General features: G+C 33.3%; 1 protein-coding gene across 1 annotated transcript; it reads left to right on the top strand.

Annotated features, from left to right (window-relative positions):
* Positions 1 to 19,041: 19,041 nt before the first annotated feature.
* Positions 19,042 to 63,727, top strand: LOC129232810 (methionine aminopeptidase 2-like). The gene is made up of 12 exons (XM_054866912.1): positions 19,042 to 19,203; positions 20,981 to 21,091; positions 30,286 to 30,351; positions 35,709 to 35,823; positions 38,385 to 38,493; positions 41,978 to 42,033; positions 45,990 to 46,171; positions 47,675 to 47,769; positions 52,519 to 52,615; positions 52,698 to 52,801; positions 53,892 to 54,007; positions 61,154 to 63,727. The coding sequence occupies exons 1-12, from the start codon at positions 19,056 to 19,058 to the stop codon at positions 61,404 to 61,406; spliced, it is 1,452 nt and encodes a 483-aa protein (XP_054722887.1). The 5' UTR covers positions 19,042 to 19,055; the 3' UTR covers positions 61,407 to 63,727.
* Positions 63,728 to 72,089: the final 8,362 nt, after the last annotated feature.

Genomic DNA, 72,089 nt, shown 5'->3' with positions numbered 1-72,089 from the left:
AAATGAACATGTCATCGCTTACTGGAGCAAATGCTTATCAAAGTCGGAGCGAAATTACTGCGTCACCAGAAAGGAGTTACTGGCCATAGTGAAAGCTGTAGAACACTTCCATCATTACCTCTACGGCCGAAAATTTCTGCTTCGGACAGATCATGCCTCGTTAACTTGGCTTTTGAACTTCAAGAATCCAGAAGGCCAGATAGCCAGATGGATACAGCGGCTCCAGGAATATGACATGGAGATCAAGCATCGAAAAGGGTTATCTCACGGTAATGCTGACGCTTTATCAAGGAGACCCTGTCCTGAGAACTGCCACTATTGTTCCCGAATCGAGAAACAGTATGGAACGACTAGCCCTACCGCCTATCAGGTGACAGTGACTCCAACATCATCAGAACCTGATCCATGGAGTGATGACCAAGTTCGAAAAGATCAACTTGAAGACCCCGACATAAAACCAATTTTAGAGTTCATGGAAAGTGACAGTCGACGCCCTAGCTGGCAGGACGTTTCCATCTTCAGTCCTGCAACAAAAAGATACTGGGCTTTATGGAACTCACTCCATTTACGGAACGGCGTGCTACACCGGAAATGGGAATCTGACGACGGCAAGACATCTAGGTGGCAGTTACTACTTCCTCGATCCAGGATTTCAGATGTTCTGAAAGAAATACATAGTAGTGCGACTGGAGGACATTTTGGTGTCTTGAAAACTCTCAATAAAGTTCGGGAGCGCTTCTTCTGGAGCAAGGCGAAGGATGACGTGGAGAAGTGGTGCCATTCTTGTGACGCCTGTGCTGCTCGTAAAGGACCGAAGAAGAGAAGCAGAGGGAAGCTACATCTGTACAACGTTGGAGCTCCTTTCGAACGAATTGGGATCGACATCCTGGGTCCTCTACCAAGAACTGCTGATGGGAACAAATACATTCTTGTTTCCATCGAATACTTCACCAAATGGCCGGAAGCATATCCCATTCCAGATCAAGAGGCTACTACCGTAGCAGAGACTCTAGTCCAACATTGGATCTCGAGATACGGAACACCTTTGCAGATTCATTCCGATCAAGGGAGGAATTTCATCTCTGCGGTGTTTAAGGGCCTATGTCAAATTTTCGGAATTGAGAAAACTAGGACAACACCACTACACCCACAATCGGACGGCATGGTGGAGAGATTTAACCGCACAATCCTAAATAATCTCTCGCTTATGGTATCCAGAAATCAACAGGATTGGGACAAGAAGTTACCTTTGTTCCTGCTGGCCTACCGCAGTGCTGTCCACGAGACTACCGGATTTGCCCCATCTCAGATGCTCTTCGGACGAGAGCTTCGGCTACCTAGTGATCTCGTCTTCGGTCGTCCTCCGGATGCGCCTTCATCGCCTGAGGAGTACATCCAGGATCTCCAGGCCCGGTTGGAAGACGTTCATAACTTCGCACGAGAGCGAATCAACATCGCGGCGGAGAAGATGAAGACCCGATACGACACAAGGTCTACTGGACATGAATTCAACGAAGGCGACAAGGTTTGGTTATGGAATCCCATCCGACGGAAAGGTCTGTCACCCAAATTGCAGTCGCATTGGGATGGACCCTACAAAGTCGTTAACCGACTAAATGACGTCGTAGTGAGGATCCAAAAATCACCTAATGCAAAACCTAGGGTTGTACATTATGATCGGTTAGCCCCATACTATGGCCATAGTTCATGAGTATTACGTAAACAACCATGGTTGATAACATAAAAGTTGTAGATAATTTTTGCTTTTAATGTTTAGTAATATTTCTTGTTATTATTGTGTTTTCTGTATCTGTTAGTTATAATTTAATGTGTGTAATTGTGAACTTGTGATAGGAGTTTGGCACCCTTTCTGGGGATTGTACTGCCCGGGACGTGCAGTCCTTAGGAAGGGGGCAATGTTACAAATTCTGTAAATAGTAATTATTGTAGGAACGTAACCTGTAAATAGTTTCCCGTAATGAATATACAACCCCTTTTTCATATGGCTAAAATATACGACCCCTATTTTATTTTTCTTTTCATTGATAACGGTCTACGCATTTCGGGAAGCCGAAGGAAACGTGTAGAATGTTGTGGAAAATTCTTTTCGGTGTATTTAAGCCGTTAGCGATGGATAAACAGTCAGTTTCGATTGATATTTCGAACTGATAGCATTTTGCTCTGTTTATTGCGAGGCATTCTCGCTGTGTTGTTTTCGTATTTGGAAGTAAATACGTGTGTAAACGTTGAGTTTACGGTGTTGTGTGATAATTGCTTAATTGCTGATGAATAATTTAGCAGTTGTTGAAGATCTTTCCTGTACATAGTGTAAATAAATTTCCTGTGTTTTTATCAAGAACTGTGTCTTCATTTCAAGAAAGTGGAAGTCGCACCGAATCCGTTACAACTAGAAAACTCTGGATTAATAAACTTGGATAACGTTATACCAGGTAAAAAATTTTATTGTTTTGTGTGAATTTGTAAGAATATGGTTTTTTTTTTTTTAAATCTTAAATTAATTTAACTAACCATATTTAACAGCAGCATTTAGTTGGAATGGACAGTATGCAAAATATTTTCTTGAATATATTGAACAAAATGAAAAATGTTTAGCCGAGAAAGAATTTACTTTATTGCTTTTATTCTCAGCTGAAAGGTTTCGCGAAATTTGTTTAGGGTTATAGTTTTAGTATTGTGCGAGCAAAGTAGCCTTGGCGAGATTTCGCGTTTTTAGTTAAACCATTTTTAATTTTTATCATGAGTGGAATAAAATGATAGTAAGATTACAGAATTCGATAAGTGAAAGAAAATAATGGTCAATCAACTGAAAAGAAAACTACCACCATATATCCGTGAGAATTTTGTTGATGATTTGCATTGCATGACATAATAAAATCATTACTCGGAAATTAGAAACATTCGAAAGAAAATTTTTAAATCAACCGATTCTGGAATTTCAGAAAAATAACTCAGCTGCAAATGCAAAACAATAAGCGCTAGCCAAGCAAGGCAAAGAAGTATCATATTCTTTTGATAATAATTCGTAATGTCATATTAAATTTTCTTAATTTTCTAGCATTAATTGTTGTTCTTGTCAGGCCACAATTATTACTTGATAAATATCGAATTCAACATCGTGGAAATGGCTGCTTAGAACTACGAACAACGTAATTTGCATTAATTTCTAACGTTTATTAATGCTTCTCGAATTCTCATTTCTTTCTACATGGGCCAGAATATGAACAAGACTTTGAAAATTAATTTAAAAAGAATAAAGCGAGAAAATCATGCATACGAACAAAATTTACTAGGCTTATTAGCATTTTCTTCGTTACCACGTGCGTTTGTTTTACCTTTTTCGTCCGCCATTAGAAAGTGGCTACAGTGCCCCCTATAATTCGTTGGAGTTGCGAACAACGACAGATAATAAAATACTTTTAAGAAATTAAAATGCGAAAGACGGATTTTAAAAGCGTAACCATGGAAACACGAAAGAAGTTTAAGAAATGAAATGCAAAATAAGAAAAGAAAAATGGATTCAAAAAGCGTAACCGTGGAAACGTGAAAATAAAATGGTTGACAACTTAAATCAAAATGACATTTCCCGGATTTGATTTAAAAACGCTTGTAACTTTTCTTCCTTTGAAGATAGAAGCTAAGTTTTTCGACCAAAGGTCGAGAGAGATCTGGAGTAAAAAATGTCCCTTTTTCTAATGGTGTCAAAAAGAAAACTGTCGGACAATTCCTTCACTTTTTATTGATAGATTTAATGTAGAAAGTAGTGCCTAAATTTCACCTAACCCTAAAAAAGTTCGAACTAAAAATGCAAATTACTCCCGCCGTAAATAAGTTAGAGCTTTGAAACCAATTGTTAAGAACGCGGAAAATTCTACCTTTTCAACGATATATAATATTAATATATGCAAGTAATTTTTCACTCCCATATTCGGGAATTTATGGGAAATTTGGGCCTAAATTGGAATTGAAAAAGAACTTATTGTCGGATTTTTTCGAATTATAGCCTATGTCACTCAGTAAAAAAGCACCTTTCATATAGTGAAAATTTTTTTCAAATAGGTAAAGTGGTTCCGGAGATTACCTCGAACATATAAACACACAAAAATCCGTCCTCTCTCTTTAAAATATTAGTATAGATTTGTACAATTCGTTAAGACATGCAGAGCGAAGTTCAGAGGGCAAAGTGAAATAGTTTATTTCGCTTACTTACTCAATCATGAACAAATTACATTAATTATCACGAAAGCACAGCAAAGAGCGAAAATTGAAAGTTATTTTAAAAGTCTTGCTTAAAAGAATTACAAACATTTATTTCTTAATAAACACAAGTTGGCAACAGTTAAAAATTTGAAATCCCTAACATCACTCAAGATCATAGACTAATAATAATAGTAGACCGAGCTATGGCAAACCTTTTGCTGCTCATAAACCAAACCATGTGACTGGTGGATATCCTAGCAACAGCGGGCGTTTATCGAAGCAGACGATCAACGTGAGCGAGAAATAAAATAAATAGAATTGATGGAACACGGAAGAATGAGCTTTTATGAAATCCTATTTGTAAATTTGTTATTCTAAGTTGAAAATATTTTGTTAATATAGTGAGTTTTTCGTTTAGATAGTATTGTGCATTTTATTTAGTCAAATTCAATGACTCTGTAAGCAATTAAAGATGCAAGTGCCCAAAACGAATCGGCAAACGGTAAGACTTTTACCCACAATTTTAATTTAAGATACCGATTAGAAATATTTTGCGTTAACGCAAAACGTTTACGCCATTAAGTTCACGCCAATGCTGACGTAGCAGTTCCAAATGAAACAAAAGTTACTGAAAACTGATCAAAAACTAATTACTAATGTCAAAATAATGCATAACTAAAAGAAAAACAGTTCAATCTCTGCACCTGGAAAAAAAATTATAATGAAAACACATTACGTCTTAAAATACATGTCGAGTGCCAAACTATAGATAATGTTGCCATCTAGCAACCATGCTGCCAAAGTTTTCGCGAAGACTTTCCACCAGTCACATGATGCATCCATGAACCAATTTTTTTCATCAGCAAGTCTGAGAAAGCTCGGTCTACTCTTATTATTAGTTTATGCTCAAGATGACCTATCGTTACGTTTATAGGACTTTAATTTCGAAAAAATTTTGGGGTGCTACGCCGAACTCTACCAGGCCCGATCTATAAATTTTGAGCCTCTCTCTGCAAGACAATCTGTTGGGCCCCTCCTTAGAAGTCAGCAGTGTATATTTGCAACGTTAATAAGTCTTAGTGGCAGTTTTTTTTTTTCTTTTTTTTCATTTCTTTGCCGTTGGGTCCCTTAAGGACGTGCCTCCCCCCCCCCCCCCCCGCACTGTGAAGTTTGCGGGTACGCAGATTAGGGCCTGAGCCCTACATTCTCAAATTCATCAAAGATCATCTAATATTTAGGTTTTAGGATTCAGTTTTGAAAATTTGTCAGAGGATAGTCCTAGTCCCATGTGATCTAGTGGTTGGGATCGCTTTCCCCAGCTCTCCCAGACGACCCGGGCTCGATTCTCGGCATGGTTCATCGAAAAACCTTACTACCTCTCTCGTGCAAACAAGGAAATCTAAAAGGCTTCCTGCTAATAGATAGTAAGTTTTTGAGAAAAAGAAAGAGTCCCTGAACTAAATCCTTAACATCTAAGATTGACAAAGACGACCTAAAACCATAATAAGACATCAATTTAAAAGAAAAAAATATGAGGAGAGATCGCAATTTCCCTTCCTTAACAACATCGGATCGTTTAAAATTGCATTTTTGGAACTTTCAAAAATTTCCTGGGATTTGTCTCTGAACCACATCCAAATATTACCAAAGATGACTAAAGCGCATTCGAGAATTCAGTTTCGAATAAATTTCTGGGGCATCACCTCTGAGATCGTCTAAAATTTCGTTTCTTGGACTTTACTTTCTAAAATGTTTTTGATACTTAAATTTCGAAATACTTCCAAGAAAGCGCATTTACTTTCCCTATAAATACCATTTAAGATCTTCTAAACTCCAGTTTCAGGCCCAAAATTTCGAAAAAATACCGGGGGAGGCTCCCCAAATCCCGTTGCACCACTGAAAATCAATTAAAATTGCGTTCTTGGAGCTTCAATTTAAAAAAAAAAATACTCGAGGAGAGTTCTTGAAACACATCCCTATTCTTAAGGTTACCAAAGATAACCAACTGTCGTATGTTTGCGACTTCAATTTTGAAAAAATTCCAGGGAAATTCTCTCGAATGTTCCCTTACTTTAACATCACCAAAACAACAATTTCGAAAAGTTAAAAGTTAGAGACCCCCCGTCGACCTATCATTCACATAGCTGCTCTTTCTCGTTTTCCGCAAAAAATAGCGCAGTTCTCCGCCACACCCCCTCCTCGCTTTTCAGTTTCATGACCTTGCGAAGTCCCACCTTCATCCATGGTACAATGCTTTTACGCAAGTCCTTTTTATGTCGAAGTGGAATATTATAAGGGTTTTATTTCCTGTACGTTTTCAAAAAGTAATGTTGTCCTTGATTCAAACATTGTAAAATATTGTACTCCCTTTATTTTTTGGAATAAATATTCAAAAACATATTTTGTTGCTCTGGAATGTGCTTTTCAAAACTGAAAAATATATTTTATATTGATACAAGTAATTTCCAGAGTAAAAATTCCTGTTTTTTTTTTTTTTGGAAAATAATAAACAAAATTCGGATTTATTTGATTTAAATCCGATTTTTTTGATTCTATAGAAAAAAAATTAGAACATTTGTAAAATATAATTAAATTTAATATTGATATTTTTCTAAATTTACCACTATTATATTTTGAGTATTTCAGTAAAAAGCTTTCATGACATGATGAAAAATCTGTTTCATACAAAGCATATGATTCTTGTAAAATTTAATTAAAATGACATATTAGTGCACTTTAAATTGGTAAAAAAAGAGGAAAATAAACAAATTGGCCTTATAGCATATGCCTTTTTCTAATCTTCACTAGCTTTGTTATTTTTTTTTTTTGTATAAAAATTATATTTTACAATAGGAAAGAGCTGGCAATTTTATTTGCCCACTTTCTGGTAAAGTATTTCGAAAACTGGTCCCGAGACCATCTACAGTTATAGTTAACAAAAAATGTATAAACTTCAATCTCTTCGATTGATGATTTCTCAAAAATAAATTTATGAGCATACTCTAAATTTTTTAACAACAATTTATGCTTGGAGCAGTATTAATAAGTTTATCTTTTCCAATGTGTACAAAAATGCACACAATATAGCAACAAAGTATGGAATTTTTCTGCACACCCATTTTATATCTATGTGCAACAAAATCCCTCATTGTTTTCATAAAAAAAGTTCCTTAATCCAGTGACTACTTATTGAAAAAAATATTGTGCAGACACAAAAAAGAAGAAAAAAAAATGTGGTAAAAGAGAGATAATTTAAATAAAAATGGTCAAGTGAGGAAAAACACCTAGGACAAAATCAATATAATGAAAGAGGGTTAGACTAAAAAAATTCAGAACTAATAAAATTAAAAAAATTCAGGGAGATTTCCAGGGTTTAAGTTAAAAAATGATTTAAATCATTGACACCCAGGTAATATTTTTGTTATGTAATCCTAAAGTATTCAGTAAATAAATATTTGTAATATTCATTTTGATTTGCATCTTCCCTTTTCAAAAAATAAGTTGGGAATAAGTAATTCAAATCAAGTGGAAAAGGCTCTATTCATTTTCTTATTCCCATCTTTCAATTATGTTTAAAGCTCTTTTTGAGAACATTTACTTAATGCAAATTATTTCGTTGGTTTTAGTTAATTTTACTTTACATAATACTTGATGAATAAAGTATTCAAATATCCAGTGGTTTAAATTTATTTCAAACACGATACGTAAAGGATTTGTTCGAAAAAAAGTCACCGTTCTTTATATAAGAGCCTTGAAATTATTACTAGACGGTTGGAAATAAATTTTATACCCTGCTTTTAGCATTATTTTTGATAAAACCTCCTTCGCTCTGAAAAAAAAAAAAAAAAACACACACACCCTATGCCAAGACAGAATATATGCACAGTAACAGCATTTTAATTCTTGAATTAATTGAAGAGCTCTTATTCTTAGAGCAACGATTTTCCACCATTTCTTTTCATTAAATTGACGGGAAAAAACCCTGGATTATTGCTCTTCAGAAAACCATAAATTATCTATTACTGTTCAAAAGCAAAGGCATTGAGTCAACCAGCGCATTGAGTCGAAAGCGTACGATGAAAGCCACAAGATGGCCGCGAATCTTCGCGGTTGCTTCACTTCCACTGCGGAGTTTCAGTGGTGATGTCTTCTCCTTATTACTCATAGCTCCATGCCTTCATCGCAAAAGTCCGTTTTCGCATTTTAACTTCATTTATAATTTACTATTTTCGTTTAATGTATCTCTGCCATCGTTATAGAAAATAAAACTTAAGTAGGTACATTTTTATCATTTACTAATTCTGGTTTGAATAAATATCGTTCACCTTTATATGAAAATAGGTTACAAATGCAAAATCTTTATTCGTTTTGTCATTGGTAAGAATGAATACTTTTTATGTATCATAAAAACTGAAAGGTGGGGGCAAGGGGGGAATTATGAATTTAAAAAATGTATCTATGACCCCTGTCGGGCAAGCTTGTCCCCCGGTCGGGCATTTCCTAGTGCCACCACTGGAGGTAGCTGACATAAAATTAATTCTACATACTGCTGATGCAACTTTACGAGGGGTGCCTCTACTCTACTACTTATACTCATTCGATAGATGCACATGTTGTTGTATTGACTCTTCGGCGATACCTCATAATATGCTCCAGAATATCGTGCATTGTTAGAGAGTGGTACAAGGAAAAGACAAATTGCTCTCAAACCAATCTACAATGCTTTATAACTTGACCACGAAAAGAAGGCGGATAACCTTGAAGCAAAAACATCATTTGTATATTTGTAATAGGTTGCTTGTTATCATTTTGGAATAGATAGGATTAGCCAGACCATGCCGCTTACTATTTCGTGCTTTCTGGCAGATTCTGCCTATAACAAATGATACAACTGATGTTTCGCTTGAACGTTATCCGCCTTCTTTTTGTGGTCAAGCTTTACCTGGGCTTTCATGCACTTGCTGGGTGTGACACTAAAGGAGCGTTTCTAAGAAAGATATACTATACCTGTTGGAAACTATATATCCAGTTAGAAAGCCGTGCAGCAATGATACAGATATTTTGCAAATTTAGAATTACAATCTATGACATCTGATGATATTTTTGCTGCATATAGGATCGGCTATCGGAAGAAAATTGCCGAATCAGAGAAAATGCCTCCTACCCAATCAGCTCTTCGTTGTGCCATCATGAGAGCACATTATCAAGTCATGAATTGGCAAAATGATATCATTGCATGTCCGAAGATTCTGTGGGAAACCCATAAATTCATCAGCAAAAGGAGAAATCCCAATTGCGCAAAAAGAAGCTGTATCAGGAGGAATATGCAACAACATAATTGTATTTTGTTTTCGAATCAGTTATGGGCTTCAGAGTAGCAAGTTCAAAAGTGCACATTACAAACCATAAATTAGAATCTGATCTATGATACTGGGGTATTTCTACTGCACTTATTTCAGACATGGTGCAAGGTTCATATTCTTTAGATTCAGACATAGAATGAATCATATTAATGCATATAAATATAGTACTTTTAACATAAATACGTAATTTATACTGTTAATGGGAATTTGGCATTACAATCACAAACGCGACATATATACAACTGAAAAATGCAATGTTAAAAATTATCAAGTCTACTATATTTTTAGGGATAACATTTCATGAAAACGAACAGTAATCACATGCATATGAAACATTTTCTTCGACTTAAGGGTAAGAAAAACACAATGAGAGCTCAAAACTGAAGTTGAGGGATATAAAGGGGCACCCCTAAAGGACCTACTTGTCCGCACGAGTCAAATGAAAAGCACAGAGAAATGATTTCCAGAAAAGATTGCACTCATCTGCGACCTTGAAAGTAAAAGTTCCCCATTGCTGCGTTGGCATTGCTCCTCGGCTGGAATATTTTGAAAAAGCTGTGCTCAGCTGAATAACACATCTTTCTGAGTTTTTTGACGAAAATGCAGCACAAGTTTAGTTCTGTTGAATTGCGTGTTTAGTCCGAATGGTCACCATTATGTGGTGATGTCAGAAGTGGGATATTGACTACATAACTCGGTTTTCGATAAATCTCTGTTTAATACATGAAATTACATGTTCACTCTTCCAGTGACATGTAATAATACCGGGGGCAGACTCCCCAAATCCCCCGGAATCCTCTGAATGCCAGTGCAGATTCTCAACTGGCCTTGTGGGAGTTCAAGTGGTTGCACATATTCCTCCTGATACAGCTTCTTTAATTAGAGATGAATTAATGAAACCTGATAAAATTGACCCTTGTTCCCATAGGGGAATCACCCCAACAGGAAATTCGAAAGTTTCTTTCAGGGCATGGGCGGATTTATGGGGGGTCAGAGGGGGGCAATGCCCCCCCCCCCAGTTTTGGGAGGAGTTTATATAGTAACAACTTATCTTCCAAAATCTTATAACAAAAAAAATCATGATTTTTTTCTTTTTTGAATAGGAAATTAAAGTTTATTTTTTCTTTTAAACTTAAAATAGCCGTTTCTTGCAAAGTTTAAACATTACTGTACAAGTGTATAATCTACTACTCAATTTCAGAGGCTGGAAAGTGCAAATTATTAATAGGTTCTAAAATCCCTGAAACGAATTGCCGCAGTATAGCCTACAAGGGCTCTTGAACCAAAAACCCAATCTAACCAACCAAACCTTGAAAATAATTAGACAAGTCTTTGAAACGCCTAAGCAAAGTGTGCTTCAATTTTATTTCTTATCAAATGTATAAATTAAGAATTGCTCAAATGGGTAGTATGCTACTCTCTTGATACCTATTCTCTAAATCTGTGCACCATTTCTTTTAAAGTATTATTTTGCATCACAAAGCACTTTTAAAGCGTAAAACTTAAAAAAAAAAATATTTGCCTATTATTTCCAATTAACAATTATAAAACTTCAAAATGCAGAATTTTATATCCATTTTAGATAATTTCCTCCGGGGGAGTAACCACCAGGCCCCCTAAAACTGGAGATATTCTATATCCCACTTTAAAGGGAGCACTGCGTTACTCTCTTAATACCAGCCCCCTCTCTTTTAAGGTAAATTTAAAAAGGACAGCATGATTACACACAGTAATGAAAACGACACATAAAAAAGTAAAGAATGGCCTTACGCATCACAGAAAACAGACAAAAACATGGGAGGGGGGGGGGGTGGAGGGCAATTAAAAATGTTGCTCAAAAAAAAAATCCTGCCCCCCCCCCCCCAGGAACTCAGTCTTAAATCCGCCTATGTTTCAGGGAAAGAATTAGGCTCTCAGAAACCATCCGAATTGCTACGGAACATGAAACGTCGCACCGAAACTTTTAATGTAGCTGAAAATTTGATGCTAGAGTAGTTTTTGCAGCGTTTGCCACCTTCGGTGAATTCGTGAAATGTTCAACACTTGGATATCGGTCTCAAATCCGTTTCAAATGTCCGTTGATAATAACTTCTAATCAAGGACCCCAGTTTTGTTTTTCAATGCTCACCGAATTTACTCGCTTACTGAGCCCTCAAAAGATACGAACAACTAATTATCATCCGATTGCAAATGGACTTATCAAACGCTTTCACCGACATTTAAAGTCTGCTTTAAAAGCTCATGAAAATACTTACAGATGTTCAGAACTAATTCCCGTAGTTCTTCTGGGTATCCGAACAGCCATTAAGGAAGATTTGCAATCTTCTTGTGCAGAACTGGTTTACGGCACAACTTTACGTCTTCCTTGTGACACCATCGATCCAACTGACACTCCTGCATCCTACTCGGGTTTCATAACTAATCTTCGCGGCAGAATGAGACAGCTGAATCCTACACTGTTAAAACGACAGGTTGCATTCGGCACCTTTCAGGGGTGAAACGCTTGTTCACCAGCGGCACCTAATACGGAGCCGAAATTGCACCTCTAACTAGGGTGAAAAACAGGCACCTTTTAAAAAATAGGCAGCCGGGGTGAAAAGAATGAACCTTCGGAGAGAGAAATGGCACCCTTACTGTACATCCTCCCCCGTATTGTGTGCGTTTTTGAATACAGTTGAGTATTTTTCTTTTTTTAATAGTTTTGTTTTGATTCATGATAGTCTACGTTTTGCACACTTTTCACACTGCATGAATTCAGTACTGGAAATGATTAAAACTTGTAATTACAGCATTTGACCATATTTCAGAGTTTTCAACATAGTTAAGAAGTGCTCATTGCTTTAATTCATCTGATCGTTCTCTACATCAGTGTTTCTCAACCTCTTTTGACCCACGGGTCGGTAAAAACAAATGAAAAACATTGCGGACCTGTGAAATTTTTATCCTTTTCTTAAAAATAAATAAAATAAATAATAATAATTATAATAACTCTCGGGGCGGTAAAAAACTTGTGAAAATTCTGCGTACTGATGAGTTTTTTTTTTTTTACAAAGTAATATTAAAAATGAATAAAACAATAAATATCTACAGACTTTATTTGGTATCAAAGAGTTGTGACAAATATATTTAAAGTTAAAGACGAGTAATTATTTGAATAATCATAGTTAAGTTAATGATCATTTGTGAGAAATAACCGCACCGAAAGTAAAGTGTAGATGTACTTATGAATTATTTACATGAACAGCCAAAAATATTCTGGGATATTAAAGTTACGGAAAAACAAAATCGTTTCTCAAACGTTCAAAATTTCAATCAAAATAACAATAAAATAAAATGCGCATAAAATTTTCCGACAGTTAAAAATTTAAAGAAATTCCTAACACTATCGAATAACCGCTAACAGGAAATGATTCAAACACTTGAACGAAAAAGCAAAAGAAAAAAAGAAGGACGGAGAGAGATTTCTTTTTTATTTTTTGCGTTCGCTACACAAAGCACAAGAATCATTTTTATTTAGGTTCTCACTTGTTGATTATTGAAAATAACATTGCGGTTACTGTTTCGGTGATTAAATGTTGCTTATCGAGTACTCAAGAAAATAATGATAGATACATTTAGTAGCGTTTTGAATGATGGAATTTTCACGACAGTAATGGTAACCTGAAAATAAGCAACTAACGCTACTACGGTATCGTAACGGACTAACGGTAATTGAAAAGCATTAAACGTACTTTTAACTATGTTTGAAAGCCCTAAAAGCTACAAAGTGATCAAAAGCTGTACTTACTTGTTATTTTAAAGAATTATCCTACAAAAGTTGAGATTTAATCCAATAGTGCACTTCATTCAATGTGAAAGACGTAGAAGCCACGCGTAGTGCAACCTATCATTCGTCCGCCATATTGAAGTGGTTGAATGGTGAATGTATGCCGGAAGCGCATGCGCCAGCAAGTCATTTAGCGATTGCTTGCTGTTTTGGCACCCCTGTCTTCGATTGTCTGCTACTTTTGCACCTCTGCTTTACTTCCTGGCCAGTATGGCACCCTTGGTCACCATGCTTTCACCTTAGGGGGAATATATTCACTCGTCTGGAACCTCTGGTTATAACAGTGTATTGCGATATCTGCTCATTGCACCGATCAGTATTACTTCCATCCATTACTAAAATCATCTTCGCATGTTTTTCTAAGAGTTGGCCATGTGAAACCACCTTTACATCAACCATATACTGGTCCTCATAACGTGTTGAGCAAAATGGAGAAAACAATTACAATAGACATCAATGGTCGACGCACAACAGTTTCTCTTGACCGCGTTAAACCGGCTCATGTACTTCCGGAAACTGTCCATTCTCCACCAGTAACTAAAAAATTGAAAACTATCACTAAAACACCTGCAAACGAACCTACAACATATGTCACCAGATACGGAAGACGAGTACATTTTCGGAAAAACTTAGCTACTTATATAACCTAATATATTTTCTTTTCATTGCTAAATATTAGTGAAAGATTTATTGTATATATGTATCGCAAATTTTCAATTATTTTTTTTTATGTATGTATATAGAACAAGGTAAAATATCTTCCAGTATTGATTCTCAAAAAAAAAAAAAAAAAAATCGTTCCTTTGGGTTGACAATCTTCAGTAACTGGGGGGATACTCTGTGGGAAATCCATAAATTCATCAGAAAAAGGAGAAGAAATCCCAATTGCGCAATTATGGAAACCCCAATTGCGCAACCACTTGAACTCCCACAAGGCTAACTGAGAATCTGCACTGGTAGTCAGAGGAAGATTGTCACTGGAAGAGTGAACATGTAATTTCATGTATTAAGCAGTGATTTACCGAAAACCGAGTTATGTAGTCAATATCCCACTTCTGACATCACCACAATTCCACTGCCAGATGCTACTAATAGTTGGGAAAAGTATGAATGCATGTAATTTGTTTCCCACATGGTCAGAATGGAAAACGCCTCACATGCGATTCTAGAACTAGTAAAATGCTCATGGAAAGTAAAATAAAAAAAAAAATGTTTTATACTTTTAAGCAAATACAGTAGCAGCTTTGAAAATTTGTTGAAAACTGACAAATGTTGAATACATAACTGTTTTATATTTGTAGTTATCTCCCCCCCCCCCCCCCCCCGTGCACCATTTTCAGGGTTGGCAATATCCAAGTTCGTTTTCCTCGTGTCAATACCTTTCAGGAAAACTAACTCCCGTAATTGTATCTCGGAAATTGAACGGAAAACTACCTGCCTCCCAGTACAGTACAGTTATAAACCATCTGCACCATTTTCGGGGTCGGCAACATCGTAACTAGTTTTCCTCGTGTCAATACCTTGTAGAAAAACTAACCCCATAATTGTATCACAGAAATTGCAACAAAAACCACTTGCCACCAATCCAGTTATAACAACCCCCCCCACTCCCACCCTTCCCTCTGCCTCATTTATGGGGCTGGCAACATCAAAATTCGTTTTTCGCGTGCCAATACCTTTCAGAAAAACTAACTCCGGTAATTGTATCATAAAAATTAAACGGAAAACCACTCCCCCAGTACACTATAACCCCTCCCCTGCCCCCTGCTCTATTTACGGGGTTGGCAACATCCAAATTCATTTTTCTCATGCCAATACCTTTCATTAAAACTAACTCCCGTAATTGTATCACAAAAATTGAACTTAAAATCACTTGCCCCCAGCACAGTTATAACCGCCCCCTGCCCCCCGCACCATTTTCGGGATTGGCTACAGCCAAATTCGTTTGCCTCGCGTCAATACCTTGCAGAAAAACTAACTCCCATGATTGTATCACAAAAATCGCACGGAAGTTAAAATTTGATCATTTGCTCTTCCACTAATATTAGTTCTATTCCATTCCCTTTTCCCGGTGATCTTAAATTTCTGCAGGATCACTTATTTTAGACAATTCCGTCTCACTCATGTAAATTCAGACTTGGTAAAGGGAGAACTCCCCCCATAGGCCAAATAAAAATGATCTCTCTCTCCGTCTCTCTCTTGGCTTTTGTCGGATGTCTCTTCTCCCATAAGATCATTTCTTTTGCATTGAGAGAGGTGTTCTTTGTAACGCCGAAACACGTGTCTGCAGTAATACGCAATTTGTGATTTTGACGTTGTTTCTTTTTTTACTTTTTAAATCGGTTAATTTACATTCCAGTCCCACCCAAACAGACATACAACGAAGTGTAGTAATAAAAAATAAAGAAAATTAAAAAACAGAGTAAAAATGATTGAATATTAATTTTTATGCAAGAAAAGAACTTCGAATGTTTAGGGGTAGATTGGGTTTCCCAAGAGGACGCCCACCTTGACTCCGAAAGCGCGAAAAAAGGTTAAAAAAATAAATAAATAATAATTAAAAAATTAATTTGAATTTTTGGCATCTTGAATTCAAATTATGTTTTTCGCAATCACGAGCGTGTATGTGTCTGTATGCGTGTGTGTGTAGGCGCATGTGTGTGGGTGCGTGCGTGTGTGTGTATGTAAGCATGTGTGTGCATGTTATGTACGCAGTGCTGTGTGTGTACGGGTGTGTGCATGTTGTGATATGCAGTGCTGTGTGTGTACGCGTGTCTGTGTAGGTGTTCGTGTGCGTTCGTGTGTGTATGTGTGTATGTATGTGTAGGTGTGTGAGTTTGTATGCGCGTGTGTGTATGCGTGTGTGTGTGTGGGATATGGACGCAACCTGGAGACAGTTTTGGCTATAGGAGCAGCATCGTCAGGAGCAGGTCGACGGTGGTGCTGGCAGAGGGTGCTAGTGGGAAAATAAAATGATAGCACGCCAAAACAGTCAAATGAGAACAATAAGCAATCGTGATTGCTCAAAAAAATTAAAAAAAAAAAAAACTAAAGTTTTCAGGTTTAAAGGCAGAAAAAAAAAAAAAAACGGAGTGCACACGTTTGAGGACGCAAATAAAGTAAAATAAAATGGAGTTCCAAAAAGAAAAAAAAAGTTCGAAGACGAGGAGAAAACTAAGACGCACACGTTCAATTGCACAAAAAAAAAAAAAAAAAAAAAAAAAAAAACGTCGAACAGGAGTTTGAGAGAGCAAAAAAAAAAAAGAAACCCGAAGGCGCACAATTTTAAGGGAGCAGAAATAAACACAGGCGCACAGGTTTGAAGGCGCAAAAAAAAAAAAAAAAAAAAAAAAAAAAACCCCACACAGGCGCACGGATTTGAGGGCGCAAAAATGAGGGAAAAAAAGGTTCGAGGGCGCAAAAGTAAATAAATAAATAAAATAAAATAATGGCAAAAAACGAAGTAGCACAGGGATTTGAGGGAGCAAAAGAAAAAAAAAACGAAAGCTCACAGGCACAAGTATGAGAGCGCAAATAGAAAAAAAAAGAAAAGAAAGCGCATACATTCGAGACACAAATGAACTGAAATGGAAATAAAAACGTTCAAGAGCACGAAAAAAAAATCGCAAGGTTGAAGGGCATAAAAAAAGCAAAGAAGCTCAGGTTTGAGAGCAAAAAAAAAAAAAAAAAGAAAGAAAGAAAGAAAGAAAAAATCGCCATGCTTGAGGGCACAAAAAAAAGGTGAACAGAGGGCTTTCGAGGACGCATGGGCGGGAGCGCGCATCGGCTCATGGGCCAGTCAGCCCCTGTCTGGCACATAAAGAGAGAATTGCTTATACAGTAGTACCTCCTTTAAGGGACACCTCTGAATAAGGGACACCTCTATTTAAGGGACAATTTTTCAGGTCCCAGTCCCTTTGAATAGGGACCTCCATGTATTTGCCTCTCATTAAGGGACACTCTATTTAAGGGACAGTCACAGAGAAGAATTCGAAAAATAATTATGCATAATTTCATTAGAATCATCCAGTATATTGGAATTTAAGATCCTTTTTTGATCAAAAATTAACAAAAAAAAAGTTTGTCTTGACATTAACATGCAAAAAAGACAAATAAGTATCTTAAAATCCTTGATGAGACTTAACATTCATGCTTTACTTCCTCATTCATAAATTTTTCTTATAGGCTCACCCCGAAGATATTAGGCACCCATGGCAAGTTTTGTATGGAAAACTTGAAATGTGATTACACTGTTGCACTGTTTTTGCATTGTAAATTAAATGACATTCAACAAATCAATGTAATACATTAGTTCAATATTATAATTAATGACAATTGTTTTTCCTGTTTGAATAGTTCTAAATTTTATTAAGTATACATAGATGAAACGTTTTCAATAATTAATCTTAAATGTTATTAATTTGCGTTTATTATGAAACTATACTGACTTTGCATTGCATGCATAAATCTATCTACCTCCGAAGAAGGGACACCTCTATTTAAGGGACAAATTGTCCGGTCCCCTGAGTGTCCCTTATAGAGAGGTTCCACTGTATTTATTTCAATATTGCTGATTTGTATGCTCGAATTTAAAGCACTTTTGAGCAAGTATAATGGAAAAAAGAAAAAAAAAATGCTTTTAAAAAAGCCTACAAATATATGAAGTAAAAAAAAAGTCAATTGAGAAATAACTTTTCAAAAATAAACTTTTTCACTTGTAGACTTGCGGAAAAGTCGAAACTTTACTCGTTTTCTGTTTTTAAGTTAATGGAATTTCTGAAAAAGAGTGACACAAGAGAAACCAACATAAACTGACTTTGGAAGTGGGATAATGTATTAAACGGGCAATTTATAATTGTAGTTCCACGTTCCACTGAACAATGTCCTAGAGGAGAGTTGGGGGCACCACCCAAAACTTTCTTGCCTAGTGTCCTTAAAGTCATAGTCGAGCCCTGTATCCTATGTTGTAGATAAAAACCTATTGAAAAATTCAGATTTTCTGTTCGTTTCATCTTGTGTGTGGTCCCTTTTGGAAATCTCATTCGCGCAGTTTTAAGAAGTATTTAAACTATGGATCCAGGTCCCGGTCAGGGGGCTCTAGGTCATATGCTTTTTTGGGGCTCCTGTGTAGTCAATCCTCACAATTTTAGCAATTGTCGAAAACAGTTTTAGCTATTGGTTAAAAACAATTAGCCATTTGGGGTCCCCTAAAAAGTGGGGGCCCTAGAGGCCGCTACCTAGTTGGCGTGTTCAGTAATCAGGCCCTGCATGGACACCTTTATTTTTTTCCTCGCACTCCAACAACTCCAACAAAACCCTAGTTTCCACTGTTGTGTTGATATTAGCCGAATATTTAAGAGCATTTTATTTTGTTTTGCTTCCAACGGAGGCGTTAGTTGTGAAGGTTGAAACTAGAGTCCCTACTCTAGTAGTTGAAACAGATACTTCTATTCTATTCTATTCAAGAGTCAGAACTGACTACAACTGTATTTATGTCGAGGACTGCATACTAGTGCCTTGCCTCCAAACAGATACTTACATGAAAGAAAGAGATTTTCGCTACAGACTTTACTTGAGATCAGTGTCGTTTTCACAATACTATTCTGAAACAACTCAACTCTTCTGAATAGAGGTGCTCAATTTCAAAAATGGCGGCCGTCGTGCAAGATCACGATGCTAAAGTAGAAGATGAAAATGAAGAAATCAGAGATGATTTAAATGATGATGACGCTGAGGATGAATTGAGTGCTAAAGATCCAGCTAAGAAAAAGAAAAAAAAGAAGAAGAAAAAGAAAGGTTCATTGAATTATTTATTTAGAAAACAGTCATTCTTTATCCATGCTTCAGATAAAGTTGCAGCCTAATTAAATTGCTTGCGTGAAAATTAATTCTCGCACTGACACTTTATACATGAATACACGCTCTTTCATTTTACATTTCTACAGTTGTAAGTAACTGCCATACACTATATTGCTGCATTAAAACCTCAATTTAATGATTTTTTTTTTCTGTGAACGTTCCACACTCGGTTATAAAAATCAGATGTTGCATCCAAACGTCAGCTAAATTTTTTCATTGCTTTCCGTGAAATGAAAAATGTTTCATCGTTTATTGCGCAATTTGAAAATGATTTACTCATGTCTAATACATGAATATTTAGTAGAATGATCATTAAACATCTTTCCGTTGATTAATAATCGTTAAATGGGGCTGTATTTATGTGTTTCCCCAAGGTTGGTAGATTTTTTGAACTGTCGAAACCAAAGGAAAAAATTTGTTCTTTTAGGAACAATCCAAGCAGATAAGAATAATCCATTTGTAACTTTGTTGCCTTCTCTAATTGTACAACATAGTTCTTATTCTGTCTGACATAGTTCTTATTCTCTCCCTGCTCTCATTCTCATAGCAGAGCAGGGGCGCCCCAACAGAAGGTCAGTGTGACCTCCTTATTTTATTAATTTTGCTTTTGACTCGATGAATTTGGGGACTCCGTATTGCAGCATTCGTATTGTTTTCTTTTTTAAAAAATCGGAATTTCGTTTGGCAAATTGAGAATTCCCTCCCCCCCCCCCCCCCCACCCTGGATGAATGGACATTGTAGCTCTAACACAACACAATTTATAGTCCCTTGAAGGTGATTTGAGAGAATCAACTAATTTCTGCACCTTTTTTTAATGAATTGAATATTTGAGGAGGAAAAGTTTAAAACATTAACAGTATTTTAATGGCTTCGTTATGCAACTGTTAAAGCAAGATATGCATATAACCAATGTATAATGATGTGTCCACGTCCATGCTCTATTGTTTCAGCTATTTAAACCCTATGTCTAGTAATAATGGTGGCAATTCCATGGGCCCACAAAAGGGATCTTAAATTGTTGGCCTGCAATTCGCCAAATTTTAAAACTCAGCCAAAAACTAAATTTTAAAAATCTCTTTTGTGATATTTTTAAAATCCGCAGCACACATGTAAGCTCATGCGCTTTACATCAGTACGTAAGACCTTTAATTTTCATTCTGCAAATGTCATTTCTCGTGACAAGCATCAACTCCAAAAATGAATTTTTAATTTGATGGAACATTTTTTTTCACTTGCAGAATTGATCTTTCGGCATTATACATAGTTAAAGGGACAGTTTTGTGAAATGGCCATTCTTCAAAACATGATTTCTTTCTCCAAATATATGATTTTATAGCATTTAGCAGATTAGCGAATGCTTAGTGCTGTCCTTGAATTATCTTCGGTGTTGGGCTTTAAAATTAATGCCTCAACGAGAATCTGATGAAAATTTATGATGGTTCGAGCTATAAACTTTTTCTAATGGAAAAAAATGTATTAAAACATTTTCTAATCAATTTTAAATTGTCTTGACAAAAGAAATGTTTTATGCTGCTGTAATTTGTTTAGGGTGCATAGTAGAGAATACAACACTCGGAATATATGTTCTGTCTAATGTTATGCACCCAGACAAGAATTTCTTAATTCTAGGATCTATTTGTTCATGTGTTTCGAGTTGGCCAGCATTTTTTTTTTTTTAATTTATTTATTTATGTTTTTCTTGGTTTGTCACAGCATCAACAGCTCAAGATGGAGTTACAGATAATTCCGAAGATACTGAAATTATAACAACTAAATTGCAGAAACAAGTAATTGATGGAGATGCCAGTAATAGAGATGCTGATGGTAATAGTTTTTGTTAGTTTTTCATTGCTTATAAATATCTCAATAATTACTTAAATTGTCACGTGTGTGTTAGTGCAGGGGTTGATCCAGTTTTCATTCTTTGGGTCCTCATTTTGTGAAAAAACAAAATATTTTAGTGAATTTTCTTTATTTTTGTGAAAAAGAAATTACAGTAGACTCCCGATTATCCACTGAATTGGATTGCACAAGTGCTGAGGATAATAAAAACCGTGGATAAACCGCAAATAAAATAAACCGTAAATTAAGGCTAAAATGAGGGACAAATAAGGTAAAAATTGTCCTTCCTCAAAATCTTGACTGTACTGATGCATAAGTTTTGTACTTTCTACCAACAGTGAAAATATATACAGTACAGTAAAAATATTTTGTATTTTTGCACAACAGAACTAAACAACAAGTGTATGTCCAATGAAGAAGGCACAAAAAATAAATAAGCAAATAAAACAAAAAGAACTGAGTTTAAATTTACAATTTTTTGACAAAAAACAGCCATTGGTATTTGCTTTTTGCTGCGAAAATACGTGTTCCTGATTGTTGATTGACTTGCCGATAATCCGTCCCACGAATAATCCGCTCGCCTACAATCAAGAGTTTACTGTATTGTGAATTTCCTTTTTCTCCTAGAAAAAAGTTTTGTCTGGTAAAAATAACTGCTTAAAAGGCTGTAGCTGGGTTTCTATGTTAAATCTCGCCTTGCAACCTTTTCGGCTCGCACAGGGGGGATCATTTTGATGTCGAATAAAAAAAATTTAGCCAAATTGTCAGCTCTTTATCTCAAACAACCTTCGAGTTATTTAAGAAAACCTGTTTATTCAATTTTAGTTTTTTTTTTCATATTAAAATTCAAAATTAATGAATGGTAATTTTTCCCCTTATTCTTAGGAATAAATTACATGAAAAATTGTAATAGTCATAATTTTAAAACAAAAAGCCGATTTTTGGCGACGGAAATAAAATTTAAATTGTTTTTTTCAATGCCTTTCTGAAAAGTAACTCACCAAATTTTGTCATTTTTTTAAGTGTCGGAATAATGCGAAGAAAATTAAAAAGTAATTCTTTTTTTTCATAATTTTGCATTTAAACAATTTTAAGTGTTTTTTATTATAAAAAAAAAATGAACTAAGTCGACAAAAAATCATTTGCTGAGTAAAAAAAAAACTCAAAAATATTTTTTTTAAATCAAAAATACTATTTTACCAGAGAAAAAACATAAAGAAAACCTAAAAAAAACTAAGATCCTTCATGAAGTTATTAGTAGTTTAAAAAATGATTAAAGAGTTCTTAAATAAATGATATTCAATGCTAAATTGTATATCAAGATGATTATATAATTTGTCCTTGCTATTGTAAATAATTTTTCAGTCTGGATACAATAAAGACAAAACTTTCAAAGATTAAATTACCTTTTTTATAATTTATACACCGTTTAACATAATTGTTTTAAATAACTGATACTAGATAGAATAATTTTCGACAGTTTATGATGATTTTTTTAGGAATTTTAGTCTTCTTCGCTGTCTTCATTCACAACAACATTGACTTTATCATCAATAAACAGACCGCTCTATATTTCAGCTGCCTTTACAATTTTTGCCTAATATCGAGCATGAGACAGGAAATATATGATTGCAGCAATGTGTGAGCAACATTCGATAGTGCGCCTACCATTAGCACAGTCACAATAATATCCAGAAATTCCAGTGATGTCATTCTTATTTGACTGATAATCGAGAAAGCTACAATATGTTTTGGACTTTATACATAGCTGCCAAGTGCTCCATTTTTCCTGGAGTTTCTCTGATTTTTATTGCGTACAGTCGGATCCCGCTACAACGCGATCCGACTTATGCGAAATGGCTATAACACAAGTTTTTCATGAGAAAGGAATTTTTTTATTGCCAACGCAAATCGCTCACCTGCAACATGAAATTTTTTTGGAAAGGAGAGTCGGAGCGAGAAAATGGGCTTCGTTGACACTAAATATTGGTTTTGTGAATGGACTTTCATCCCTTTGGCATCACTGAAAGCGGTAGTTAACACACTATGAATCGAAACAACGCTTTGTTTTAGTAATAACCGCTCCAATTTTTAACGGTTTTAGTTTTCTTTTTCATTCTACATATGAAAAGTTGATAAAATAGAATGACTCCCAAACGATCTCTTTCATCTAAAGTTGGCGAAGTGGAAAGAAAAAGAGAAATGCAAGAAAAGGTAAAGATTCTTGATATGCTTGAACAAGTATAAAGTGCTTCAAAGGTAGCACGACAGTTAGGTATGAGTTAATCTTCATACGTACAATCAAAATTTTAAAAAAGGAAATCTGTAAATGTTCAAAACTCAGTTTTAATACTGAAGCTCGCAGAGTAGTGTCTGAGCAAAATACAAACATCATGAAAATGGAAGCTGCTGTTTCATTGTGACTTAAGCAGGCCAGAAATAGGGGTGTTCCTACACTGCATAAACCATCATCTTCATTATTTTTAAAAAAATATAATTAAGTTTACAATATCTACTTTTCGGTGCTATTACAATAATACAGTAATGTCTTAATATAAGTACCCTACTGTTTTAATTCATGTATCTCATTGACCATTGATTTTGTGTTTAATAACAGTAATTTATGTTAAAAAGTAACGCTTTATCTAACAGTAAAAAGTCAGTTCTTTATAAAAAGGTGCTGTAATATATAGTTAAGAAATGGTTTGTAACAATTTGAGGGATGTTAATGCATATCTGAAATAATTGGATATGCTTATCCCCAAAGCAGAATACTTTACGATGTTCTGCAACGGAAAATCATTTGACTAAAATTGTTCTGCAAGTACTTTAAGCATTGTACGCAAAAAAACGTGACATTTTAAACAAGTTGGGTGGCAAAAATCAAAATCATTTCACATAGTTTTTTTTTTAACTGGACTGTTACTATTTATTTTTGTGGAAATGATATATTTCCGGAAACATCACAGCTTTCAACCAAATGACTATTTAAAGAGCACTGAATTTGGAAAATTAGTTGATCATGAAAACTATAAAATCAAAAAAACTTTAACAAGGTGTCAAACCTAAACCGATTGGGATTCTCCAAAAATAGTTTATATGCTTTCCAAAATGCATAGAAAGAGCAAAGATATAAAATTTTATAATCCGAACCTAGGTGTCAAACCACATTTTTTGGTTAATTTTACATGGCATGAAGGAGCAATTAAAATAATGTTACTAAACAAAGAAATTACTGAAATAATAAATAGAATGAGTTGAGTTTGGGTTGCATGTAATAAAACACTTCAAAACAATTAAAATATTTTCTGGATGCAAAAGGATTGAAATCTTAAACAAGACACGCAATTTCCAGCGATGGACATGTTGGCATGTTTCCTAAACATGCATGGCGGAAATTGTAGTGGATGAAGATCGATTGGGAAAAACCTACAAAGGACTAATCGAATTCAACATCGCGAGCTTTCCCCCAAATTATCGTAATTTGAGACAATTTTAGATTTTCTACTAATTTTAAGAAATTTGCAAACTCTACAGTTTTTTCTGCACCGCAGTTTCTGCAGATTTTCTGCACCGCAGTTTCTGCAGATTTTCTGCACCGCAGTTTCTGCAGATTTTCTGCACCGCAGTTTCTGCAAATTTTCGGCATCGCGGTTTCTGCAAATTTTTGGTACCGCGGTTTCTGCAAATTTTCGGCATCGTGGTTTCTGCAAATTTTCGGCATCGTGGTTTCTGCAAATTTTCGGCACCGTGGTTTCTGCAGAAATTTCAATGAAATTTGCAGAATTTCTGCAGAAAATTTGTCAGTTTTCCTCTCACATTTGAACAGAATTGTTCTGCAGCTCAGGCATCTGTTCTGCGATGTACGTCGCCAATTTAGTAGTATTCTGCTTTTGGGATGCTAATAAAAAATTTCTCAACATACGTTGTTCCGCAATGCGAAATTTTGACTTGCGCGAGGGATCTTTGAACGCATCCCTCGCATAAGTCGCGATCCGACTGTACTCCGAAAATCCAATTTATTCCAAAAGAACTCTGTTTTTTTTTACTTTGATTGTACACTTTTCGATTTTTGAGGAAAAAGAAGAAATTTCCCTAGGTATCCTCGAAGGTAGGAATTGTGCACAAACGCAAGAAAAGAGAAGATGCTTTGGAAGCATTAGTGTCAGGATAAACACTGAAGGGGAGCGTCGATCGAAGAAGCATCCAGCATTTCAGCTACGTGTAAAACTTAGCCGCCGTGCTTGGTCATTCACAAGACAGAAGTTAGTAGACGATGCTTAAGTGCCTTCGTTTTCAAAGACAAAGCAGAATTGAGTGTTTCTTTTTACTGCAAATTTATGGAATTAAGCAAAATGTGCTGCAAAATGTTTTTTTTTTTCTTTTGTTTATTTTAAATAATTTTATTGAGAAATATGAAAACAGTTATACTATTTAAAATTTCGTCTTATCCTTAATGCCTTGTACACAAATGTGCTAAAAATTCGCTATTAAATTGTAGTTTCATGGGGATTTTTTATTTTTAAATTAGTTTCATGCAATAAATTCAAAATTTTATGTCTGAATTTTTGACTTAGTCTCCATATTTGGTCATTTGCGAGATTTTAGTACACAAGACTCTCAAGTGGTCAAGTTTTATGGATTAGATGTTTATTGCAATGCAAACTATTGAAAATAATGCAAAATGGGCTTTTTTATTTCAGAAACTTATTTTTTTTCTTGAAAAATGCAAAATTTTTTCTTTAGAATATTATTTTATTCTCATTGATTTAGATGCTAATGTGCTAAAAACTCACTATTTCGTCAAAATTTTAGTTTTTTAAGGGTCATTAATTATTTATAATTACTTTTAATGCAACAAACTCAAAAATCTATCGTCTTAAATTTTTTGCATTGTTGCCATGTTTGGTCATTTGCAACATGGAAGTAGACAAGATTATTAATAGGCTATGTTTCCAAAAACAGAATTGGTTGTTTGTCTCAATGCAAACTATTAAAAATAACAAAAGGCAAGAAGTTGTGGGTTTTTTTTAAATTATTTTCTTGAAGAGGAAATTTTATCTGTATTTGAACCTCATTGCCTTGGAGGCTTTGCTATAAACAGAAACTATTTCATCTAAAATGAAGGTTCCTGCTGACTTCTCATTTATTTATTTATTTATTTATTTTTTTAAATAAATCAGGAACCTTTTTAATTTAAATTTTCCGTGTGCAAAAAAAGTATTGAATAACTCTCTTTAAATCCTATTCATCTATTTTATTTATGGAAGTTGTAAAAACTGCCTTCCCCCCCCCTCCAGTTTATACTTCAAAACTTGGCAACATTGGTTGCAACAAAGTTTTTGGAGTCTGGTGGCACTGGCCACTTACAAAATTTCCGAGTCTTGACTTTTCCTATGAAGTTGCTTTACTTCCAAGTGTAAGAAATAATCGTGTTTTTAATCTTCAATATGTTCTTATGCAATGCATTTTCAAAACATGTAGGATATGTATGAAAGCATATTTTTAAAAAAGGTTGCAGTTTTATTAAATCAAACAGTAATCCTGTTTTTTTTTTTTAACTTTTTAATATGTATCTATGTAATGGTGCTTTTTTAATGTAAAATAATTTTATTTTAAGCTTGGTTGTAGTTTTGTTTAAAATCTAACATGAAAATTCACAAAAGCATTGTAAAGGTGCTTAGAACTTATTGAAACTTACGATACAGAAGGAAGGTGTAGCGCAGGCCACGATTTCATGCTCCTATTTTAACCCTCATTGCTCCTATTTTTTCCCTTAAGTGCTCCTTTTTTTTTTTTTTTTTAATCTTGAGGTTGGCAGCTATGCTTTATATGTCGCGATCTCACTTCAAATTTTATAATATTAGTGTGATTTTGACATAATGGAGTTCAATTGTTCCATCTTCATTCATCATCTCAGCTGAAAATGAAACAGCTTGAGACATTTGATAGGATCCAATAAAAATAATTTTCAATTTTTGCTCTGTTAACTCGGGAAAATCAGTTAATTCATCTGAAGTTATTGTTGCAAATGGAATTTTTTTTCTTGCCCAGCGATTATTCTCTACTTCGGAAGCTAGAATATTATCTTGATTCTTTTTTGAATTCATGGGAGCAATAATTTTTTCAGAAAGCTCAAGATCAGAATCAAGGCTTGTACCAAATTCATTATGGAGAAAATAAGAGATTCGACAAAAGATACCTGTTTTAGGAAGCAATTTATTGTCCAGTTTTTGATCCAAGAGCTTGAACTTTCTGCTTGATCTGCCCATGTACTGCTTCGATAACCCAACAAATTTTGGTGACAAAGCGAGATTCATTTGACTCATTCACAGTCGGCTGATTTTGTTTTCTTGTGAGGGCAGGTATTAACTTGTTGATTCCCAATTCTTCTAAGTATTCTCTCACATCACAAAAGCCTCAATCAAATACTGTAATGTCTTCTTTTTTGTGTAATTTCATCAGACCATTAGGATCGATCGATTCTCATAATTTCTGCATCGTTTATATTAACTGTGTATGGCTCAAGCATGTTGATAACAAAACTATTTGTGATGCATATCATAAATAGTCTACTCAAAGTGATCTTTTTTTGAGCAGAATATGATTTCCTTTGGTATTCATTATTTACATTTTTTTTTTTTGGTGGCAAATATATGTTTCATCACAACTAAAAATTAACTGGTTATCTTTTACATGATACAATTTTTTATCAGTGTTTGACATATTAGTGAGTAATGTCTCCCTACTGATGACATCAATTCCGAAATAACGAGGCAAAACATCTTTTTCAAACGAAGATATCACTTCATCACAGTAGTTGGATACCATTTATTTTCGAACCAAATCGAAAATGGTAGATGTTGTTACATTTGAATTTCTGGTTCATAATTTGAATAAAAAAATAACAAGAGCGTGAGTAATATTACGATTTATGGAGTTCTTTAGGGAAGTTAACATTTTCTGGAGTTCTATCAGTTGTTCCCATGTGAGACCTGTAAATACCTCCAACTGTTTTTCTGAAAACATCTGATCACCAATTTTATCAATTATGGACGAATCACTAGCAATCACTGACTTCCCAAACAAGCTTTCCAAATCACAAACTTCAAATATACTCATATTCTAGTAAATTCAAAAATTATTGATGTCTTCATCATAGAAGCACTGTTTTATGACATGATCTTTACAGCACCGATTTCCTTCAGGAATAAAAAATTCTTCGTTTTGCAAATACTTGTTTGCGAGCTTCAATGGAACTGTTGTAATATTTGACGATGAGCTACAAATGCAACAATATCCATGAGTGGAAAGGATTCGAGGAAATCCCAATTCCACAAGTTCTAAATCTTTGTCCATTTTTCCTCCAAATACATATAAAGGATCTTCAGTAGACAATACGGATGAGACAGTAGTTGAAGACGATTGAGAAAAGTTTGGCTGATCTTCGATATTCAGTTTTGCGGATGATTCAATGTTCCATTTTCTAGTTTTGTCTCGTTAAAATTGGCCGATATTTTTTACACAAAATATCATTAACTAAGACTCTTTTGCTGATTTTTTTCTGTTGCAATATTAGCCTCATCAGCTGTCGTAATAACTTTTTTATAGCCTACTATTTTGTGCAAATGGGCATTACAATTGATGTATCTTTCGTTAGAATCCATTCTGGAATCAGAAGAAGTGTATGTGATAAATGCAGATTAAAGCATAATGTTATTTTACTTACTTCAGTAGGAGTGATTAACCGTAAGGCTATTTAACAATTAAAAAGAATCCTTTGTAATGAGGGATGAAAGAATGTGTTTCTCTAGAACATTATTCAATTGTAAAACACAAGAATATTCGCAATATAAATGCCGCAGACTGCAAGTTACGAAAAAATGAAATAACGGTTTAGTTTGAAAATACAAACAATATTAGTTCAGCAGACGATTTTTTACTGACTTAGTTCAAAGTTTTTTTGGCAATAAAAAAGATTTAAATTTACTTAAACGCAAAATTATGAAAAAAAAATCACTTTAATTTTTTTCGTATTGTTCCACCACTTCAAAAAATTCCTGAGTGTAGATGAGTCTGAAAGACATTTTCTGACAAAATTTGCTGAGTGACACTTTTCAGAAAGGTATTTTTGAAAAAAAATTTTAAATTTTATTTCCGTTACCAAAAATCGGCTTTTCGTTTGAAAATTATGATTATTAGAATTTTTCATGTAATTTATTCTTATGAATACCGAAAAAAATTACTATTCATTAATTTTCAATTTTAATATGAAAAAAAATTTAAATAATAAAAACAGGTTTTTTTGAAAAACTTGAAGGTTGTTTGAGATAAAGAGCTGAAAATTTGGCTAAATTATTTTTATTTGATAAAAATGATACCCCAAGTGCGAGCCAAAAAGACCGCAATGGCAGATTTAACATTAGAAACCCGGCTGCGGCCTTTAAATGTGTATGATGTTTTTTTTTCTCAATTATTTTCCTTGATTTATTTTTTTTATGCTAATTGTTGCTTTTAATTGAATTAAAAGCAAGTCAAAAAAAAAAAAATTCCTTTGAATTTTTTGTGGCATTATTTTATATAAATTTTTTTTTAACAGACTAATTTCCAAGCAATCCTATGTAAAAAAAATTAATTCAGAATTTGGCGTATTTCGCATTTTTTTACAATCAAGTTTCTATTGTAATTGATTTAAAAATTTTCTTTATCAGCAACAAATGAGAATGTTAACAATGAACATAATGTACACATTGACTAAAAGAAAGGGAAAAAAATTAATTAAAACAAATATTACAAGGATTCTATCATGCCTGCAGTCAGCTATGAATGGCAGAAATCATTACTGTTATGCACTTGCTCCTGCAACACTATTCAAACTTTAAGAATTTAACTATGAAACCTGATCATTTGAACTTCTTTTTCAGTTATTGGTTTAAATTCTTTCAAAATGTGAGGAACAGTTCTCTGCTAGGTAAAAAGAATATTCCTGTTCATACATTTTTTTAAATTTTCGCTGTATCATTATTTTTAAATGCTGTTCTAAATCATGAGACATTAGGAAAGCTGCAGTATCTTGTGTTTTACTTAATTCTTCATTTTAAATTTTCTTTTTGCATAAATATGTGATATTTATGTAATGGTAAAAAATGGTTATGAATTCCTAATTAATCTGTTAGGTGAAGAAGATGTTAAAGGTGATTCCTGTGAAGCAAGTAAGAAGAAGAAAAAGAAGAAAAGCAAAGGTAGATTTTTTTAGGGACTATTTGTTAACGTATTTTCTCCATCAAATTACCTGCATTTCACATCTGGTTTTGTCTGTGCTTGGTTGCCAGTTTTAAATTTTTGTCACAAACAATGAAAAATAATTGTAAGTACAAAGTTAATTTTTTAAATAAACCAATTTTATGGTTCAACCTAAGCAATGTAGATTTCATGCATTCCGCTTACTCACGATAACGCGCATTTGAGAGAAAAAAAAAATGAGTCAGTATTGTAAAATCAATTCTTAAAAAGCTGTATACCTCCTACTTTTTTTCTCCCAAATTTTTAATTTAAATTTTATTGGCTGCTTTAGAATTACCTTAAATATATATTAAGATCCAGTGCCATAGCGAGAAAAAATCCTTGGGGGGGGGGGGATTTTTTCTGAAGTTTAAAGTAAAGCTATGCCCTCGAGTTTACACACACACACACATATATATATATATCAGGGTTGGCCGGATTGGACCCAATTGGGTCGGACCCAATGGGTTTTTTTGAAAAAACCCATTTAAAAAAACCCATTATTTAGCCCACTTTTGGGTTTTTTAAATTTTCTGAGAAGTTTTAAAAAAAATTAATTTAAATACTTTCACAATTTAAACTTCTTTTCCATTTCTTCTTCACCACAGACGTTGGACATAAAAAATGAATTTTTTGAAATAGTATTTCTCAACTCTTAACAGCATTAAAAAAATGTTTCAAAGATTTTAAATAAATATATTAAACTTTTTTCTTTAACTGATAAATAAATGGACTCAAATTATTTTGACTAAGTCCTGTCACGTCTGATTTTCCCAATATTTGCAGATTGTACAGAGGAAACTACTCTAGCTAAAAGGCTTTCATGTGAATTATTTCCTGCAAACAAACACGTCGCAAATCTCGAATAAACACAAGGTATATTTTTTAGAAATTAACAGGTTTTTTCAAACGGTCGGGCAGAAAACAGAACAGGATGTACAGTATTTTCATTATCTTACGAAAAAGTATAATATTTCTTAGTTTGTACACAGAAATAGAAAAACTGGCAACATAAAATTGAAAGAAATATCTAGATTAAGCTGGAATTCAGTAAAAAGGGAGTAAAAACTACTTGAGGTTCTACAGTAGTTTTACATAACAAAATGAAATACAGGAAAGTAAAATGCAAAAAAAAAAAAAAAGTAGTAGCAATTAAAAACGAACAGTAGATTTTCTCCTACGAGAAGTAACTTTGCCTTAACTGATGGTAATCATGAAAATTAAAAAATCTGAAACTTCACCATTCTTGGATTTTGTCGTCTTTTATACTTTTCTTCAGAAAACGCTGAATTTCAACTAGTTTTCCAGCTTTTTTACCCCAAGACAATTTTTGCGCTTTGTCCATATACTTACGCTACAATATGCTACAAGTACCCCACATTTTCCCTAAAAAAAAAGACAAAAAAACCCACATTTCTTTTAAAAAACCCAGCTTTAGTTGGGTTTTTTTGGGTTTTATTAAAAAAAAACCAAAAAACCCTGGGTCCATGGGCTTTTTTAAAAAAACCCGGGTTTTTGCCAACCCTGATATATATATATGTATATAAACAACAAAGGACATTATAAATGAATTTTCTTCTTTAAAAATACCTTAATCAAGACTGTTGTCATAAGAAAGAAAGCCCTCATCACACGTAATTTTCTCTTTTTCAGTGCTCCTTCCATTGGGTTCTTGAGAAGGGGTTGCAGAAAATGACGTTAAGGTTTTTTGTCTTTTTTCACTGCTTATTACTATATTTATTACGAAAGCGAAACAACTCTAACTGCAGTCTTGCTAAACTAATGGATAGAACTAGGGTTGTCAAGTGGTCAAGTTCTGCAGTAGCTGCAGAAGTTTAGTCGAAGCAGAGTTCCGTTCAGAAAGCAAAAAAAAAAAAAAAAGCTCCGAAACAGTAGCATTGTCCTCAAGTCTAAGGGGCCAGTGGAAGAAAGGGAGAAATGCGTTCCAGGAATAGGTTGCAAAGGCCAGTCGTTTGCATGTTTTTTTCTCAGAGGAAAAGCAAAGTGCAGATTCGGACAATTTTTGGTGGGAGGGTGGAATTTACAGATTCGACATGTCGGGCGAGTTTTGGTTAAAGCTCATTCAAGCTCTGTTTCCTGGTTTGGTGTGGTGCTATTCTTTAGTTGCTCTTTTTTTTCTTAACATCATGATTCCTTAAAAAACTAAGATGATAGAAGCATGGAAGGAAAATCCTAGAATAGTGGTCAAGTAGATCTGCAGCTTCTGCTCACCTCAAGAGGATAATTGAATTTAAGAAAAATAATAAATAAAAACAGGTTTGACTGAAAAAAAAAATTGGGGGCTCATGGGGGGGGGTTCTAACACCTCTATCCCCCCCCCCCCCCCCCCCCCCGCCATGGCTACGCCACTGTTAAAATCAACTGCAATTTTTTAGTATTTTAATCAAAAAATCATATACTTAAAATATTTCGTACTTTTTAGTGCAAATTAAGCTTATAGACATAGTTTTTTTTAGATTTAAAAATCCTTTTTTATATTTTCACCAAAATATATTCGAGATATTGGCAGTATCTCATATAAAAAATATCTAAAAGCATTTAATCCAGTTTGTAGTTGTGGCTTTATTTGCTGATTTTTAAAAAAGTGATTTCTTATTACCGTATATACTCGCGTATAAGTCGAGAAATTTTGTCCAAAAAATGAGATCAAAGGAAGGGGGGTCGACTTATACGCGGGTCAAATTTTCCGAAAAAAATTTTCCGATCAACGAGAGCTGGGAAGCTACGAGAAATGCCGATGTGCGGTTACAGGTAGTCGCTGATAAGTTGCTAGTGTGAAAAAGTAAACTTATTCAAAAATAATAACTAAAAAAACCTAAATAATACACATAAGTAAAGATAATTTTATTCCTCTTTATTAAGGATCAAATCAGCAATTAACAAATATCGTGAAACGTATTAAAATATTTATCGTCAACAGTCACGCCATTCAGACTGAGAGTGCGTTCGACGAGCGCGACCGGTTAGAACGCCGCGGTTAGTAACTGGTTACTTACCGGTGACCGGTGAGGTTCGTCGAACGCATCCTTTGATATCATTGACGATTCTGCAGCCGCCGATGTATAGGATGACGCGGTGATGACGGAAGCGGACTTTAATGAACTTTTTTTTGCGTCCGACTCGGAATCCGAGTTTGAAGGCTTTTAGAAATGTTTTCCTATTTAATTCCTATTTTATTTGTAAATAAATGTGTTCATTATTTTGAAATTTCTTTGAAAATAATTCGCGATGTTTTTGGAAAGTATGGGGGTCGACTTATTCGGAACTCCAGCGCTCGAATACGCTACCTTGCGGTGATTTATAAAACTGCGAATGCAACTAAAACTTTGCCACGTTGCGTTCCATGTGTGTCTGTTGACGTAAACACAGACAGTTTGTTCTGAGTATTTATTAACGCAATCGATGTGTCTTAGTTTGCTTTCAGCTACAGAAATTAATTCGTCCCTTAGTAGTATTCTCGAGCTCCTCAAAATAATGTTAGTTTTCATTATTTCCTTAATAATTGGTGAAAGCGAAAATTCTGGATTAACAAACTTGGATAACGTTATACAAGGTAAAATTTTTTATTGTTTTGTATGAATTTGTAAGAATATGGGGTTTTTTTTAATCTTAAATTTATTAAACTTACCATATTTTACAGCAGCATTTAGTTGGAATGGACAGTATGCAAAATATTTTCTTGAATATATTATCGTAGAACAAAATGAATAACCGAGAAAGAATTTACTTTATTCCTTTTATTCTCAGCTGAAAGGTTTCGCCAAATTTGTTTAGGGTTATAATTTTGGCATTGTGCGAGCAAAGTAGCCTTGGCGAGATTTCGCGTTTTTAGTTAAACCATTTTCAATTTTTATCATGAGTGGAATAAAATGGTAGTAAGATTACAGAATTCGATAAGTAAAAAGAAATAATTGTCAATCAACTGAAAAGAAAACTACCACCATATATCCGTGATAATTTTGTTGATGATTTGCATAACATGACACAATTAAATCGTAACTCAGAAATTAGAAAAATCGAAACAGAAAATTTTTAAATTAACCGATTCGGGAATTCAAGAGAAATAACTCGGCTACAAATGGAAAACAAGCGCTAGCCAAAGCAAAGCAAAGAAGTATCATCTTCTTTTGGTAATAATTTGTAATGTCATATTAAATTTTCTAGCATTAATTGTTATTCTTGTCAGGCCACAATTATTATTTAGTTTTATCAAGAATTGATAAATATCGAATTCAACATCGTGAAAATGGCTACTTAGAACTACGAACTTTGCATTAATGTTTGACGTTTAGTAATGCTTCTTGAATTCTCATTTCTTTCTACGTGGGTCAGAATATCAACAAGACTTTGAAAATTAATTTAAAAAGAATAAAGCGAAACAATCATACGTACGAACAAAAATCACAACACTTTTAGCATTTTCTTCGTTACCATGTGCGTTTGTTTTAGTTTTCAATTCCGCCATTAGACAGTGACTTCAGTGCCCCCTATAGTTCGTTGGAGTTGCGAATACGCGGGTTTTAGATTTTTCTGGATTTTTTCTCTGAAAAAGGGGGTTGTCGACTTATACGCGAGATCGACCTATACGCGAGTATATACGGTATGTGTTTTCTTTTTGCATGATTTCATGTCAACTGGCCTAACTTTTTAACGTATGCAAAATTCTGATTCCAATATCCAAATCCTGTAGATCTGGAACCCTTCAAGTGAAAGGTTTCAAACTGTTAGGGGCAATCTTGAAATACAAATTGCCTTGTTTAAACTAAGTTTGTAGAAAAACTAGATATACTGGGGCCTTGAAGTTATGGGAGTATTATTCGTTAATGGCTGGAGAAGAAATGTTTTTTCATTTTTGCAAACAATAAATACTGAAAACAAGGAAGTTCTGATTTCTAGGGGGGGGGGGGGTAGAGGTCTTGAGCCCTGGTATATGGATGCCTTTGCTTAATAATCTGGCCACCCACTGTATAAATGAATATTTTGTTTGGATTTTAGCGTGTAATAAATCATCAGTTCATTCAGAAAATTATACTTTGTAACCCTTTCAATCAAACTAGTTCTTTTCAATGGATTAGTTTCAGAACTTAAACCTAATTTCAGTGAAAGATATTGTCATACTAAAAGGCTATCAAACTTTTCTGCATCAATTTTGGTTAATCAAAGCTAAGTTTATGAGGTTTTAAATGTGTGAAAAGTTACATGTTATGTAAGGTGTAAAAAAATTGTTTTCCTTTTTTTTTGTTCATTTAGAAATAGAATTCTCAAACTTTGCTTTCCTTGAAATTTACTTTTTTAGGAACCTCAGCTGTCAAGCAACAAACTGATCCCCCATCTATTCCTATTCATGTCCTCTATCCTGATGGAAATTTCCCAGTTGGGGAAGAAGTTGATTATCCTTCACCAACAGATGGGTATGCTAAATTCAGAAGTTTTTTTCCTGATAAATAAGATTTCATTAACGATATACATGCAAATGTGCATCAAGTGAGAACTGTCCATTTGAATGTATTTTTTCTCAAATCATCCCCTCTTTCTAATCTTTCAAAATAATTCAAATTTAGTAGCGATGCACTGGATAGTGTTTTTGCCGGATTCCGGATATCCTCTGCCTCTTCATTTGCCGAATCAGGATATTCTGCTGATATCCAGCTCCACATTTATCTTAACAAGTCATAATTGTAATTAGACTTGCATGACGTCAGGAGTTTGGCCAGAGGATATTTGGGTCCGTTAACTGGGGGATCCTTCACAAAAATCCGATCAATCAAAACGGACCTTTTACAAAATCCTGATCAACCAAAACGGACCCTTCACAAAATTCTGATAAACAAAAACGGATCTTTCACTATAGTGGATCATCTGGGACTGTGAAATGCCGTCGTTAAATAGAAAATGTCGTTAAACAGAGAGCCAACTGTAGTAGTATACCTTGTAAATAGTTTTTTTTTTTTTTAATTTGAAGTATCATGTAACACCAGCATTTGTGTTCTAAAAGTTTGCTAAATATAATAAATTGATGTGTGCTTCTAATGTTTGCTGCATTATTGATAGGACTTCAACTTATAACAAATTTTTACTCCCAAATTTGACTCTTGAGAGATTGAAAAAGTAAATATCTTTCAAGGAAGTGAAACTGTTTAAGTTATTATTATATGTATACAGCTAAAAGATTGCTATTGGCAAAATTATACGAATATTCACTTTTACATTTAATTGGATTTTTGTTTATTTTTCATAAACTAAAATTGAATTTAAGTTTAAATTGCACGAATTATCTTTATTTTAAATTTACAATATAATTAATTACAACAAATAAATTTTATCATATTCATATATTAGTATTGCTAGTTTCCAAGCAATCCTATGCAAAAAAAAAAAAAAAAGATGACTTCAGCAAGAGGTTTACTTTTGATATCCCGAACGTGACGCATGCAAATTAATTAAAATTTAAATAACAAAATTATTAAAGTAAAATATAACTGTCTAGAGTATCTTTCTATCAAATGCAAAGATTAAAAAACGTGCTTACCCTTTTTTAACTAAAATATTTAGAGATATAACAAACCATTGGTGAAATTTAAACACCTGATTGTTGCGCACATGATAGTGGAATGGCCCCACTATTTCAATGACATCCAGGGTATATATACAGTGAGGCACTGTTTACGTTTCCCTTTTATATATGTTTTTAACAGTTATACGTTTTTAATTGGTAACTACAGAGTCTAATATTCATTAGCGTATACCTATTATACATTTTTTCATTTACATGCTTTTTTCATATAGTCCCTTCAAAAATGTATAAACGGTGCTTCACTGTATACATATCTATATTTGTTTTTAATTTGGAGCAAGATTTTGGGAATGAATCTGTTCTTACGTCTCCTCTCTCTTCCAAAATTATATCTTTTTCCCCTGCTGTGGATTTTTAAATTTCTCATATTTTATTAGTTGGCTGTTCTCAGCCTGAAATACTTTAACAAGGAAATAGTGCTGTGTCTAAACGAAACATTAAAAAATGTATTTTGCTCATTTCTTCTGTAAACACCAATGCCGTTGTGTGTCAACAGTAACTTTTTAAAGAAAACTAAAATGCTCCACCCCTGTTCACTTTTCTTGTTTGCCACCTACGGTGGTTCTACGTCACCTGCAGTGGGTGACAATTGATGATTTAATACTTTTATCCCTGGATATCCTCAGGACATCTATTAGGTAGGGTGAGGATGTCCTGCCCCTTAAGGTTAAGAGGGGTGAGACTGGCTTTCCCTGGATGTTCTGTATCCAACGATACTTGTATTGTCTTGTTAAACTTAGACCTCGGGGGAGATAGTTACAGAGTTTTTAATAGTATAGATTAAAATGTTCAGACATTAACAAGTGATACAATTTATGTGTCAACCAAATAATGGTTAAGAATGGAAATTTTTGATTGGAACCAAATTCGCAGTTTTACTGCTCTAAGCTTTTCCAATTTCTCCGTTTTCCTGTGTCCACTTCCTCCATGATTATTGAATTGATCAATGATAACAATCTCTCCACTTCAGCTGAAGCAAACATTTTCAACACCATTTTTAAAGTATGAGAACATAATGAAACTTGTTTAGTCTTAGGAATGTAAAATTTCCAACTAAATAGAAAATTTTGCATTGCACTGATGTTCAGGAATAATACCTTTCTACAGCATCACTGTTACAGAATCTAAGTGAGAAGATAGTGACTTTTTGGATACAATACATAGAAAATTTTAAAAATTCATAAGGTAAAGAAACCCTTTTTGGAAAGTTGAAGTTCTTTTAAATAATTTGATAAGACCCCCCCCCCCCCCCCCATGGGCATCCCTTTCTGAACAAAGTATTTGCCAACGCATGCAATAATTTAAAATGAAATCTTTTCATAACTATTCATTACAATGTGAACTTATGTTCACATATTTTGTTGTGTAAAAGCTTGATTCTAACATTGTTTTTAACAGCCGTACTGCGAAGGATCGAGTTACTTCTGAAGAAAAAAAAGCTGTGGAGCAAGACTTATACAAAGATGTTTACCGAGAGATTAGACATGCAGCTGAAGCACATAGACAAGTAAGATTAAAATCCATATTCATTTAATTATAAGGATTTTTTCCATGAACGTCTTTAAAATCAATTTGTCCAAAAAAAAAAGTGCATATTTTGCATTCATACATTTGATATAAGAAGTTTATTCACAGCTACACAAACCTACTTTCTGTTATGTCAAACTCAATTTTTTAACGCCTGCCATATCTGTTTCTATTTTATTAGACGGGTGTGCACACTTCTTAAAGACTCCTTAACTTTCATTTTTCTTTTTAAAAACTCTCAAAACTCTTCAATTTTAGCTTTCTACTCCTCAATTTAAATTTTATTACTTCATTACACATTTCTGAGAACTTTTCCTAACTGGATTAAAATGTTAAAGAGCTCAACGCTGAAAATCAAAGAATTACCTTGTTCGTTTGCGATTATCAGCCTGTTACACAAAACGTTCATGTGGGAGGAGGGTCTAATGATGTTGTCCCGCTGGGTTTTTTTGATGGAGTTTATGATAGACATTTTTTGAGTCAACTAAATAAAAAAGAATTCACTCGGATTTCACATGGTTTCTAACATGATTTAACAATATTCAATATTGCAAATGAATTACTTCGTTTAGCATTTCCAGCTTTGATAAGTTATTACATTGTTTTATTTTGTTTCAACTAAAATGGCTGGAAGGAAATAGAAATGCATTTGCATAAGTTATGGAAGGAATATTTACTCATTTCTCTGTTGAATTTTCCTTGCCAATCCTAGGTAGAATGATTTGTGCCCACTTAATTTTTTTTTATGGGGGGGGGGTCGTGGGCGGATTTATGGGGGGCAATGCCCCCCCCCCCAGTCTCGGGAGGACTTTATACATAGTAACAATACACCTTTCAAAATCTAAAAAGAAAAAAAACATGATTATTTTTTTCATTTTTGAATAATTCAGAAAGGAAAATGAAGAGAGCGAAAATGTCCTTTTTTGATAGGAGAAAAGAAAAGAATAAAAAGCTGTTTATAAGTAGTAAAGTCGTCACTGGTCAAGACATGAAGAGAATTTCTTATCATTATCTAGCTTTCAATCACAACTTTGAGTGTTCAAACATGCATATTTTTCTTATTGGAAACTTTGGTTTGAAATGAATAGAACCACACTTTTCTTCATTTGTGGTGTCATTTTCTTGGAATTTTCGAAAAGTACAGAAATGCTTAAATTTTCCTTTCTGACCCAGAAAGGTTATTTTGTCCTTTTGGGTGCGTTATGAAAAGTGCTTAGGATATTTTTTAAAAAATTCTGTACTTTTATTCTTTTTAGCGTAATGTATTTCAGAAATAGAATAATTTTACCCTCACGAAACTTCACCTTATTTTTTCATATAAATGCTCGGTACTAAAAGGGAAAAAACCTATATATGTGTCTAAAACTTTAAGCAGTTGGCACTAAAATTTAATCCTTGTTCCTCGCAAGGATTTATGCTTGCTAATTTCATGCTTGTTTCAGAGAAGCCTTGATTCAAAATTTTCATTATGATTGATTTTAACCTTAATGTTGTTGCAAGGCAACACAATTTAACAATGAGTTTTATATTTATACATTTTATTCGGAAATTACATGAAATTTGCTGTTTTCCATCCTGACTGAAGTAATTTTATTTTAGAACTAGCAAAAATACCCGGCGTTGCCTGGGTCAGTAATAATTATTAGAAAAAATCGTTACTTGCTTTTGTTTTCTGTTTTAAGTAAAAGAATTTAAAACACATCTTTTTGACGTGATTAAAAATCGAGTTTCTTCCTTACCCATAAAACTAAAATAGCAATAAGTATAAAAACAAAGTAGTATTGATTTAGAAACGAAAGCACTATATTTAAGCATATACAAATTTAAAAAACATGAAATTAATCTTCTCATGTTTAAAAAGATTAATCTGTTGATACTTTTTTTTAAACATGGAGTCTAAAACCTTCTCTGTATGGCTAATGAAGTACGAAGTGATTAAAAAAAAGTAGCTGCGCTCGTAATCCCCTTATACTTGCTTTAGTTATTTCGGGAAATTTCAATCATTGTGGCTCTCGGTGCGATTTTACCGAATTTGCGAAAGTCGTTTCGAGGTACCTTCGATGATGCTCCCCCATTCTTTCCTTACTTTGTAAAACGATATAATATTAATTTTCGTTACAGAGATATTGCCGCCAGATGCTGAGATATTTTTGGTCACCATAAAATGGCGCTAAACAGTTTCATCCGAAATGTTACCAAAATAAGTAATAAAATTTGGTGATTGTTTGAAATTGTGCAAAAAGGAAAATTAATGGAAGTTTTTGTGCTGTTTATGGATTTGCCTAATTTAGTTGCTGGATTATTTAACACAGTAAAAAAAGTCTTTTGAAAATTCTTTGATTGGTGATATTTTGTTTACATGGTGAAAGCTGAGAAACATTATGACGTAGTCTTCGGCTTCAAAAACAGCAACGTTGAAAAAACTGCCAAATGCATCAGCTACGGAAATCTTTCTGCAAAAATTTTGGCGATCTGCTGGTTGTTTGGATAATGAGTAAGTGTTCAATTAGCATAAATAATAATAAAAACCATTAATTACTTTAAAGTTCCGTTTAAATGGAAAATCATCAGCCAAATCATGTATTATTTGCCAATCTTGTGCAAAAATCTTACTTCAAGATTTGACTTGAGAAAAGCCTTGAACAATCACGAAAAGCAAAGAAAGTCAACAATACAACAATTGTCGCTATCGACAGGGAGTTGAGATGATACACTAAATACTGTATTGAGTTGAGGAAAGCCTTCAAACATGGATCTAAAAAGCTCATAACTCGTTTTTTATTCTACTTAGAAATTTCGAACAGGTGCCATCTTCAGCAGAAAAATCAGAGCTTTCGATGGACATATAATGTAAATATGTGCAAGTATTTTTTCATCCCAATATTAGAGAATTTATACAAAAATTGTGTTTTATTGCCCCCTAAGGGGGTTTTGCCCCCCATAACGGGACGAAAACTACCCTATGTGTTATTCTGATGCATGAGCTATATTATTGTAAAGTTTCATCAAAATCCGTTCAGTAGTTTTTGCGTGAAAGAGTAACAAACATCCATACATCCATACAGACAAACTTTCGCATATATAATATTAGTAAGATTTTAAGTTTTCAGCTCTAAGTTGTACCTTAAGATTAAGCAAATCATTAAGTGAAATTCCAAAGTCTCTAAGTGGTCTAGTTGCAGAGATATAAGCAAAACCAGGTCTCAGATTTCTTCGTGACAAACAGGCCAAGTATAATAAAAGTGCTTAATAACTGTTGGGGGAAATGAAAGTATTTTCTGCGTCCATATTAATTTTTTTTTTGAGCAATCACGATTGCTTATTGTTCTCACTTTACCGTCTTTGATGTTCCGTGCCTTTTTGAGGCATGCAGTAGCATTTAAAAAAATATATAAATATTATTTTTAATGTTTTTTTAAAAATATATTGCAGTAGAAATTAATGATTTTGCTCTCTTTTTTCAGACAAGACAATACATCAAACGTTACATAAAACCAGGAATGACAATGATAGATATTTGGTAAGTGTTGGAACCTTGCAAGTTTTACTATTATTATAACACACCTCTCAATTGATCTCTCATTTCATCCCCCATCACAACACGAAAAGGGTTTATAAGTTTGATGTGTGTATCTGTCTGTGGCTCTATAGCTCCTCAACAGATGAATAGATTTTGAGAGAAAAAAAAATTTTGTTCAAAAGGCTACCTGGTCAAATTCTTCTTTGTTTGGTGTTTTTTGTGGGACTTTTAACTGCTGGAAATATTAATACAGTAAAGCCTCAATTGTACATTATCCATTTCATACGTTATCCCGCTTCTGAAGTCATTTTCTGCTGGTCCCTGAAAAAAGCTATACCGAAAATGTTACGTATTTTACGTTACTCTTTTTCAGAAAGTCTGCTTAATACTTCATTGCAGTATTAAGCTAGTATTCAGAAAGTCTGCCTAGTATTTTTAACAGGGCCCAAATTTTATGCTTTCCCGCTTGGAATGTTTTTATCGCTGATCTGACAGAAAATGTAAAACCAAGGTTCCATTGTTATTAATATCTTTTTAATTATTGAAGGCCACAAAAAAATAGCACTTTTCACAATTTGGTAGTGAAAACTTAGTTGCCCATTTGAAACATTGGTTGCAGAAGTAAGAGCAAATTTTCTGCTTCTGATAGATTTTTTTTCCATTTCAAGTTATATAGAACTGGAATTTTATAACTTTCAAAATCAAATTTTGAGTATAATTCCAATCTTTTATTCCCTCTAGTAACAATTTCGTTGTTGATGAGGAGAAAACTCAGTGATTAAAGATGTTTATCTGTCACCGTTTTGTATTTGTTAACAAATAAAATACTTGTAATTGGTTTTAGTATATGAAATCAAATCTTTTAATGGATTTTCAATTTCCCTTCTTGATTCTGCTTTTGTGACTAGCAAAACTTAGAACCTATAATTACCTTTCCTTATCTGTATTTTCCTATATTATCTAGAAATAAATTAAATATGTTTAAATTTTATGTCTTCTGGCTGGTAAACGCAGGGTTTGTACAGATCATGGAAATCCTGAAAAGTCATGGGGAAAAATAAGCAAATTTCAAAACGAGAAAAGTCATGGAAAATTTAAATTTTTATTCTTAAGCATGGAAAGTTATTTTAAGTCATGGAAAAAGTCCTGGACAAAGAGAATGTAACAGTAGCTAAAAGAACATTAGAAATCTTGAGTGATTTCACAGTATTGCACCTATAATAAAAGCATTAAAGCTGGAAATTTGAACAATCCCAAAACAAATCTGAATTTTGAAATGAAGCTGAAAATTAGCTGTCGCACTCACCTCGTGGCAATTAAACTTGCAAAGTGGCGATTAAAAAATGTCATTGATCTCCACCCCCGGTTGCCACTCTTGCTCAATCACTCTATTTGCATTCCCAATCGAACCACATTCCCCTCCCCCTGTTCTGATGAATTTCTTTTCCCCACCGCTAGAGGGAGAAATTCAGCTGCAGCAATGTACTGTCATTTGCACTTCAAACACTGCATGTGCCACCTGCCTTACGCTGGCTGCTCAGTGATCACATGGTATTTTAATTTATTGTTATTTGAAATGCACTAATAATTTAGCTCAAATGGGTGGGGAGAGAAAAAGAGAATGAGCTAATGAAAATTTTAAATCATCAAGTCTTATTCAACGAATACTAGTTAATGATACTCTAGTGGTCTAGTGCGATGCTACAAGTATGAACAATTTCATTTTATATATTTTATTCTCAATATCATAGATTCATTGTTTTCAAATTTATGAAATGTGAATGTTTAATACAAATTCATTTTTCTTAAGATTTGAAATAAACAGAAACATGTTGTGCAAGATTTGTAATGTCTTTTACCAGTCATATTTAAAAACTAAAAGCATTTTGCATACATCTTCTAGGACATGCTCATGAATAGTTGGCAGGTTACAGAAAACAATGTTAATATATCGCTCATGCACAAAAAAAGTAACATAACTCAAAACACATATTTTCCGGTTCATTTAAAAATATATAACAGTGAGACGTTGCTTACAACAGGAAAAACATCATAAAGGTCCCTATGGTTTGCAAAATGATTTACTAATGCTCTAAAACCAAACTTTTTCCTCATTTTGCACCGTACTAAAAAGTTTATTTTTTCATTTATTTTTGTCTCTTCTGTGAAATTTTATGCCTTTTGGTTGCGTCACCTTTTTTGCGTGTGAGCGATATTCTGATGATACTTTTTTTCATTATTAATAAAAATTTTAAACATAGTTGCAGTCTTAAAAAGTGGCTACTAACTTTAAAAAGTGGCTACTAATAAAACCGAGTCTACCGGCCACTGGCTTCTAACCAAATTTCCCAGTTTTCAGCTTTATTTTGAAATCTCATTGCATCTACTTCTGTAGCAGCTGCTCATCTCTTTTTGCAATGTCATTTTATATACTGCTTGTTCATCACTCATTTTTGAATTTATCATTGTTTTGAACACTTCCGATAGGTATTTTATATTCTGTAGTAGCGAATTTGTACATTCTTGATTTCTCCATGCCCACTCAAAAACGCAGTTCAATTGCATCCGAGTTCCTTTCCATCACTCATAAAAAGTTTATTAAATTTATCAGAGTATATCTGAATTTGTTAAAGGTTTTAGAAAATAAAGATCTTTAGTCAGTCAATAGAATACAGAAATAGGGAATTCTAATACTCTAACGTAATAGTCCCCAATATACGACCCGCAAAACTAATCCATGCAACCCACTGCTACGTTCAATATCAGGAATCAAACACTATGTTCTGAAATTTATGAACCTATTTATTAATATACATTTGAAATTGTGCAAATAAGTAAACAAGTACAATTGAATGAAAAAATCACTAATTTTTTTAAAACACAAATATCCAGTTTAGAAACATGAATTTACTAAAGAATATGGTTTTACTTTAAAGAACCAAAATATTGTCAAGTTATGAGGATGATTAAATCTACTGTTGATGACTCTAAAAGCAGCCTATGAAGCAAATTTATTGAAACTTAGTAAGGACTTATATATCTACAACCTTTTCCCCATTTAATATCATTCTGCCTGTTTATAAAAAAATATTAGACATTTAAGCATCAATATATTCCATTCACTATATTTTTACTTTACTTAAATTTATATGACGAAGACAAATAGGAATAGTTTAATTTTTTTAGTGTACACTGATGTTTTTCAATCACAAGTGAGTGCTTCGATGAGGTCGTGGCATTCACATAAAGTAATGCTCATTTCCAAAAATAGGCAAATTTGAAATTAAATAATTTATTATTAACTATAAGAAATATTCTTTTCATGCAACAAAGTCATAAAAATTTTTATGAATTCATGAAAAAGTCTTGGAAAAGTCATGGAATTTTTTTTATCCAAACAGAGTATGAACCCTGTAAGCTTCATTTTTTTGAAAGACCATTTTTCAGATCAAGTCCGCTTTGCACCATTTTCCCTGAAAAGAGGCTTGCAAAGTTGATTTCAACTGTAATCATAATTGCATTTAGTGTAATGGGCAGTTTGTATTTTCTTGATTTCACTGCTTGGAACAATTACTTGCATTCGGATTTAATTTACTTCTGCATTTTACTGATGCAAAAATGAAAACATGCTTATAAAAAGTGAAAGTAAAAATCGCTGACATATTGGAGAGGAAATATAGTTATTTTTCTCAATTTTGCACTGACACCTACTCACCTGTACCCAACTTTTTGTCCCTTAGACCAAAATCAAATGCCAAAAGAAGAAATCTACTCTGTCATACTTTACATAAACATGTTCTTTAATAGTTTTGTGAACTTGTTGAATGCTGCTAGTTAGATGCATTGTATATTATTGAATATAAGCTTATCAGATTAATGGCTCTTAATTGATGACTTTTTCCTTATTTATAGAAAATTATTGAAATATTTTATTTTGATTCTTTTGTTAAATGTAGTGAAGAATTAGAAAAAACAGCTAGGACTTTAATTGCTGAAAATGGACTTCAAGCTGGTTTAGCATTTCCTACTGGATGTTCATTAAATAATTGCGCTGCTCACTATACGCCGAATGCTGGTGATACAACTGTTTTGCAAGTTGATGATGTTTGTAAAATTGATTTTGGCACCCATATTAATGGTAATATGTACAATTATTTACTAAGCTCTTAAAAACCTGGATTATTTTTTAAGCGTCTAATTGTCTACATTATTCTATGAATTGAAATACTGTTGATACAGTGAAATCCGGTTACAATGAATACCAATACAACACTACAATTGCGCAGTTTGTCCGATATACCTATCGATTAAAAGTGTCAAGATTCGGAAATTTTACAAGTGACCAGTAGCCGCTATACCCAAAAAACTTAGTGGACTCTATTTTTTGGGGAATTTGTTTTCCGTTTTGTACTGAATTTCCAAGTACAAAATGGGACAAGGGGAATAGTTTTTATCAGTTGCATAAAAAATAAATAAAAAGAAGAATTAATCCGGTAATTTTCAAAACGATCGACAGTTTGGTGTCCTGACTTTTCGTTCAGTTTCATGTTAATAAATTTTTTTTTTTTTTGGCATTGCATAAGCACAGAGTGATGCATTGTTTTATACTAAATTCATTGCATTCAGTGCTTTTTTTATGGTTTTAATTTAATTAGCTTTTTTTATTACTTTAGTTAGTTATCAAAATTTCCTTGTCCTGACTAGAAAGGTTGCATGACCTAAATCTTTTTTCAAAGCTTTCCAGCAGCTTTTTATTTTTTATGCAAAAGAAAGAATTTAACCTAGGAGAAGGGAGAAACACTCAAGATAAAAGAGACTCAAATAATGAGTAGATCTGTAGATATAGATATTGTATTACCTTTAACTCATACCTTTATTAAAGGGATTTTTTTCATATTTATATAATAAATTCACATTTATTAAAAATTGTGGAGTGAGCACTTAAACAAAGCAAATGTTTTGCACAAAGGAAATTTGTGTGCGTTGATTAGAATAAGCTCTTAATACTTAGATAAGGTATTCAAATAACTACATATGTTAGAGAATTATAGTCAATTTTTTAAAAAATATTTTTGAAAATTAAATTCAGCTTGAAAGTAGGGTGCAAAAGGAAGCCTAATACATACATGTCTAGGTATACCAGTCATCACTTCTTAAAAACGGAAAAATTAAAAGTAATTTTTCTAAATATTTATCGAGAATGTAACTTTATTTAAACTTGAGGGAATGATTTTGCTCAAGTACAATTTGAGCTGATATTCAATTTTCTCCAGTCAACTTAAAAAATTAAACTGATCGTATTTTCTAAGTATTCTTTGTAAGTTAGATGAATAGTTTGCTGTATAATGTTCGCAAAAGTGAATATTAGAATGCATTATATTTTCAAAGTAGCATAATATCTCTTGTAATTCAGAAATTTAGCGATCCTATGTAAGTCATTTCATAAATAATATGCTTAGATTTTTACCTCCATCCCCGGTTTTACATTTTTTCTCTTGGTATGTTTTTAATCACTAGTGTGATGGATTATGTAAAATTGGGGTTCGGCTGCATTTCAAATTATTCTTTTTGTTATTTTTAAAGAAAACCTGTTTTACTACTTGCAATTTTGAGATTGAAATTCTGTTTAAATTTTCCCTAGGGCGTATAATTGATTGTGCCTTTACCCTCACATTTAATCCAAAGTATGACAAACTGCTTGAAGCTGTAAGAGAAGCAACAAACACTGGAATCAAGGTAAACAATAAACGTATTGCATTTCATTTGATTATTACAATTAGCATGTTTACTTGCATTAATTGTTTTTCTTCTCCTTAATGCTGTATGCAGGGTGTCAATTTAACCTAAACCCTGGAATTCCTCTTGAAAATTCTAAGTTTCACTACTGATGTCCTTTTATGAAGTTTTAACGACATATTACGGAAATTATGGAGTTTTAACACAGAAAAAAAAACATTTGAGGAATAATATACAGTTGAAGCAGTGAGAAGCAAAGGGATGCAAGTGGACATTTTCAGGTTTTGAATAAAATGGTTTTAAAGATTAGGCTGTCACTGAAATTTTTTTCTAAATCATGCTGTATAGCAGCAACTACCAGGGCTACTAGTACCATCTCTTGCCCCAAGACAGAGGAGAGGTTCACCTACCATGTGTGCTGGTTATCTCCAAATTTTTAATTTTGCCACTTACATCCCTTTGCATCTCACTGACTCGGTTGAACTTGCTTGAAACAAGCACAAAGGGACCACGATATTTGCTTGGTGTAACCAAGTGCTCTTAAAAATGAGTTCACAAAAAATCTTAAACATGTGTACCATATTTTTGGCAATAAGCGCCGCACCCGGTGTAAGAGCCGCATCGTAATATATTCTCAACAGGAAAAAAAATTTAATATATGAGCCACACCTTCCATAAGCGGGCACCCAACATTAAACAACTTAAAAGCACAATCAGTAGTAAAGAAAGCTGGATTAAATGCAAATAAAAAATATTTTTTTATTTTTCATTATTATTTTTAATTAAACATAATGAAATTTTTTTAAAAATCCCCGTTTTGTACTTTTTGCCTTCAGCATCCCTCAATTGGCCATCACTTTCAATGGTAAATTTATCTGATTTCCAATGGCAAATGCATCTCTCGTCAATGCCAAAATCTCTGGCAGCAAGACGAGTTCCAATTGTTTCTGCTTTTATTACCTTAAACTTAAAGCTGCAGTATAACTTTTCAATCATCGCTTTGGAGCCATTTCAATAGCAACTCTTAAAAAAATTCCGTAAAAAAAGATAAGCCAAGAATGCACAAACGACAGCAAAAGATGCAACATGACGATGTCAGTGAATAATAAAATTAGAGCTAGGAAACAAGTTCAGGGATGAAAATCTTCCGCGGATCAGTGATTTTCCACTTTTTATGTTTTTTGTTTTATTTCCGCGGTTTTTAGGTTTTAAAAGCCAATTTTCAAAGACAGCATATATTGATCGCATCATCGGTGAGACAACGTGAAACGATATAGGGAGATATCAGAACTGTTGGCTAAACGATGACGACACAATGTCATTTACGATTCAAACACAGCCATCTTAACACAAGGCCTGCATGCTCATTCAACATGGCCGCCCGTGAAGGCGGTTTGTTTACATGTCATAATAGCTCTACCGTGAATAAAAATTTAAGATTTTTTTTAATCCATTGAGAAAGTAAATGGTTTTCACATGAAGTACTCTGATACATCTCTCAATTAAACTTTTATATCGTTTTAGATTTAATATCGACATAAATAGTTCATTAATAGTAAATTAAATTGTACTGTATGCATATGGCACATTAAATATTATATTACGCAACATATACAGATAAGAAAGGAAAATGAAAATTTATTTGTATGGATATGAAGAAAATACTCTTGAAATTTAAATCCTAACGTAAAAGAAAGTACGAAAAAAATTTTGCTTACTGTAAATTGTAAAATAAGTTAAGATAAACGGGAAGTGCATATATTTGTTATTCATATTCTAATAATTATTTTTCCCGCGAATGATTAACAGTAGTATTGATTTTTTTTATATAAATGTAAACAAATGAAACAATAATATAAATTGGAATAAAAAACCTATATTTAGACGCTTTTCTAACTGTTAAAAATGAAAAAACAACATACATTTTTGAGAAATGAATCGTCAATTACCCAATAATAATTACAAAACATCTAAAGAAATGAAACAAAGCAAACAATTGATATCTAATAACAATACTGATGCATATATTTCAGAGCAAAAAATGTATAGATTTATCATGAATTTTTACTGGGAATCTATTTATTGTGAGTTAACTTCTTTATTTTTCTTTTATCAACTTTTTCATTACTACTTCTCATTCTTTTTTTTTTTTAAAGCTATTCAACAGTGTGGTGTACCCATAAGGTATACTCGATACGCCATATACTCTCAAACATTTTTTAGACATATAGCGTATACCCTCAAGCTTCATAAATTTTCATATTAGGACATACTATGCATTTGATCACATACACAAACTGTGCGTAATGGATTACTGGGAGTAAACCCTCAGAAAAATTGATGGGAACATCACTGTACAACAGTATTTTATAAATCGTTGGCATTAAATTTCGCGAAATCAAGAAAATGTTTTGTGAGACCAAAGCTTGTAATGATCATTTACCCGATTTCTGATGCATGGCTCGCCAATATTTGTTAAAAGCTTTAATTAATTTTCATTTGATACGAATTCCTCCTAAAAATTTTCCACAACATTTTGAAATATATTTATACAAATAGAAGGTGCTTTAAAAGTTAAAACAGTTGGCTCTTTTAAATAGCTGCAGTCTCATGTTTCTATTAAACTGCACTCTTCAGATAATTTATGTAAAAAGTTCCTTGAAACATTAGTTACAAAAAAATAATCATTGCTTAAATTGGGGGCAAAAAAGCTTCATCACTAAAATCGAAAGTAATAAAAATATATAGCATGAAAAAACCATACATAAAAATGTGTGCCTTACAGTAATAGAATACAGTACCTTACAGTAATAGAAGCTGCTTTAAAATATAAAACAGTTGATCTTTTTAAAATGCCGCTATCTATTGTACCTACAAAACCGCACTCTTCAGACAATTCATGCTAAAAAGTTCCTTGAAACAATATTTACAAAATATAATTATTACCCAAAGTGGGGGCAAAAAACTTCGTCACTAAAATCGAAAGTAATGAAAATGTATAGCATGAAAAAACCACACATAAAAATTCGTACCTTACAAGGAAAAATCATTAAAAAATTATTTAACAAGTATTTATTTTTTATTATCGATTCTATTTTAAAAAAAAGCATCGATAATCAGACTTACCTTCTTAAAAACATGTTTTGATCAAAATATGTAGCTTCCAAACATATTCGGAAATGTTAAACATTCAATACGTTAAATTTTCACTACTAAAGCATCACAACGGCTTCTGCAGCGTTAAGCACAACAATACAAAGAAAGAAGAAAAACATCATTCCAAGTGTCCATTGAGAGACTGCTGATAACGTAAACTGAACATTCACACATACTTTTTGAATAATTATTACTTTGCTAACTAATACCAGAGTTGCTTTGCAACGATCAGCTACTACAAGAACACTGTTTGAACTAAAGGGAATTTACTGCTGATCGCCTCTGGGAGGTCACGTGACATTGATTGCGCAATACAGCACGTAGGCCTGATATATAGAAGGCTGTGATTCAAAAAGCGGGAATTGTCATAATGCAACGTACACACTATATCGTCACAATCCCGCGAAATCGATATAAGAAAATATTGGTGTTAAACAATAACTGCACATGATCGTTTTCGTCGTCGATACCAAGGTTGAAAATCTTCCCCGGATTCGCGATTTTCCTTTTGTATTTGTTCCATTTCCTGGCCAAGGGTTTTCAAGCAATTGATTCCCCTCCCCCTCCCCTCCGCCATGATTTTGCTGACTCATGTGTTCTTTCTAAGGTAAATAGAATAAAGGAACTTGGTTTCCTGGGTAGGGAGAGGGAAAGGCTTGAGAATGACGTAGCAATTGTCAGCCTTTACGCATTTTCAAAACCCGATTGCATCCACTTCCTCCATAACACTCACTCATTTCTGTCTACTATGCCATCCTACCACTCAGACCTTTACAACTTTTTGTAGAAATTACCATAAAGCTGTCTTGGAGAAGCTCCATGTAGGACACCCAGGAATTGTTAAAATGAAAGCCCTCGCAAGAAGTTACTGCTATTGGCAGGGTATAGATTCGAGCATCGAGTTCGAAGTAGTAATGCTTGATTTGGAAATCAGTACTGCTGTTTCACCCATTTGGAATGATTGGTAGTAAAAATTTATCTTAACCTCTCCAATTGAGGTACACCTTTGTGTACCAATTTTTAGGCAAATAATTGTGTTATTGATTGACAGACAGGGGTCACAATGAAAGTGGAAAGGGTTCGTTTTGGCACAAATCTCTGAAGAGATTAGTTACAAAACTAAACACCAGCTCACATGGGGATGCACGTGTATACCAAGTTTCTTTTAATCCCATGAGTTTGATCGCCTGTCAAGAAATCAGTCAAATACATGCTAAACACAAACAGACAGACAGGTTTCCAAAATGGTTAAGGTAGGTTCAGCGCACCTTAAACATTTTGTGTTTCAGTCAAAAACGAAAATGGGGTTCCTTTAAGTAAAAGTAAATGACTAAGGGTTTCATGAATCAAAAAGTTTGAGAACCTCTAGACTAGGGTGCCTTGTGAAAATTCTAATTCTTTAAAGAGTACGGCAAATGGGAAAAACTTGGGATACAGCGCTTTTCCTTCCCTCTACAGAATAGAGCTAGCTGTACTCTTTAATCATCAACTATGTATAAACTGATTTAACTGTCTAAATTTTTAGGTTTGATACATTGAGTTCTTTGAGTGTAATATGTATAAGCCTAAAAGATTCTTTTTTTGTTGCATTAGGAAGCTGGAATAGATGTTAGATTGTGTGACATTGGAGAAGCTATTCAAGAAGTTATGGAATCATATGAAGTAGAATTAAATGGCAAAACATACCCAGGTAAAATTTTTAGAAACAATATTTCGTTTAAACCATTATAATACCTGTTTTCGTGTTCTAATACCAAGTTTAATTTTTGCAGTTAAATCTATTCGAAATTTGAATGGTCATTTAATTGGACAGTATCGCATACATGCTGGTAAAACTGTGCCTATTGTGAAAGGTGGAGAAGCAACAAAAATGGAGGTATGTTCTGAAGGAAAAAACTTTTCTTCATAGAATCGTGTTAGCAGAGGTCACTTTTTTCAGTCTTGATCATTTTTTATCACTTTTTTTCAACATGTCGTTACTTGTACTTTTTTCAAATATTTTCTTTTGTACTCATAAAATGAATTATTGCAGAGATCATATCCTGGTGAATTCCTATTATTCTTTGAACAATTCTATGATAATTTGTATGACAAATTTGTTCTTTACTGTGCAAAATCTTTTTGCATCCTTTGCAAGAAACATTTTTCTCTCATTTTATCTCTTAAGTTTCTTTGCATGGGTCGTTCTGATAACTCATGAAAACTGGTTTCAAAGACTCATACTTTTCAAAAGAAGTGGGTCCATTTTTAAAGTCATGTGCTTCAAGTAATCCATATTATGAGTAACCTCCCCCCCCCCCCTAAATATGAAAAAATCTACCACTTTTAATTTTAAAAATTCTGGTCAGGGTTGGAAATTCCCCCTTACTTTCTGACTAGTTTGAACCCTGGTTGTATGGATTGCTGAATTTATTATATACATATATATATATATACAGTCTTACATAATATAGACGAATGCGCAAACAGTGTTTGCAGAAAATTTTTGGCTCTGCAGAAGTTTTTTCTTAACTGCTAATGTTATCAAAAAAAAAAAAAATTAAAAAGGGGGAATTAAAAAGGGAATTTTTAAAAAAATCTCAGTTTATTTCTGTTAAAGCCTTTCTCCAAAAGCCTTTTAAAGCACATGTATGAAAAAAATAGTTGTTTTGGCAGTTTTCTTCAGTTGGTGAAAAATAAGCACAAACTATATGTTATTGTAAAAAAAAATGATTTAGAGCACTTTTTTTTTTTTTTTTTGGCCTCTTTCATATTTGAATATGAATTTAATTCTTTATTCACAAGTGTAAGTTAGGCAAAATAATTATTTACAGAAAATTTTCCAGTTAGGATTTGTGTTCGCAGAAAGCTTTTCATTTTCTCTAAGTCTGTATATATATATATATATATATATATATATATATATATATATATATATATATATATATATATATATATATATATATATATAATTTTTTTTTTTTTAGGAAGGAGAGTTTTATGCAATTGAAACTTTTGGAAGCACTGGGAAGGGATATGTTCATGATGATATGGATGTATCTCATTATATGAAGAATTTTGATGCTGGTCATATCCCTCTTAGGTAAGATGTTTTTAGAACTTTTCCCCCCTCAATTTAATTCTAAGCATTTTCACAAACTATTGCTAAATTTATTGAATTTTACTTCAAATTATTTGAATGTTTATTTGCATTATTATGTGATTATTACTTACTAAAGTAAAACATCAGAGCAGGTCATATGGGGATCCTAGTTGATCAGGACATTACTCAATAAAAGGATCTTGGATTCATTGCTCAAGGCTATGAAGACTTACCCAATGCGTACAGAGTATGTGCTTGTTAAATAATTCTGTGTGCCCAGAAGTCCCGGGAGTCTGGCATTCAGTAGTTACCATAGATACAGGAGACTAGCAAAAATTTCCTCTTTCTCCCATTAGGGTTGGACAGGTTTTTCCCATGTTGCAAAAGCTGGTATTTACCATCCTGGGAATTAATTGTTACTACCAGGGAAAAACTAAAAAATATGACTGTAGTGATATAATCAAATGAAGGCTTATAAAGTCAAACCCCGCTATATCAAACCAAGGATGTAACGGTCTCCCGGTTTTAGCGAACCTTTTACCATATTACCCCACATTATCCGGCATGCCGGAAAAAAGCAAGGTTCACCAGAATGCAGGGAAACTCAAATTTTCCGGCATGCCGCAGAATTTGAGGTTTATTTTGCTACAAAACAAAAAGCAGTCTTGCATAATATAGACGAACGCACGAACAGTGTTCGCAGAAAAGTTTTGGCTCTACAGAATTTTTTTTTGAACTGCTAACATTGATTTAATTAAAAAAAAAGGGAAATTTTAAAATCCCTGTAAATTTCTGTTGAAGCCTTTTTTCGAAAACCTTTTAAAGCACATGTGTGGAAAAAATAATGGTTTCGGGAGTTTTCTTCTGTTGTTGAAAAAATAAGCATTAAATAAATGTTATTGCAAAAAAAAAAAAATTAAATTATTTAAAGCACTTTTTTTTGTCATTTTTATATTTGAATATATAATTAATTCTTTATTCAAGGGTGAACTAGGCAAAATAATTATTTGCTGAAAATTTTCCAGTTAGGATTTGTGTTCCCAGAAAGTTTTTCATTTTATCTAAGTCTGAACAAAAGTAAATTTCCCCATTTTGGGTGCCCTTCACTGAGAGTCTGAAAGATTCGGATCTAATGTTAACCTACGAGGAAAGTTGGAGCTTGTTTTACAAATTCCTGTGAAGTTTTCGGATCAAATTTTTTTTCTGAGTATTTTTCAAGACCATGTCTGTATATTTTAGTTTTTACTTTTTTGATGTGTACATTCTCCAATTTTTTAAAATTCGAGAAAAAAATGGATTTCTTCGAAAACGAGGTACTGTTGGACATTTCGCCCTGTAAAACATCTGGAACTCGTGCTATTGAAATTTTAAGAACGCCCTGACACGTAGAATATTTTCAGCTCTCTTTTGAGATCTTGTTTGAAATAATGCGACCATTTTTTAAACAAATATCGGGTTCTAACTATTGAAAAAAATTTCAAAATACGTTCACTTTTTGCATTCGCCCCACCTCCCATAGTAAACGCCCTTTTTTGAGGGGAGAGCGCTAATGGGGTGTAAGATTTATTACCCTCTCATTAGTTCCCCTCAATGACCTTCGCTGGACGTTCTCCTCTTTTTTTCCTAAGGCTTTCTTGAAGAATCAAGTGCTTTTGAAAGTGAATTCATGCAGATGCTTGCTATTAGCTGTTAAATTAGCAACATCTGCTTTTTTTTTCAAATTTGTGGTTTGAAAAGAAATAGATTGGAAAGGAATATTTCTGAGTCAAATTGTTTATTAACAATATAATGAACAATGTTACAATGCTGTCGAATGCGAAAAGTTGACATTTTTCCCTTCTAGTAGAAAAATATTTTTATATATGGATTAAATCGTATTCCAGATACTAGGTATTTTGCATCGTTTTACATGTGCTTTATGTTGCTACAAATGTACACACATAAAGTGCTTTCCACAGCTGAACAAACATTTTTGAAAATTATTTGTGTCTTTAAGAGCCGGACTCGTCAAATTTCTTTAGAAGGTAAGATACACATTGAACATGTAATTCATAATATACAGTAAAATTCATCGAATTTCAGAATCAGGACTAGAAATTTATTTGGTTGAAACAAGTATTTTGTTGCATTAGTATACGTTGTAATAGGATTTTACTGTATTTCTCTTTAGAAAACTTCCTAAGGAAGAAAATAATGCATAATTTGACCCCAAATAGAATCGTGAAACGTTGCTTATGGGGTCGCAATATTACTCCTTATTTTAAGACATGTACGATATTATACAGTTTTTAAAACATTACGTGAGAAACAAAATACATTTTATTCTGTGACTGAAGACACGATACTATAATTTTTCGGCAGAGAAGTGCGTAACTCAGAATTTAAAAAAAAAGTTTGTCTTGGTTTTTCTTTTCTTTTTTTTTTGAGCAATCACGATTGCTTATTGTTCTCATGTGACCGTTTTTGGTGTCCGTGCCTTTTTCAACCTGGACCAGGAACACCAGTACCACCGCCCACCGTCCTCTGCTGGCGGCGCGGCGCGGCTGCTCCGGTTTTGAGCTATCCGATCTCCTGGTTGGAGGCGTCCATGTCCTACACACATGCACGTTCACACACATACACTCACACACGCCTATGTGCATACACACAGGTCTACGCACACACACAACTATGCACAAGTAACCGCCCAGGAGGAGAGGCAGACTTGGGGGGGACAGGAGCCGTTTCTAGAAACAATAACTCCAATGAGTAGGGTCCTGTCTCAGTTCGTGATTGCGAAAAACATAATTTAGATTCAAAATTTCAGAATTCAAATTTTTTTTTTTTTTTTAATTGTGAAATACCTTTACTTGTACTTATAATTGCTTTCCTAAATGTAGGCTGTTCATTTTCATTTTTGTCGTAACTTTATGTATTTCCTGCAAATCTGTTCCTTGCCTTTCTTTATTTTTTATTATTGATTCATTAAATGCAAGATGCATGAAAATGAGGCAGAGCGATAAAAACTTTAAAATCTGGCAGAGCAAGGCGTTGAGATTTTTTTCACCTAAGTATTTCAAAAAAAAATTTTCAGGCAGATATATATCTAGGTAATATTTTCGTACCTCCTGAGAAAAAGGACAACCCTTATACTCACAAGACTTATTAGAAAATTTTAATAAAAACCCGATGTGTTGAAGCAGAAGCACTATATACACTATATGACCAAAAATATTGGGACACTTTCAAAAATTCACATTTTTAGGGATTTCTCAAGAAATAATAGACCAATTGCTCTATAATTTGTTTCGCATAAAATGTATACTCTAGTTGTCATTTTCCAATAAAAATTAAGTCTGCTATTCATTTAGGGACCAACAACAAATTGAGGAAATAAAAAAGGTTTTTTGATCATTTTTCATTGTAAATTGCTGGGAATAAGCTATAACTTTCCGAAATGAGTTAAAAATCTATCAAAAACTTATTTTTATATTTTTGTGAAAGTATCTCTTATACCCATGGAAATATAAGCATTTCTTTCAAAAATGCAAATTTTTTTTGAAGGTTTTCACCTCATATCACGCGGAGTATTTCGTCAAACGTTACTAAACTTTTAGAATATTTGACAGCATTTTAGAGAGACATAATAATAAAATTTGAAGTTAAAATATGGAAAAATTGATGAAATATGAACAATTAAAGCAATTAATTTTTCACTGCGCATGCACGGAAGCTAGCAATTTATAATGTTCATAATCCAAAGCTCAGATACTTCCTACAATCCATGAAAAAAATTCCACCGCAATTTCTTTAAATTTTAAAAAGTTATCAGCGATCTAATGAGCCGAATTTCTATAATTCTAGGATAGGCGACGAATGGTAAGGTATTGTTCGCAAACTGGCAACACTTTCCTGCCATCGTTACAGAGTGATTCATGATAAGAACGTATATTTTGTTGCTGGTCCCCTAAATGAATAGCATACTTAATTGTTATTGGATTTGACGTCTGGAGTATACTTTTCATGTGAAAAAAATTACAGAGCAGAGAGCAATTAATCTTTTATTTCTCAAGAAATCCGTAAAATTGTGAATTTTTGAAAGTGTCCTAATACTTTTGGTCATATAGTGTATGTAATACCTCATGTATTTTGCCGAATTTAGTAACTGGGAATTTGAGACTCTAAAAGTGCTAGGTTTAGCTTTATTCCAAAATTTCAGCGTAAGATAGTTTACAAACATTGAGAGTGGGGGAAAGGGTGATTTGTGCCTTTGAGCTTGGAGCAGGGTGAGCACCCCTGCATACAAACAAAGATCACAGAGAAATCTCTAATTTTTCAAATTCAGGAAATCCTTCTCCGTAGCCGTCCGCGACTTTGCCGTTGTTATGCTCAATTTGAAAGAACTTTCACCATAACAACCCCTTGAGAAATGCTATCGTAGCCTTCTCATCTGCATGTAGTAATTAGATAAATAAATAAATATTTTTTCAAAAAGAAAAAGATTCAAAGATAAAGATTGGGGGAATTTTCTGGTTACCAGTGGTGAGAAAAGGCAATTATAGTAGCCACATTTTTTGTAGTCGCCACTCCATTTGTAAAACAGGTAACTAATCAACAAAGTAGCATTTAATTTACCACTAAAATATAAATATTTTCAGTTCAAAGAAAGGTTAATGTAACTAATTAGTGGCATTAATGTTAATTGTACAATCAAGTTTTAACTATGCAAAGAGGATCTAGTTTCATTTTTAAGAAGAATGTTTTCTGGCAACTCGGATGGGGTTGGGGAGAGTGGCAAACAGGCAGCGGAAGCGAAACAATTTCGCCAACCAATAACTGGTATTTTTAGTCCCCACTTTTATTCGGCACTTGATTTTTCAAATATATTAAGTAGGATCATCTATTTTTAAAGAAAATTTTTTGGTTAGATTTTAGAGTTCATTTCGTTAAAATTCAGTGTGGTCATGCAGGCTATCTTTTTTTTTCCTTCCTTTTTTGAATTCATCAATTTTCAATAACGAACATTTTTCTAAAAATAAAACGAATTTATGAATTTATTTATTGCAAATATTCATTCATTCGTTATTTTTCCTAGATGAGATCTGAAACCGTATTAATGGGGGAAAAAATCTTCGTTTCAAAATTAATTTTAGTGCGAATACAAATAAATTAATATCACAAGTAGGATTGCAAAATGCGCGACCATGTAAAATGCCGCGCCTTTTACATTGAGTTATTTTTCTTTTACCTATGTAGTCAAGACTCAAGAGGGAAAGAACTAGAATTTCCTTGGAAGGGTCTGTAAAAAGCTGCGGTTTCATTTCGCCGACAGATATACCTCCCTTGACTTGCACAACAGGGGGAACATCCGGTCTGTCCCCCTGCAAAATGTGAGAAGTCACATGATCCACACTTTCATCGGTCACCGTTTGTTCTATTGGTTGTTGAAGTGTCAATCACTTCACTGATGAACGCTGCTTTCGTTTAAAGAAAAAGCCCATTTTCAAGCGAGATCGTTTTTCTTCCCCACTAAAGAGCAGCCTTCAGTTCCAATCAGAAAGAAAACCACTGTAAGGAAAAAAATAAATCCCAAAAGTAACCTTCTTTCAAAAAAAAAACTCTGTATTGCATATAATATGTGCTTGTTATTCATGGTAGGTCATTATTAATGGATTTAATTATATGCCAATAAAGTAATTAATTCAGAAGCAATCATCGTTCCTACTACTTGTTCATATTTTTTTTCATAAATTATTTTAGATTCCTATACTTAAGCATGGTTTATGGTCGGTAACTTACTGCTTAACTGTTTGCTTACTTAGTTTTAATTTAATTTTCATAAAATTATTCGTTATTAAACAATATTTTTCTTGTTAAAATAACAAATGACATTGTTAGTAAATATTTTTTCAAAATTAAACTGTTTCTTAATACTAATAAGATATGTAAAGAACTTATATTTACTTTTAAACTGAACATATGAGGCAGTGAGAAGTAAAGGGATGCAAGTGGACTATTTTAAGTTTCAAGTAAAACACATTTAAAGATCAGATCCTAGGTAGGGCTTTCATTGAATTTTTTTTTCTAAATCATGCTATACAGCAGCACCTACCAGGGCTATTAGTACAATCTCTTGCCCCAAAACAGAGGAGAGGTTCACCTACCATTTGTACTGGTTGTCTCCAAATTTTTAATTTTGTCACTTGCATCCCTTTGCTTCTCACTGCCTCATATATTTTTTATAGTATTATTTTTTTTTCCCTAACCTCAATTTTTCCGGCATGCCGGAAAGGACCAGGCAAGTATTATTGAAAATCTGGTGACCCCCGAATTTTGCGGCATGCGGGGTAATACAGTAAATGGTTTGATCTGAAATAGTATGTTGTTTTTACAATTTGAAACGCTTGCAACAATCTACAACTAGCTAATCCTCTATAGCGATCCAAAAATTTCTAAAATTTCAAGCTTTTTTAAAAGTTATCCGAGAGACGTTAATATTATCAATTGTTCTCTCTGCAAACACTACATACTTTGTCTTTTTCACCGAAATATTCCGACTCCAATCACCTTCCTCGCCTATTGTTCCTTTGATGGAACAGTTGATTGTCCAAATGGGAATAAACCACTGTTCAAGCTCACTTTTCAACTTGTTTTGGTCAAACGACTAAGTCATTCGTAAGTTTTCTGTTGATTTTCAAGCGTCCTCATACTTTCCGAAAATTTCATATTGTCTTCGGAAAAATTTACTTGAATTCACAAAATATTTTTGTTGGTGTACTTAACAAGTGTTATCGACACCAATCATTTAATACATTTCAATTCTAAAACTAATGCAGTTAAGGAAATGTCACTTACAATTTTAGATTTTAATACAAATGATTTTTAAGCAATTAAAAATAACTTAAAACATAAATAATACCTCAAATTATCAGATACGATTTTTGAGACTCTATTGTAATCAATAGTTTTATAACTTTTCACATTTCATTTAAAATTCTCAATTATTCTCAATTACAAAATGATTTCAATGAACTCTAAGTCTTTATACATTTTAAATCACTGACGTATAATTAAAGTCAAACATTTGAAGCATTTATGGAAAAGATTTAACATTTTGGAATAAATATGTTTGTAACCATATTTTCTTTTTTCCCCCTTTTGTTCCAGGCTAGCACGTTCCAAGCAGTTATTGAATGTGATCAATCAAAATTTTGGAACTCTTGCATTCTGCAGGCGTTGGTTGGACCGTTTAGGGCAAACAAAATATCTGTTGGCTCTTAAGGACTTATGTGACAAGAATATTGTTGATCCATATCCACCTCTTAGTGACATAAAAGGTTCTTATACTGCCCAATTTGAACACACTATTTTACTGCGCCCTACTTGTAAAGAAATTGTTAGCAGAGGAGAAGATTATTAACAGATAGTACATAAAAAATATTGATGAATTGAACTTTTATGAAATAATCTTTGAATGTTTTCATTTTCTTTTGTTGATGAGCTTTCATTTTAAAACTGTTTGCTGTTTCAATAAAATGAAATTTTTATAATTGTGATTTTGATTGATATGGCCAAATGATCTTAGGATTTATTTGTTTTTTAATTGCTCAAACTAGACATATTTATTTTTGAACTGTTGAAGAATAATAATTTTTTGCAAGTTTAGGCTATGTGAAAAATTTTGAATAGCATTTTTGTTTGAAATTCGGTTAAAATTGGTACTAGTTATAATCACTGGGCTCAAAGAGTTAGAAACTATTACTAAAGAGTTTACTGTTAAGAAATTGAATTTTTTAAATTGTGAATATTAAAATGTGCTATAAATGTGTACTTGGATTCTTCATTTATTTGAATAATCCTGTACTATTTTTTAAAATACTCTGTAAAACTGCTTCATTAATTTTACTGACTTTTTTAGTAAGCATTTTCATTTACTACTCTATTCAGTTTTTGCATAAAATGTTATGTGTTTTTTTCTTTTCCTCCTATGTCATAAGGCTGTGGCATTATCCATCATAAGCCTCCTAGCAGCCCAATATGGTTAAGCCTTTGTTTTGGCTGCACAGGCAAACCTCGTTACTCATTTAGCACAACCCAGGAGGTGCTTGTAGCTTAAAGGATGCTACGAATGCGAGTAACACTACCCCAAAAAAAATTTATAGTGCCTGTCATCATATTAAATGTGTTTTCTGTCTGAAAAAGAAACCACTGGAAAATGCCTGGTGACCCAGAATAAGGATCATTCATATTTTAAAAAAATTGTTTCATTTTCCTTTTTGATCTGTATAATTTTTAATTTAACTGAATTGTCTTGGGTTTTTTTACATATTTTTTACAGCTTTTTTTTACTATTAATAATGTCATCACATTACAAATATGTTTTCACTAGGTGATTATTAAAAAACCATGAGTTTAGAAAGCTCTGAAGAGCAACTGTATTCAAAGCAAAACATTTATTATTATTATTGTATAAAGCTATTTAATTGGCAAACTTATGAACTGTATGGGCATTTAATATCAAAAAAAAAAAAAAAATATGATAATAATAATAATAGCAAATATTACAAATGTGTTTTCAATGTCTTTTAAATGCCTCTAATATCTTGAAGCTCTTATTAAAAATTGTGTCCATTAAAATCTTGAAAAATTTAAATGTTGAAAGCCACTGAAATTTATTTACAGCCCACCCCCACGAAAAAATGCTTATAAAGAAACAAATAAAAAGAAACTTGACCTGTTTTTATTTTAAATTATCTTTAAAATGTTGTTTTAGATTTCTTCCTATTGTGTTCCAAGAAAAATGCACAACTTCTATGGGCCATTTAAAACACATACATTTTTACTTCTCAGTATGTATCAAGTAGCATTGATTGAAATGTTATCAGAATACTTTAGCATAGCTTTGCGTTTAAAATTGTCATATAATGCTCAAAATATTGTGGATGAAATTAAAGCATTACAATTCTGGTCTTTTAATGTATAATAAAATACAAGTATTTAAGCCACATGATCTGGAGACAAAATCAATCGTATGAAATTATCTTTATTGATGTAGCTAGGGAAATAACAAAGTACTTAAATTTAAGGACCTTGTCCAACATTTAGTTGTATTTGTAAGTTTCTAAAGTTGAAATTAAAATTGGTTTGATCAATTACTTCATTTCTTGAAATTGTGCAAAACATATTGTTGTCTTAGAGCAACTGTAAGACATCTAAGCCTGAAAATAACAGTAAGGTGTCCTACCGTTGCTCTGAGGATCTGATAAATATATTTTACATATTAAATTACAAATGCAAATTTATTATAAAGCATGCAGTTGTATGAATTCTTGGATATGAAAAAAGATGAAACTAACTAAAAAATAATAATAATAAAATATTCCTGATCTTTAAGTATAGCAGCAAATTTCAAGTGTTGCTAGTATTGTATAAAAATTTTGAAGTAAAATTTACTACTCAATTTTAACACTTAACTAATTATTAGTATTAAGCTAAATTCCAGTTTCTTGTTCGATTGTAACTTTTTAAATTTTAATAATTAAGGCCAAACATAAATTTTATTTATCTTTGGTCTAATGTGAGTAAATACTGTGCAAAAGCTATTTTTCTAAATATGATGAGAGAGCAAATTTCTCTTGAACTACTGGAAATGTACTTTATGAAGAATATTTGTACCCATTGTTTCTTTATTGAATGTACAAAATCTATCTTTTGCCATATTAAAAGAAAATCATGTACCCATGTGCTGTGTGTTCTTTCCATTATGCTTTAAAATCTGCTATACTGGCCTTAATTTTGTTAGATTAGTTTAGATGAATCACAATTGCATTCCATTTTGATGGTAGGTATGTAGGATTTTCAATCCCAAGTTCCACAAGACTCTGCATGATATTTAGCCAAATTGATCTCATGGGATTAGAGCATAATCCTGCAAGATTTTCGAAATCTATTTCCAACTTCTGGTGCTCTTGGAAAGGATATTTTTAAGAGCATCTAAAGCAGAGATTGCCAACCTATTTAGCAGCTGGGCCAAATTTCAGAAATGATATTTTCTGTCGGCCACAGGTAATATTTTCTTGTTAAAAAACTCAGATGGGCAAGCTTGCTACTTTGACCGTATCGCCAAAGAATATAGATAATAGAAGAAGAACCACCACTCTGCAAACAGTCTTTAAGTTCCCCTGAGAAAGCAAATATACCGACGGAAACATGATTTGACACAAAAGCCAACATTTAGGAACATATGACATGCACTTGTCGCCAATGTTGAACTGGCTTGGTGGAGTGGTTGCCATTTCCTCCGACTCCTAAAGAGTTGCGGTATGAGACACAATGGGTGGTCATTTCAGGTACTGGAGATAGGACGAAAGCCTTTTGTATCTGAAGATTTGAAGATAATTGTAAAATAAGTTCCAGATGTTCAATCTTTCTCTTCTCTTTTACTAATGTACTGTAAGTGACTTTATTTGCTACTGTTGAAAAACTCCAACTGATACATCCACTTATCAGTATAAATTCGCGTATTTTCCCCCTTTCATATATCCTTTTCAGTTTAAAAATAAAAATATATATTGAGGGAGGAAGCATTATTGTTCATTTTGACTTTTGCTGATTTATATCATTGAAGTTGTGAAAACCGAATAGTTTTTTTTTTCCATCAAGGTAGAAGTAATGAACAAACTGTGTGTGTGATTTGGCTAAACCACATTGATTCTAATCTAAGATGCTTTGTGGGTGCTTGTGTTAGATATGTTTGGGGCTCTGAATCAAAATACGAAATTAATTTTTCTCTAGCAGCTCTACAAATATGCAGTTTTAACTCAATTTTATGCAGTTTTAAATCAAAGTATAGGCTTCTGAAACAAGGATTGCTTCCAGCACATTTGCTCTATAGTCAGTCTGCAGTCCAGTTAGGAAAATTCACAACATGGAGTATATACAGGGCCGTCGATAGGATTTAGGGGCCCCTATGCAACTTTCTTCAGGGCCTGTAACTTTTTACTTTAATCTCCTTTTTCTTCGCCCTGCTTTTACATCAATATCCTAAATATTGTAGGTGGATCTAATAAGGAATGCGCCAATTAAGTAAATTATCCGATTACTGATTAATCGGCTCTGGCCGACTAATAATCATGATTGTTTTTAATGCTACCAATTCCTTGTTCTTTTTTTTTTTCTTTTTTGACTTAAAAAGTAGTTAACAGTTTATTTCTGAGAGACAATTTTTCTCCTCTTTAATAATTTCAAAACTTCATTCAATTTCTTTCAGCCAATTTTCACATTAATGTTAATAAAATCACATAACGTTAATATGAAAATTTAAAAATATTAGGGGCAGCCTGTGACCAGCAGAAACATTTGGGAGCATTTTTTAATTTAAATTTATTTTTAATCATATGTAGCCATTTAATCCAAGTTTTTCACTCATATAAAAATATATAATTTTTATATTTTATATATATATTATAAAAAATATATGTGTAAAATATAATCCCCTATTCTAAAGGGGAAAAGTATTGACTCATGAAACATGAAGCAACATTGTATATATGTGAATATTTATTCAAAAAGTAATAATTAAATTTAAAAAATATCACTTAAACCATCGGTTTGTAAAAAACATTAAAATAGTAAAGTCTTCCTATTTTTTTTTACATCAATTTTTTTTTCTTTTGAATCAACAATTAATTTAAATAATAAGTTGTATGATGTAATAATTAGTATAGTTATATATATTAGTATATATATATATATTGCAAGCAAGGGCGCCCTTATAGGGGGCTCAAGCCCCCCCCCCCCCCCCGCCTTAGAAATTAGAACCTTCTTGCTGTAAAACCTATGTATAACGATACAGTCTATAACAATAAACCTGTCGATAATGATATTTTCCTTGGTCCCAGAAAAATCAGCATGAATAATCGAACTGTCTATAACAATATATTTTTAGGTGCCAACAGTATCGTTGTAGACAGGTTTAACTTTGCAAAAATGTAAAAACATTTCTTCTCCAGCCATTAATGAATAAGTCATTAAAATTGTCAAGTTTTACTAACTCTAATCTGTATTGAAATTTGTTTCTATGGGGAAAATATCCTGCTGAACCATGGGGAAAATGTCTGAGTCCCCCCCCCCCTTAAAATTTTGAATATGGGCGGCCATGGTTACAAGAAGTAAAATAACTGAAAAAATAATCAAGTTGTGTCGCCAAAAGCTGGGTTTAGGGTGTCGACGTAAACTTTAGAAAATAATCCTGATTTTTATTAACAAATAAAACAAAGGAGTTAAGGGCAGAAGCGGATCCAGATTATGGATTTGGGAGGGTAACTTTTTTAGCAGTTTATGTTTTATGGGGGAGGGGGGTTATATGAAATTCCTCATTAAAAAACTAATCGTAAAAATTGAGTTTTACAACTTAATTTCTACATCTTAACGGTTCTTATTAAAAAATTTTTGCTTTATAAATTTTGCAAGTATAATTTTCAAAAAATAATTTTAAAAAACGTTATTTTCATTGTTATATTTATATTTTTTTTAATCATTTTCGCCAACTGATAAGGGGGGTTCATTTTTAAATTATAGCCCTAAGAAGGCAGTTTTCGGCTGCCTCTGATGATGTTACGGGAGAAAAGGTTCGAGCGGCTTTCTACGGAAATTTTTAGAAATTGAAGTTTTAAAAACGCGATTGTGGGCGATATTTGTTGACGGTAAGGTAAGAGACTAGACTTTTGGGAGCTGCCCCAGATCTTTTTTTTTTTTTTTTTTTTTTTTTTTTGTAGAATATAGATCTAAATCGATCAGCTCTCCGTCTATTCTTTTAAAATTGAAGTTCCTAAAACGCAGGTACAGACTAACTTTGATGATGTTACAAGCAGTGGGGTTCTGGGGCTCTAGCCAAAAAATGTTTCGAAATTGAAGTCCTAGGAAACGAAGTTTTTAAGCGATATTCAATGACTAAGGATTTAAATGCTCTCCCCCTTAAAATTTTTCGAAATTAATTTTTTCATTTTTAGATTTCCTATGAGAGCATTCGGGCCCTTAGCAAGAAGTTTTTCGTAATTGATGTCTTAAAAACGTGATTGTAACCATATTTGGTAACGTTAGGGTTTCTGCAATTTTTCAAATTTGAAGCTTCAAAAAAGCAATATTAAACGATTCTCGATGTTTTTAGAATGCGAGGTGTTAGCAGGGCCGATCCTAGCAGGTTTGCAGGGTGTGCACCGCACAAGGGCGGCCGCGGGCCGCATCATATAGTTCTTATAATCAAGAAAAATTCCTCACAAGATAACTTATACTAAGTCGAATAAATATGCTGAATTTTAAATGTTCAATTATCAAAGTAAGTGTCGATTTCCCAACAGCATAGCATAGTTTAAGAAAAATAGAATGTTAGGGAACATTTTGTTGGTTTATTAATATCTACTCTTTACACACATGCTTCATTTGGTTGCGAAATTTGTGACAGAACCGGTAATCAGGCATGGATACAGGGGAGGAGTCATGAGGGAAATGGTCCCCCTCCTGAAGCATGAAAGGGTGCCTTCTAAAAGGAGCACCGAGGGCGGCCACTAATGTTTACACCCCCAAACTTTTATAGACCTAAACAATGAAGACATATTTTTTTTTTTTAAAAAAAAGAAGCTATACTGATTAGATACTCTCGCAAGCATTTCAAACAACAAATTCTGTGTTCAACAATCGTGGATGCGTGGAGAGAAAGTGGAAAATTGCGACTCCCTTGAGATTCAAACATATTTGAATGACGAATTAAAATTTTGTCATTTTCCCCCTTTACGGCAATTTTTTTTAATTAAGATCTCGAATGAACTGCCCGGTTTCTGTTCAGGTAGGAGGACAAGGCTCTTGCACCGGGAAGCAAATTTTTAATAATTTTTTACTAAAAAATTATTAAAATTAAAAAAAAAAAACATTTTGTTCCTTTATGCTAAAAATCTGTGATTTCTGGAAGTCAGCAAACCTTAGGGTCCCGGTTTTACCCCCACTTTCCCCTAATTTGTTTTCTGAACAGTTGTAGGATCACTTAAGTTTTTTTTTTTGGAGGGGAGAGGAGAACATTCCCCAGTTCCCCTCCTTGGATCCGCTTTTGCAATTCTCTCTTCGCTTTTCCTTGCGTTTTTCTTCAAGTTCAAGTCGTGTAAAACAGAAGAATTTTGCTGTACTCTGTTGCGAAAATATTTAGGTACACATGAAATTTTGGGGGGGAAGGAAACAATCCCCCAGCTCCTCCAGCAGTTCTATGAAACAATATCTTCCTGCTCTCTGTTCTAAAACCTTTTAGGTACACATGATATGTTGGGGGGAGGGGAACATTCCTCCAGTTAGTTTTCGTGGATCCACTTCTGCTATTTTCTAATCGCTTTTCCTGATCTTTTCTTCAAGTTCTATAAAATAGAAGAATTTTCCTGCATTCTGTTGTGAAATCTTTTAATTATGTATGGGATTTGGGGGGGGGGGGGATTCCCTCAATTCAACTCCGTGGATCTGCTTTTACTTTTGTAATTGCTTTTCCTGATGCCTTAGTTCATGTTCTAAAAAACGGGAAAAAAAATTCTGTACTCCTGTTTTCTGAACTGTTTTAGGTACCTTGGGATTTTTGGGATATTTTTTTTTTGGGGGGGGGGACATTCCCACAGTTCTCCTATTTGAACCTGCTATTGCAATTCTCTCCTCGCTTTTCCTAGCGCCTTTCTTGAAGTTCAAGTTTTAAAAGTTTTAAAAAACGGAAGAATTGTGCTGTATACTGTTCTGAAAATTTTTAGGTACACTTGGGATTTTAGGGGGGGGGGGACGTTCCCCCAGTTCCCCTCCCGTGGATCCACGCCTAGTTAATGTGGGTTCCAGTGGGATCATATACACATTTTTTTAAATTTCTGTTACATTTCTGACCTTAAAAGACAAATAGAAATAACATTAATAACATAAAAATGAAAAGTAGCAAGGCATGTTATATGAAAAGTGTAGAGAAAGGGGGGGGGGGCGGTAGGGGGATAAACAGTTTTCACATTCCAATATAAATCTCCTGAAATTAGATTATTCTTTGTAGTGTTATATGAATTTCAGCTGTGAGAATTGTTTTTTAATATTTCATTCAGTTTTACGCACTTTCTAAACTTTGTTTTTGCTCTGTACACTTTCATACTGCAGCTATAAAATAATGTTTGCAGCAAATTAAGTTGAATTATTGTTCATAAATGTATTCATCACAGTTTCTTGTTGAAGGTATGCTTAAACAAAATTATCTTGAAAAGTATTTTTTTCCTCTGATTGATCGACAAAATTTGGTCGATTATAGCTAATCGGCAAGGTGACCGATTAATTGGCAGTGCCGATTATTCGGTGCATACCTTGGTCTAAGAAAAAGGTTTTATTTTAACTGATTTTTTTTTCTCAATTGAAATTAATTTTCTGTGCTTCTTCTTAATCCAAACTTTGTAACATTATTGAAAAGAGATTCTTGTATACAGGTCCGGGTTTCGACTTAATGGGGCTCTAAGCTATTTTAAGTATGGGGGACCCTTTTTGTAGCTCGGGCAACATTATGATAACTAGAAGGTCACCCGTCATGGTATGACGGGTGAAAATTTGCTTCTATGTACATTTGAACGCAGCGATTGCCTGTTTGGTGATATTTTGGTAGTTTAAGTTAAATTTGGCAGTTTAACCCTAATTTCAGTGGATTAAACATTTCCAGTAGATAGAGGTCATTATTGACCAATTTTTACGTTTCTTTATTCTCCTAAAATGAATCTTACCAGTAAAACAGTTAATCACCGGATTGAGTTCAGCCTTGTCACCATAGGCGGCTCGTACGAGGGGGCAAGGGGGGCAATTGCCCTCTCACTTTCAACAGTAAAGGGACTTTGCCCCTTCACTTTTCTAAGTTCAAAACTAAGGGTCAAATGGAAAATGATTGATGATCTACACACGTGTTTAAAGAAAGAACCGACTTAATAAGTGCCTTTTTTATGCTTTTTTCATGTTATTATTCCGTAAAAATTAAAGTGGAACTTTGATTTTGGTAGGAAAAAAATTTCTGTGGCCACCCGCTTTTTGAGTCCGTTTCTCGAATTTTTGGAAGAGGGGTCAATTCGTCAATAATGACGTAAAAATTCAATTGACCTCTTTTTGAAGAAAAAATTTAGCTTTCAGGGTGTGTCGGCCACCAAACCTGCACCCTCACACCACATACCTGCTTTGACCCCCCACTTTTTTGGGGCACCAGCCGCCTATGCTTGTCACGATAAAGCACTTCCCTGCATGTTAAATATTACCAAAACATATTATCATACCGTGGCGCGAGTTTCATTGTTGAAACACGCGGATTACTTCCTCGTCGGCTATTTTTTATATGAAAATAGCAAAACAGGCCATTATTTAAGTTTTCCCCCAAGTACGCGTCTTTTCCTCTGGCACATATAGCGATATGGCAATTTTCAATGTATGTGTATTTAAAAATTGTTTTTCTCATTGTCTTTTTCTTTCTTTTTTTTACCTTGGACAAGGAGGGTTTTCAAAAGAGTTATACCGGAACCTCTTTTGAGTTGAGAGTAGAATATCTCAAATTTTAAGAGGTCCGGAAATTTTTTTGAAAAATGTTTTAAAAAATTCTGCATTTTGAGGCCTTATAAGGGGTAATTCAAACTACAGAAACATCAGCAAAAAAAAATTTAAAAAATTAAACTTATTCTCTCTTGCAAATTAAGGCAATACAAAAGAAAAATTGTCCTTGATTCAACAAACTGTTGATATTTATCGACAGAGAGGAAGAGCGAGAGAGGAGAAATGGGATTGACACACAGTCTATCACTTGCTCACGTCGACTTTCGGTTATATATTTTATTTTCCGACCCGTTAGTTTTGATTATCCCTTCAACGAAACGACAAATGCAACGCTGAATCAATAGAAAACTTATCTAGATTAAACAATGCATAAAATTCTGTGAAAGAAATGGTGGAAATGTTTAGAAAATATGTATTAATGTGAAAGAAATACTGTAACCATCCAGATAGTTTACCAAAAGTTATAGCTTGTTTAGCTGATAGGTAAGTTCAGCACTGATTCTAATTAATACAGAGACACAGGGAGAAAGGGCATCCCCCCCTAAAAAAACAATGGCCCTGAACCACTTAGGTGGGCACCCCTGAGTGACATAACAGTGCCCCTTTTAATCATTTGATGGGGAGTGCTTCGTCAAAAATGTTTCTCCAAATTAGGCAACAGTTTTTACTCTAGAAACAACACTAAAATTAGTTTCATTTTGTATCACTGAACTTAAAGCTCAAATCAGTGCATATTTTAAAACATTTCATCAAACTGAGCCATTTGCTTATGTTTTAAGTTTCAAACGCTAAAAATGCAAGCACTTTTATTATACTTGGCCTGTTTGTCACGGAGAAATCTGAGGCCTGATTATGCTTATATCTCTGCAACTAGATTTAGAGACTTCGGAATTTCACTAAATTATTTGCTTAATCTTAAGGTACAACATAGCGCTGAAAAAATAAATAAAATAATTATTTCAGTTAGGATGGAAAACAGCAAATTTCATGTAATTTCCGTATTAAATGTTTAAATATAAAACCCATTGTTACAAATTTTATTGCCTTGCAACAGTGATATTAAAAGCAATCATGATGAAAAATTTGAATCAAGGCTTCTCTGAAGCAAGCATGCAATTAGCAAGCATAAATCCTAGAGAGGAACAAGGATTAAATTTTAGTGCCAACTGCTTAAAGTTTTAGACACGTATATGGGTTTTTTCCCTTTTAGTACCGAGCATTTATATGAAAAAAAAAAACGAGCTGATGTGTGCATCACATGACTTCCTTTAACTCCAATTTAATGTTATTTTCTCATTATTGGCAGTTTAATGTGATTCAATAGTTTCCTCTAAATATCACCAACAGTGGCCAAATTGAAACAAGATTTAAAAAAAAAAAAATCGCCAAATTTGTCACCAAGTTGGCGAAAAAAACTTGTCGACCAAAAGACTGGCGACATATCACCAAGTGTCCACCAAATTATAACACCGCTTGAGTTTACATCGAAATTAACAATGATTTTCCCCCCAAAAAGGGGTAAAAG

Source organism: Uloborus diversus, chromosome 1, assembly GCF_026930045.1.
Source record: "Uloborus diversus isolate 005 chromosome 1, Udiv.v.3.1, whole genome shotgun sequence".
Classification (NCBI taxonomy): Eukaryota; Metazoa; Arthropoda; class Arachnida; order Araneae; family Uloboridae; genus Uloborus; species Uloborus diversus.
The sequence above is the reverse complement of the archived record's forward strand: the minus strand, read 5'-3'. Positions and strand labels throughout refer to the sequence as shown.

Bases quoted from the DNA above. Each gene is read 5' to 3' on its own strand.
- LOC129232810 (XM_054866912.1), top strand. From the start codon at position 19,056: ATGGCGGCCGTCGTGCAAGATCACGATGCTAAAGTAGAAGATGAAAAT. The intron at 42,034-45,989 runs GTAAGTGTTGGA...TGTTAAATGTAG, and splicing joins ATGACAATGATAGATATTTG to TGAAGAATTAGAAAAAACAG. The intron at 52,802-53,891 runs GTATGTTCTGAA...TTTTTTTTTTAG, and splicing joins GAGAAGCAACAAAAATGGAG to GAAGGAGAGTTTTATGCAAT.